Source organism: Protopterus annectens, chromosome 16.part0, assembly GCF_019279795.1.
Source record: "Protopterus annectens isolate FY-2018-M chromosome 16.part0, PAN1.0, whole genome shotgun sequence".
NCBI classification, from domain to species: domain Eukaryota; kingdom Metazoa; phylum Chordata; order Ceratodontiformes; family Protopteridae; genus Protopterus; species Protopterus annectens.
The window spans coordinates 543339929-543412017 of record NC_056750.1 but is presented as its reverse complement, the minus strand read 5'-3'; positions in this window follow the sequence as shown (position 1 = coordinate 543412017).

The window sequence follows — 72089 nt, the reverse complement described above, 5'->3', positions numbered from 1 at the left end:
TATGGGATGAAATACTACAAGTGTGCAAGCAACTTGTGGTGTGTACTTAAGGTGTCTATAAGCTAGGTGTCTCACAGACATGGTAGTGGCTTGAAGGTTCCACCTTATCCTGATGAAGCGTATGCATACTGCCAGGAGTCAGTCAGCTGTGTTTTACTTTGGGTGTGAAGCCTTTTCATTGGTCTCTTTATTGTATTGGAAGTGGTAACTTGTTCCAATGTTTGGTGGCATAAAGCTCATGCAGCATTGTTTGACTTTGTGGTCGCCAGAAGAAGTTTTTCACTGGAACAGAATTCTGCTGAAGGATTTTTTTAGGGAGGGGCAATTATTGGTGTTATAGAAAATAAAATGGGGCTGTAACTAGTAGGGTATTGATTAGGTGCTGCAGTAGTTCTAACTACTGTCCTGTATGAAAGGTTTATAGCAAATTTTGCAACTCTTTTGTACCATGCCTCTGACTTTGTTTGCTGCGTGGTTTGTAAGTTTGTAAATATGGCTGATGCATACAGGAGTGTGGGAAGGAGGTATCAATGGACAATGGCTTTTGTTGCATCAGTTAGGTATGGTTTGACCAGTAGAGATGTTCTATTTTTGGTGCTTTTTAACAAATTGCTGTATGTGCTTATCAAATTTCAGATTTTTGTCTATAGTTACTAGTAGTTTTGTGTGTGTGCTACCTTTTCTACGGTATGGTTTATTGGCTGTTGTAATATTAAAAGAGTGTTTGAGGTAGTGAATTATTTGGCTGCGAATAACATCAGTTTGCTCTTCTTTGGGTTTAAGAACAGCCTTAGCCAGGATTCAGCAGCCAAAAGGGATTTTTGGCAGATTGTTTGGACTTTTGTAAGACTTGATTCAGTGCAGAGAAGGGTGGAGTCACTAGCATACTGCACAATGGTAGTTTGTCTGGTTGCTGACTGGAGCTTGTTTATAATTATATTAAATCAAAGGAGGCCAAGAATCAAGTCTTGGGGACAGCTGCAGTAGCCAGAAGGAAAGTAGAGAAGCTGTGTTGCCATTTTACAGCCTGCTGTTTCTTGTTATGGCAGCTATTCAACCAGGACAGCATAGGTTGGGAGTGGCCTACAAAGGATAGTAGTTTAATAAGACAGACAGTGTCAAATGTTTTGGATAAGTCCAGGAAGATGGATGAGACTAAGTGACCTGCATTTTTATGATAATTGATTGTGTTGTTGAAATGTAGATGGGTAATTGTAGTGACATATATTGGATGAAAGCCAAGTTTGTCTGCAAGAGGAGGAAGTTGACAGTGAGGTGCTCAAGAAGCTAGCTGTCTGTGAGTACATTTACTGAGGATTTTTGATAAGGGAGACAATACTGTGAAAGGTGTACAGTTAGAGAATTCTGTTTAATGTTTGCCTTTGTGAAGGAATCTGACATAAGATTTTTTTCCAGAGGATTGGGACCATGGCTCTCTGTAAAGAAATGTTGAACTAGTATCAAGACTGGGTAGGCTAGTGGGTCTGTTGCCATTTTTGATATACTCACTTGTAAGGTTATCTGCAGTTAGATTTCTGAGATTAGGATTTTGGAGATTTTTTTTTGATTGTTGAGGTCCGGACAAATTTTAATGAGAAGGATGTTTTGAGGTCATTTAGCTGAACATGTTGTGGGAAAGTAAATGATGGATTATCTTTGACAAGAGATAAAAACTATTTGAACAGACTGGTTGTTGAACTGGGTAGCAATGGTATTGTTATTATTATTATTAGTTGATGGCATTGGTGTGGTGATTTGACCAGGCTGGAGAAGAGTTTTCAGTGATGCCCAGAAAAGCTTTGAATTATGTTGGTGTTTTTCCTGGACATTAGTATAGAAGCTTTTCTGTCTGTTTTAATATGGGATTTGGTATGGTTTCTGAGATGTCTGAAATTTTGCCAGGTACTTTGATATTTGTTTTATGACTACTGTTTCCAAGCTTCGCCCCTGATGTGCATATATTGTTTGCTTTTTTGTTAACTAAGGTGCTAGGTTAAATTTGGTTCTGAACGAAACCAGTTCATTTGGTATATTTAGAAATATCTTGTTAAATTCTGAGAATTCTTCCTCTAAAGGTTATTTTAGATTTTTAAGTTCCACAGCTGAAAGTTAGAAATAAAAGTTGGTACTTGGAATACGCGGAGGTTAAGTCCCTGCTTATATTGTTGTTGTTGTTACAGTTATTGTTTTGCTGCTGTACAAATAAGGTAGGAAATGGTCACTGATTATGTCTGGTAGAAAACCACTAGTGGTTATTCTGTTTGGAAAGAAGTGAGAATCAAATCCAATGTAGATTCTCTACTGGTATTTTTGTTAAGCCTTGTTGGGGCACAGAAGAGCTGAGGGAAGTTACACAGGTTTATTGTGTATGTGGGATATTTGAGCATATTAGTTACCAGCCGATGTTGAGGTCTCCCAGTATGATTGTTTTGTGGCTTATGTTGGTGGATATCCAGCATCTGACTTCTTTGGTAGTGTTAATATTGTTACCAGGGTTATCTAGATTCAGGGTTATCAAGATTCAACCCTTTACCCCGATCCTGGGTGACTTTAAATACCCAAACATAGATGGGAAGTATTACTCATACCAGAACACAGATGTCCAGTGACTCCTCGATTTTGTAAATGCAAATGCTTTGGAACAGCTATTTGATACCCCCACAAGAGGTGATAATATCTTGGACTTGGTATTAACCAACATGAGTAACCACTGCAGCACCCCTGCAGTATCATCCTCCCTGGTGGGATCCAACCATAAAGAGGTCACTTTCAAAGTCACCATCTCCCCTGTCCCCCTCCCCCCAGCTAAGGTCAAACAAAAAACTTCTCCAAAGCTGATTACAGCCTCCTGAGGGATGGTATAAACAGCTTCACATCTCCCTCCCCCTCTCTAGGAACTGACACACATATCCAAAACTATATCAAAGCACTATACAAACATTTATATAGATGCATGGAATCAGGAATACCCAAAAGGACTAAATCATCCTCTGCAAGGAAGAGTAAACCTGTTTGGTGGACATCTGCAATAAATAAACCCTATAACAAAAGGAAAAAAATTGCTATGCAGACCCAAGAAGGAGTTGGTGCCCAATTGGAAGCAATGTCTCCTTAGCTTGAACAAGCAAATAAGAGCACTAGTGAAATCCTCCAAAGCAAATTTTAAGTCCAAATTGGCCACATCTACTAGATACAATCATAAGGCCTTCTTCACATATGTCTGCAATCTCAAAGGAAGCACCCAGATCTGTTCAGAACTGGTGGTCAAGGACACCACATATTCAAATGCCGTAGATATAGCAAACTTGCTGACTGACAGATTCAGCAAATACTTCACCCCTCTGTCCCCCCATCAGTAAATCAAAACATTCCCAGTACCTGCCCCGTTCCATTTATATCTAGGCATCAGGTCATCACTGCTCTCTCAAAGGCAAAAAATACAGCCTCCATGAGACCTGATAACATCTCAGGCTGCATTCTACATGAACTCAGACAGGAACTTGCAGCACCATTAGGTGCCTTATTCAACCAAAGCCTGAGTACTGGCTCTGTCCCAGCTGAGTGGAGGACACCCACTGTCCTCCCTTTGCACAAAATTGGAACATTCACCGATCCGGGAACTTATAGACCCATCAGCCTAACTAGCTTGATCTGCAAGGCCATGGAATGGATTATCATGGACCTCATTAACAAGGACATTGGCAACCTCCAAACACTTGCTCTCACACAGTTTGGCTTTGTCAAGGGGAGGTCATGTCTGTTAAATTTGGTCAACTTCTTTGAGACAGTCACCAAAGCCATGGACGAAGGGAAGATGGTGCACACTGCCTACCTTGACCTGGCCAAAGCCTTCGACACTATTCTCTATTCTAGTATAACAGATAAACTCTCTCAGCTTGGTATCAATCCATATTTTACCAGATGAGTAGCTAACTGGCTGACTGATAGAGCCCACCTAGTCAAAATAGGGGAAGCCAACTCAAGCAGTAAACCCGTAACTAGTGGCATACCCCAGAGTTCAGTTTTGGGGCCTGTGTTATTTAGGATATACTTCTCTGCAGTACAGGCCAAAACCAGTGGGCTATGGCTGACTAGGTTTGCAGATGACTGCAAGCTGGGCACTGTCATAAATTCCCCTAGTGATGTGGACATCCTCCAAGAGGGTCTCACCCAAATAAATGACTGGTGCCAGAAGCATGGCCTCAAGCTGAATACCAAAAAATGCATCATCGTCCCCTTTGGGGAGAGGGATGTCCCCACAAATTATCACATTAATAACAATGTCCTAAGCACACAATCAGTCGTCAGGGATTTGGGCACCCAAGTTGATAGCAACCTGACTTTTGACCATCTTATTGATTCCACTGTACAGAAAGCTTTCTACATGGCCCACCTCATAAGTAAGGGTATCTCATCCAGGGACAAGGAGGTCAGAACATCCCTGTATTCTTCTCTTATAAGGCCCATTATTGAATACAATGCCCTGTGCAGCATGTAGCTCGCAAAGCATATGCAGCAGCTGAGAGACCACAGAGGTTCCTCACCAGCAGAATTCAGGGCCTCAAAAATCTACCATACACAGATAGCCTAAAAGCCCTATCCCTCTACTCAGTTTCATACAGACTCCTCAGAGGTGACCTTTGTCTTGCTTACAAGGCAATTTCTGACTCCGCCTTGATTAGACTGCTGCATATCCGCAAGTCAGTCTCCACTCTTGTAACCCACACATGTGGCCACAACCTGGTCTGTGACATCAATAGGCCTTGTTGGTGGGACAGATGTGCATCCCAGAGACTACCCCATCTGTGGAATAGACTCCCTCTCCACGTCAAGCAGAGTACTTCTTTACCCCTTTTAAGGGCAACCTAGATAACTGGATGGGAAACAGAAAATACATCACTGGGATTCCACCATTGTCCCTGCTGGACATGGGAATTGGGTACTGACCTGTCTAAAGAAGATCAAAACTCTTGGCTAGGCTTATAAGGGCATCAGGGCCAATAGCCTAGTAACTTCCTATGCTTCTATGATCCTATAAGGCTGTTCTAAGCATGCTAGGAGGTTAGGATGTTGTAGACTGATGGGAGAATTTCTTTGCCTTTTATATCTGTTTTTAGCCAAGTTTCTGTAATGATTAATATATGTGGGGAGTGTAGGGCAATATATGCATGTATATATTGTATTTAGTTACATATGCTTCTAAGGTTCATATTGAGGAATTATAGATTATAGGCCTGCTTCTGCCTTTTGGGTAAATAATGTAGGTGTATATGTGTTTTGTGGAGCAGTGAGTGTGTGTGTGTGTGTGTGTGTGTGTGTGTGTGTGTGTGTGTGTGTGTGTGTGTGTGTGTGTGTGTGTGTGTGTGTGTGTGTGTGTGTGTGTGTGTGTGTGTGTGTGTGTGTGTGTGTGTGTTGGATGACTAGGTTTGGGTGGATGCTCTCCCTTCTTTCCAGTTTTCATATAAAGGATTTGTTGGAAAGGGAAAATTTGTGTTTGAGTTTATGCTTTAAGTCAAGTTTTGTTAACAAGGCATTGGTGCTTAAATATATATTTTATGGAGATCAAAGTGTGTGGTACAGGGAATTGTATGGGTATAAAATTTGATCTGAAGTAGGGAGTTCATTTGTCAGCAACCTATGGGTCTGGGATCCGATATCGGATCCGAGCCGGCAACTTGTTTCAAGCTAATGGATCTGAGCTCCTAGCTCCTCCCCTCACCCATAATCCCCTGCTAACCCTCCATGACCTCAGATCTAGTTTGCCGCGCTTGTGTATAGCTGGATTCCTGTGAGCTCAACTAGTAATTGTCAGTTAAGTGTGATTTTTCTGTCAACTTTCTTCTTTCTTTACAAAAATATAAAGTGTGTAAGTGTTAGGTTCCCTGTAGTGTAAACATTTTTTTTCTTTTAATTAGTTTTTCCCTGCTGGTCGTTAGAGAGTGTGTGTGTGTGTGTTGTGTTTTGGGGCCTGTGTGTGTGTGTACACTACCTTTTCTTTTAAGTATGGCTGAGGCCCCAAAAGCCATTTTTTCTAAATGTACCGAGTGTGGCCATAAGCTCTCCCTGGCTGATGGCCACACTGTGAATCGTGCCTTGGGGTTGAACACCTCACCTCAGGCTGTACCATTTGTGCAGCGTTCAACCCCAGGGCACTGAAAGAGCGGAGGTCGAAGCTGGTCTTGGTTGGACTTTTACCCCTGGACTCAGCTCCGGCCTCCGCTGCTCCCGTGGCTCCACCACAGGCTGTGGTTGCTGCCATTCCTGCCCCCTTCCTTCAGCCGGGACTCAAACTCCCGCTAAAGTGCCAGAGGCCAGGGAGGCCAGGAGGGAGAAACGGAGGGAGAAGCACCACAAGCAGTGGGCCGAGGCCTCCGCTTCGGCCCCGCCAGCTAAGCGGGCTTCTCCCTCCACTGCTTCTAGGTCTCCTCCTTCCCGGCTCTGATCCCCTTGTTTCTCCCCGGGGCCCGAGGAGGAGGAGGCCCAATCTCCATCGAGGTCATCGAGGCGGCATTCCAGGCCTGCCTCGGTGACCTCTTCGAGATCAACTTTCAGTATGTCCGATGCAGACTTGGACCGGATGATGCGAAGGTTCATCCAGGCCCAGCTGCAGATGGGAGTGCTCTTGCCTCCCCCCCCCCCCTTCGGGGGGAAGCTCGACACCTTTTTTCCATCCTATTGCTCCTTCTCCGACCCGCTATCTGGGTTCGGAGCATTCGGAGCTGAGCAGCGTTGGAGCCGGGGGTGGGTCGGCTCTGACAGTACTTGGTACTTCGGATCCGACCCTGCCCTCAAGCCTGTCGGATCTGACCTCTCGGAGCCGTGGCCCGAGCTTTGGATCCGAGGGATTCAGTGTGCCTTCAGCTCCGTCCAGGTCAGAGCGCACTGGTCCTTTGGATCCGATGGTCTCGGCACCGGTTCCGATCCCTTCATCGGATCCGAGTGGGAGCCGACTCTCGGAGCCCAGAGAGAGTGGTTCCCCCTTGGCTTTCGATGTTGTGGAGAGGGCTCTGTTGGGAGCATCCGGACCCCCGGCCCTTGTCTCGGTTCCACCCTGCACTCCCTCTCTGCTGGGCCAGGCTTCCATCACCCGGCCAAAGGGACAGCCTGCTTCAATGTCCTAGATGGTTCCATTGGAACAGGATGTTGCCAGCGAAGCCTCCTCGGACAGCCCCCCTGAGGAAGTGCCCCGCAAGCATAAGTGCAAGAGGAGGCACGTGGACACCCCTGTGTTCTTAACTGAGGACACGGACTTGGAGGAAGGGGAAGGCTCCCCAAGATCACCCCCTGTGGATGTCTCCTTTGGAGACATCATGGAGATGCTGAGGATCAGAGGTGGGTGGTCTGCCCCCAAGTCTTCCTCCGATGGAGGCATTCGAAGCAGTCCTGTCTACCTCTTGGGTGTCCCCTCTGGCCGACCCCTTGGTGGACCTTATTACCACCAGGACGTGAAAGGATCCGGACACCGTGGAGCCAATACCAAAGCGCCCGGACAGAATACTAAGTCCCCCCTCAGACCGGTCGCACTGGAGCAAGGGTCCCCCTGTAGATGCCATGTTGACGGCGGCAGCCACAAAGAGGGAACTAGCTCAGGAGAGCCCCTCAGTCCATCCACTGAGCAAGGAGTCCCGCTCTATGGACCGCTTAGGGAAGTGAGTTTTTAGTTCAGCGACCTTCTCGGTAAGGTCTCTGAACTATATGGCACATTTCATCAGGATGCAGCGGGATCTTATCAAAGAATACGCTGCCTCCCCCCCCCCGAGTCCATGTCGGCAGAGGACAAACAATTGTACTCCACCCGAATGGCCACTCTGAGATCAATTTCAAATACCTCTATGCAGCTATTGTCCCACGCCACTGAGGGAGCCGCTAGGGCTAGCGGAGCAGGCCTAGTCATGAGACGTCAGGCCTGGCTCCATCATTGTGACTTTGCGGAGCCTTTTAAAGCATCTTTTGTGAATGCCCCTTTTGATGGTTCTGCTCTGTTTGGCAAAATGGTTTGCGAGACACTTGTCCAGAGCGAGAAAGACGGGAAGACATTGTCTGCTTTCGGAGTCCACTTCTCTGCTCCCCAGCGGTCGTTTTCGAAGAAACAAAAGGGTCAGAAGAAGATGTGGTTCCGGAAATCGCAACATTCCCAACCCACTCCGGACAACCAGTCCTTCCGTGGCAGAGGAGGACAGGGAGGACGCCGCGCCAGGGGCAGAAGGGCTCCGAGAAACTTTGGGTCCAGAGAACCTTTCTCTGAACGGCCCACGCAGCAGCCCTGAAGGGTTGCCCGACTGCTCCACTCTGGAGGCAGTCGGGGGGCGCTTCTTGGAGCACCTAGCTGCATGGGAGTCCATCATGACAGACCGCTGGGTGCTTCAAATTATATCCAGTGGGTACAAAATACCTTTACTTCATGTCCCCAAATTCAAGAACCTCCCCGATGTACCACCCAATCAGAGGGAGGCTGCAGCCGCAGAAATTCAGCAGCTGCTAAGAAAAAGAGCCATCCAGCCTGTCCCCCAAGACCAGCTCGGAATAGGGTTCTACTCCAGGTTCTTTTTGGTGCCAAAAAAGACGGGGGACTTGAGACCAATTCTAGACCTTTCCCGCTTGAACCTGTCGGTAACCAAGGAAAAAGTCCGAATGGTCACTCTTCAATCTATTATCCCCCTTCTAAGGGAGAACAACTGGATGTGCTCTATAGACCTCAAGGATGCGTACTACCACATTCTAATGGACAGACGATCCAGGAGGTTCCTCCGCTTCCAGCTGGGAGCCAGTCACTACCAGTTCAGGGTCCTTCCCTTTGGCCTCACCACAGCCCCCAGGGTGTTCACCAAGGTATTATCAGTGATTGTGGCCCACCTGAGACTCCAGGGAATACAGGTCTTTCCGTACCTGGACGACTGGCTCCTGACCACCCCAACAAGGCATCTACTTTGCTCAGCCAGAGATTTCTTTCTCCGCCTAGCCCCACAGTTAGGCATCACCATCAATGCCGACAAATCCCTTCTGGCCCCGACACAAGCCATAGAATTCATAGGAGCCAGAATAGACACCAGAGAGCTACGAGCCTTTCTAACGTCTGAGAGACTTCGGAATTTGCAACTCCATGTGCGGGCTATCCTCCAATCAGAGACCCCACCAGCGGAATTGGTCCTGAGGGCACTGGGCTCCATGGCGGCAGCAATAACGCTCCTTCCATGCGCCCGTCTGAACATGCGGGTACTGCAATGGACCCTTCTAGTGCAATGGTCCTTTCTGTCCCTTCCTCTTCACCACCCCATTGCTATCAGCAAGGCTTGCAGGAGGGCTCTATTATGGTGGCTACATGCTTCGGACCTCCATACAGGCCGTCCCTTCTGCACCTCTCCCCCTCTCACCACGGTGACCACAGATGCCTCCCGCCTCGGGTGGGGGGGCATTATTCAGGCAGGACGGTCCAAGGCACATGGAATGATACAGAGACCTCCCTGCATATCAACGTTCTGGAGATGAGAGCAGTGCTGTATGCGTTGCAAGCACTTCAGAATCTCCTCCCCATAGGAACGATTGCAATTCAGTCGGACAACATGTCGGTTGTCTGGTACATCAACAAACAGGGGGGAACCAGATCTTACCCTCTATGCCATGAAGCCATGAGAGTGTGGGAATGGGCGATCTCCACCAACCGCTTTCTGATTGCAATGCACATTCCGAGGTGGACCAACATCCTAGCGGACAAACTCAGTCGCACCCTTCTTACCCCGTATGAGTGGTCTCTCAATCCACTAGTAGCGAAGCAGATATTCGCAATATAGGGGCAACCCTGCTGCGATCTTTTTGCCTCTCCCTCAAACACCAAACGCGGCAATTTCTTCGCTCTGATTCCCCATCCAGGGGAACCTCTAAGAGACACTCTGGTGCATGCTTGGCCACCCGGTCTACTTTATGCCTATCCTCCTCTACCCCTGATGCTGCAACTCTTACAGAAAGCCTCGTGGTTGGGGAGCAGGATGATCCTCATTGCCCCATTCTGGCCTTGGCAAATTTGGTTCCCTTACCTGTGGTCTCACCTAGTGAATCCTCCTTGGATTCTGGATCCCAGTCCGGATCTAATCTCCCATCCATTGGACTTAACGACCCCAAATCTGGACAATCTGAAACTGACAGCTTGGTTGCTCCAGTTCCACTCCTAGTTAGGACTCCCAGTATCTTTTCACCAGTCAAAGCCATCCTTGTGGCAGCGCATAAGCCCTCCACCAGGAAAGTGTACTGCAGTAAATGGAAACGTTTCTCCATCTGGGTGGAGCATCATAATCTAGATTCCTTTACGGCTCCTCTTCCATCCATATTAGACTTCCTAACCGAACTTTTTCAGGAAGGCGCTAGTTGCTCAACTGTCAAAGTACAATTGGCAGCCATCTCACATTACCATGTGGGACATGATACAGGGCCTTTGATGTTGGCCAAGTTGTGTAAAACCTTTCTCAAGGGCACCTCTTTGCTTAGACCCCCTATAAAAGAAGCCGTACCACCGTGGGATCTTTTACTAGTTCTTCAAGCCTTGACTGCTCCACCTTTTGAACCCGCTGCTTCAGTAGATCTCAAATTATTGTCCTGGAAAACAGCATTCCTTGTAGCCATCACTTCTGCAAAAAGAGTTTTGGAGCTTCAAGCTCTTTCTGTGAAGCCTCCTTATTTGATTTTTTACCCGGACAGAGTGTACCTCAGGATCAATCTCTCTTTTCTTCCCAAAACAGCTTCAGAAACCAATATAAATCAATCCATAAATTTACAGGTTTTCTTCCCTAACTATCAGAATAAAGGAGAGTACAAGCTGCACTGATTAGATGTTCAGAGGCAGCTACTCTTTTATACTCATAGAACAGCTGGTCATAGGCAATCCGACCAGCTGTTCGTTTCCTTTGCCAAATTTAATTTGGGGAAAGCAATATCAAAAGTATCTCTATCACGCTGGATTTCTCAATGTATCCTATTAGCGTACCAAGCCTCTGGGAGACCCGCACCTGAAGGAGTTTGTGCACATTCCACTCATTCTATCTCTGCTTCTGCGGCCTTCAAGTCTAGAGTCCCATTGGATGATATTTGTTCGGCAGCCACTTGGGCTTCATCTCATACCTTTATTAACCACTACAAACTGGACGTGATTTCTAGAGGGAGAGCATCCTTTGGCTCTGCGGTGCTTCGCAATATCCTTCCATGATGGCCACCCAAGGTTCAGGTAGCTGGGGACTCTGTCCCACAGGTTTCTGACAAATGAACTCCCTACTTCAGATTAAGAAGTTATGTACTCACCATAACGTTCCATCTGAGTAGGTAGCTTCATTTGTCTGCAACCATCCCCCCCTCCTTCCCCCTGGCCTTCTTCGGATCTATCTTAGTTGGATACCCGTTTTGTGTATATATTGAGGGGCAAACTCGATCTGAGGCCATGGAGGGTTAGCAGGGGATTATGGGTGAGGGGAGGAGCTAGGAGCTCCGATCCATTAGCTTGAAACAAGTTGCCGGCTCGGATCCGATATCGGATCCAAGACCCACAGGTTGCAGATAAATGAAGCTACCTACTCAGATGGAACGTTATGGTGAGTACATAACTTCTTATTTTGGTTTATGACACAGTGGGGTGCATGTGGGACATAGTAAGAGAGAAGGTGTGCATTGAATGAGGTTAGGTTTGTGAGGAAGGTTAGAGGAAGTAATATTAAGAGTTGAATAATGAGAATAGTAAATAAAAGAGATGAGTAAAAGGATGTATGAGGTGTGAGGACATCAGAGGAAATGTAAAAGGCTTTGTTAAAGGTGAGGATCTGTATAGGTTTTGTGATAAGCTAGGATTGCTTTGTTTTGCATAGAAGATGTTTTGCGGTGAGTGATGGTTTGAAGCAAAGGTTCTATTAGAACAGGGTGAGCTGTGATTGTTCCTAAATTGTCAAGGATGAGAGATAGAAAAGATGAGTGGAAAGGAAGTAGGATAACTCTAGGGTATCCAGGTGACAGGTAAGAGGTAACAGACAGCAGCACACTATTAAGGAAGAGTATGTGGTGGAGGAAGGCAGATAAATCTTATTTTTTTTGTTTGTTTCTGGATCAAGCAAGGAAAAGAATGGGACTTGGTACAAATGTAGTAAAACGGAGAGCTGTAACTGGAAAATGTCAAGAAAGTTGTCTGCATTGTGCTGTTTGTGGGGGGGGGGGGCAGCAAGCTGTTAATGTTTAGAAAATTATGTGTGGTAATGGGTGGGTGACATTAGGAAGTGATGTCCAAGAAGTTTGAGGAGAAATGTACTTGGAAAATGTCAAGAAAGTTGTCTGCATTGTGCTATTTATCTGTGTGCTCGGGGGGGGGGGGGCAGTAAGCTGTTAATGTTTAGAAAACTATGTGTGGTAATGGGTGGGTGAGGTCAGAAAGTGATGTCCAAGAAGTCTGAAAGTCTGAGGAGAAATGATGAGGTAAGGAAGGAGGGCATGAAGTGATGTGTTAGAAATGCAAGAAAAAAGACAAGTAATAATGCAGTATTTAGTTGTGTGTAGCAAGTGGGAATACTAAATGGTATCAGTGTTATTGGTTGCTGTTTTGTTGGGCAGAGTAAGTTTAAATGTAGTATAAGAAGGGGGTGAGTGGGCATAGGGCTAGGGGAGCAAAGTGAGCTATAGAGTAACAAGGGTAAATGGAGCAGGGCCCACCCAATCAGGGTGTTGTGTCAGTTCAGAAACAATCTGTAACTGTATACCTGACAGGGAAATGGCCTAGTAAGTGAAATAATCCATTATATTTTCTCTTGGTTATTCTGCTAGGGAACATAAGTTCACCAGAGGGAGAAATATATAAGAGCATACTGTATTAGGAGAGCAGACAAGATAAAAAAAAGATGTAATATGTATATAAATTCAAACAGGTGGGTAATAGTATAGCATGTACACTGAGCTATTGTGCCAGTATGACCTCAGATAACCTAGAGCCCTAAAATGAGACAGATGAGAAAGGGATAGGATGGTGTAGTATTTTAAAAAGATGATCAAGACGGTTTCTTCTTTGACAAAATGTCCTGTAGCGGCTTCTAGATGTTACAAAAAAAAAAAACTGAGGTAGTGATAAGCCTGATTATAGTTGGCTATAGGGGAGTTTATACAACAATGGATCAACTGTGAAACTCTTGGAATTTACAATTAATAGTTAAAACGCTTCTGTTTTTACATACATTGACAGTTTATATTTGGCGGAAATCTGTGGCTAGGATGACTGATAAACTTCTGCACTCACACTGTGGTTTCTTACATGATTCACACAGTGTAATATACATAATGTCAGGGAAAGACTTTTGCTTTTTGAGGGACAGTCTTCAAAGACAAATATATAAGTAAAATATAAAAAAGAAAGGCTAAAACTGCTGACTATAGCACAGAATGTTGCAGGTAAAGGATACTGATAAAAAAATCACATGGATAGGCAGTAGAGAGAGAAAATGATCATAACTGCATAGCCCACCATAACCACTGAATTACCTTCTGTGTTTGAAAACAATTGCCCCAGGAAGACTACTTTGAGGAGAAGTGGTAAGTTTACCTGTTAACTGTCCTGTACTACTCCCAAAGTTGCTGCATTAGCTTTCAATGAGTATATTTTACCTACAAATATATCAACACATCCATTAACACAGTATAAGTAGTTAGCATCTTTAGAAAAGTACTCTGTCTTAACTCTGACTTACATAATGACATCCAAATATCTCATTAGCTCAATAAGTTTTTAAAGCCTGTAATACAGCACTTTATAATTAGAACAGTTTCTTACAAGTATAGAAAGTACTGGTATTTTATCATCATAACTCTACAATACCACAAAGTTATTCTGCACTTCAACCACAACTGCTCAGCACTGTAATTATACATCTCAGCCACACGTCTCTCTTTTCTACAATTTGTTGGCTCAAAAATCCTGTTGCTGCAGTTTCCTTGTTCTTATAAATGTTGATAATGAAGGCACATCTTTAGTTACATTAATTATTTTCCCACACTCATACTTACTTTGAAAAGCACACAGGTGATGAAGTATCGCAGACCTGCTAGGGAAGGCAACTGATTTGCACATGGTAACTCTGTTGTGATCACATTACTGATTGTGGAGAGGAATGCCTTCTGTTTTTTTTTTTTTTTTGGATGGGTGGGGGACAAAGATAATCACTTTAGATTAAATTGCTGTTGCAGGATGTTGTCAGTTCAGAAACAATCTGTGAATTTATACCTGAGGCTGAAATGACGAGGTTAGTGAGATAAACCACTATATTTTTCTTGGTATTGACAGTTTATATTTGGAAAAAAATTGTGGTTCAGATTACTGGTAGACTTCTGCCCTCACATTGTAGTTTTGTAGGTGATTCACATTTTTCAGTACTAAATCTGTAGCACTGTTTAAACACTCCTACAATGTATTGCTTCTAACATGTATTGGGTGTATTCGGGAGTCTTTTGGTATTACTGATTTACTATTATAAACAAATATATCATGTTTCATGTCAGAATTGCCCTACCCCCTCAGCTCTTAAAGCAAAAAAAAAAATTGTATCAATTGGCTTACTAAAGTTAGATTCACACATGCACACACACACACAGCTTTTCCATTGAAGAAAAAAAAAACTTCACTCTAATAAAAAAAATACTGTACTGTTCTAAGCCGACCCCTTCCACTGAAGAGCAAAATAAAAGCCATTCTAATAATATGCCCCACCCCCTCCTGCCCCAACCATTCAAGTCCCATTTCTGTGCTGCGCTGCCCCTAACCCTCCTTCCACACTTTTTATTAAAAAAATAATTTTGCTTTTTCAGTTATAGCAAATGTCTTGATATAAATGTAGCAAACAAGTGCTACAGTTTCTACCCTGACTGTACCAAGCATTATAGCATTCATGTTTTAGTTAAAAAAAAACTTTTAAACTGTTGCAAGTTGCTTGCTACAAATGTATCAAACAGTTGTTACAGTTTATACCCTGCCTGCTACAATGTAGCAGGCTGTTGCTACAGTTTAAACCACACACACAGCTCTACAGTGCTCAGATTTGACCACAAATGCAATAATGGCATTTAATAGCCGGTATTGCGTTAAAAAAAATCCAGATCCGTTGATTGCACCCCCCCCCAACACTTTGGGCCAGGAGCAGTTGCCCCTCTCACTCCGCCCTAGCTACACCACTGTCTTATATAATAGGGTTGCCACCCCTCTGTTTTTTTTCCGGACAATCCGGAAACCAAACTGATTCTCCGGTAGTCTGGAAAACACTGTACAAACTCCAGTATTCTGTTTCAAAAAGGAAACAGACTATCGGAGTTTGTAAATCAGCTGATTTACTATGCTTTTTTTACAGAAAAGCATAGTAAATCAGCCGAAAGCAGGCAGCAGGAACAAAAAAGAGGGCATTCTCCACCAAGTGATGTCATTGCAACATCACAAAATGGGCGGAATGTGGGCAGGAGAGGGGGTGGGTGGGCGGGGTTACTGGTGACACAAGGGGTGTGGCTTTACTCCGGTTTTAGCCACAAAGGAAGGTGGCAACCCTATATTGCTGTTATGTAAATATAATGTTTTAGTGTTTGCAGAGAATGTGAAAATCTGAGAGGAAAATATATTGTTCTTTAACTTTCTGTATATACAGTTTTTCTTCTTGGGCCTGCACTGAAAAGAGGCCTTGTGCTCAACTAGACTTTCCCAGTAAATAAAACAAAGTAAATAAAATATATTACAGCTGCAGTCATTCATTTACAATGACAATTAATGTAATTTCTAATGTTGTTCAATGGACACCGCAGTGGTGCAGCGGTGGCCTTGTCGCCTCACAGCAAGAGGTTCTCAGGTTCGATTCTCTTCTCAAGTGCCTTCTGTGCAGAGTCTGCATGTCCTCCCTGCATTTGTTTGGGTTTCCTTTGGGTGCTCCAGTTTCCTCCCACATTTCAAAGACATGCGCCTGGAGCGTTTCCCCCGGACCTCTGCTGAAAATTGGCTTCATTCCAAGTCAGACTTTCCCGATAAACAAATGTTAAATAAATAAATAAATCAAGCTCATAATTATAATTATCATTATATTCTATGTTTTCTTGGATACAATATATGTGCTGTACATCAGAGACTTATTCAAGCATTAATGAAGTAGAGACCAACATATAATAGATGAGTGATACAAGCTATATTTCTATATGTGTATATATATATATATATATATATATATATATATATATATATACATATATATATATATATATATAAACACACACACACACACACATATATATATATATATATATATATATATATATATATATATATGTGTGTGTATATATATATATATATATATATATATATATGTATATATATATATTTATATATATATATATATATATATATATATATATATATATACACACACACACACACACACACACACACACACACACACATATATATATATATATATATATATATATGGGTCCCCTTTGAAACATCTAAAACCCATAACATCTGATTTCATAACATTAAGACCATAACATCTAACAGTACAAATCACATGAAAATAATACCCCCTCCACATATAATGACACCAAACTACCAAACACACTTTTTACTATGTTTCTGCACAGGGGCTTGATAAAGTGGGGTTAGGAAATTAACTTTTTCCCACTGTAGTGTGATCTTGAAGTTGGTATATTTAATTTACGGGGGGGGGTGTGCAGGGGGGGTTGTCCCCCTGCAGAAATGTACTAAGAAGTGTGTTTGGTAGTTTGGTGTCGTTATATGTGGAGGGGATGTTATTTGCTTGTGATTTATAGTGTTAGATGTTATGACATTTGATGTTATGGGTTTTAGATGTTCTGGTCTCAGTGTTATGAAATTAGATGTTATGGGTTTTAGATGTTTCAAAGTAGACATATATATATATATATATATATATATATATATATATATATATATATATATATATTTATATTCTGGCATGACCATGTCTGTGTACACTTTATGCTGTGGCACTTTGGAGTGTCTGTCCTCAAACATGGTAGTCAAAGCCTGCAGCATCCTTGTGCTGGTGTATGTGTACAAGGCCAAGTGCTATATATGTTGTGCCCTAATATCAGGGCAAATCCAACATGTAATGGCCAGACACTGGTGTAATGTGTTCAAAGCCAGGTGTTATATACAAGTACCTTCACAGCGGAGCAAACCCAGATTGTACTGACCATGGGCAGTTGCTGTATGTACACAGGTAAAGTTTAACAATGACAATAGTCCCTTCAATATGGCATACATAGCATGCAGTGACACTGTGCAAGTGCTGGTATGTGCACAGCCATGTGTAACATAAATTATATGTCCCTATATCATATATACACTTATCCCATTATGCCTTAATTTTCACTAGGTCATCAGCACTCCTAGTACAAGTTGTTGCACTTGAGTTTGTCTTCTGCCCTCAAAGTTTTCACAAAGCTTTAGCAATGGTTTCATCCTCTCTCTCCGTGGTGCAGAGAGTTAGAGCTCTGACTTTGACCCAGGCAAATGGATTTCAATTAGCAGCCCCACCACTGGAGGAGACAAACAGGGTGGGAAAAGAATGCAGGGATATGGCCCCCTCTTCTCTCCGGGGAATGGAAAGGAGGCACACAAGGTAGAGTGATGTCCCTACTAGAGACCAAATAAGCCACTGCTCATGCTTCAAAGGACTGCACAGGACTGCTTGGTGGGAATGCCCCTTTCAGCCAGTCCATTGCACATCCCAGTGATTTGACAAGTGGGTATAGAGTATATGGCAGGAAAAAAGCAAACTCTAAACCCATCCCAGATATCTGTTGAATGCTGACCCCTCCTGGTCACTTCTCATCCTGGAGATGGGGAATGAATGGGTCACTGATTTGGAGGGAGCTAATGACTGACAGACTGTGAGGGTAAAGAGTTCTTGCATGAGAATGGGCTTATGATGTTTGTGTACTTAGGTGATTGCCTCCTAGTGGCCCTATTAGAAGATGCACTAAACGGAGCCCATCCTTGAACTCTGCCATGGCCACATTTAGTAGAATCACTTTAATCTGGGATGCATCTATTCCGGTTAAGTGGATCACATTAGGGTGCATTTGGATACTTTTTAGTGCTGGTGCTTTCTACTAAAGGAAAGGATTCAGGAGATCATGACCATGGCACCCTGTGTAAAGCAGCAAATTTCACTGGAGGCCTACATTCTTCACAGTTCTGCTGGATCACATCCAGATGAATTTGTACCAGTGAGCAGTGAGGTATCAGAGACTGAAGTGTCACCACAGATTTATGGATCATCTCTTGATATCTGACACTAGTCACCATGCTCTGAATCAGTATTCTGTTTCCATCAGCTTGAATAGTGGATTTCCTTTTTAACAATGAACCTACTACAGATTTGGATGACAGATATTCCCTGCTGGATTAAAACAACTAATGTGATACAGCTGTCCAAGCCAAGGATGGTTTCACTGAGTCTCCAGACTTTGGAGAAATAGTCAGAACTTAAGTCCATCCTGGTAAGTTCAGAAAAGCAGTCCGTAGTGTGTTATCTAAAAGTAGGTGAGAGCACAATTCTGTTCAGTGTCATAAAAGTGATAAATGCCTGGCTGAAGGCCATAGAACATGACATCTTCCAGAAGAAGGCTCACATCCTAAGAGAGGTTGACATCATAGTAGAACTCCTGAATCACTGCTCCTGCCCATTTCTGGAGCAGAGAATCAGAGATGGCTCTACAGAGTGTCATTCAAGCATGACTTTTTTAAAGAGGAAGATTATTCTTTAGAGGGATAATGCAGCACTCCTCTACTTCAGCACTCTGTCAAAGGACATAGAGGAGTGAGTAGTGAACACAGTCTCTGTGCAGAAGCATGGAAGGTTCTTGAATACCTATTCACCATTCCCATTCGTTTTGCACCTGCTAGCCAAGTTTAATAAAAACTATCAAGGCTTATAGTCACCACACTTTTTGCTGAGAAGAATATAGTTTTTCAGGTGTTCATATCCTTGTCCTTTTAGGAAACATTCATGATCTGAGTTTGGTCTCCATTTACACTCATTCACCATCTTCCTTCATAGTGCACAGCCTGTGGACACTGCATCCATGCCTGACCCTGATACTGCAAGAGGTCTGCCAAGAGGCCCAACTCTTGAAAGCTTTAACTGAGAATATTGTCACTGTGCAATTGCCTGTGTTCACTATATCCCTTCCTATCCCTGATACAGCAAGAGATCTGCCACAGGGTGCAACTCTCAAAAGTTTTCACTGAGAATATTGTCATTGTGCAAAAGACTATGGTCACTACATCCATTCCTGACCCCAAAAATGCAGGAGCTCTGCCACAAGGCCCAACTCCTGAATGTTTTCACTGAGAATTTTGTCATTGTGTAATGTAAACAAGTTTAATATGAAGAGCCTTGCTGTATATTAACTTTAACTAGTCAAATATATGCTTGCTCTGTGCTGAAAAGTGGCTGTGGCATTCCTACCAAAAGAGTACTCCTTGCACTGTAAAGACCACTTATTAAGTAGGCCACTGCCCTTTCTCTTGACCAAAAGATTACACTGTATATTTCATTTACTTAGTCTCCCTAGTTTCCCGGTTTCTGCATTCAGTAAATGAAATAAAACCTGTTCATTCATAGCTTCATAAGTGTTTATTAGGCTAATGACAATGAGGGCCTTTTTAAGCCTAGCCATGCATCCCAAATCTCTGATAAATTCTGGTATCCTTGATAAATGTAACCAGGGGCTTAGGCAGTGAAACATTTCCAAGCAGGGATATGGGAGATGAACCATTTACAGGCTGTCTGTGTCCATTAGAGATATAGGTGCTAAACCAGGGGATGAATTTCCTGTTCTAAAAAACCGAATAAAACCACAAGCAGGAAGAAAAAGTCACAAACCACAAGATGCAGGCAATAAGAGCCGAGGAATCTACATCAAAAGAGGATTTCCCGCCAAAAAATGAAGTAGTAATTTACGCCAGGAACTCCAACAATCACTTTTAGTTTATTGCAACAGAAACAAGTAGATATAAGCGCTTTCAGCCCAGATAATAACAGGAACTTCATCAGATACAAACAAACCACAGAAATGTATTCTTTTAACCACTTTTTAACATGATGTCATTTCCTGATCTAGTCAAATGCATTCAATTAAGGCTTAAAGCAACACAGGCATGAAAAAGAAAAAAGACAAATGCAGCAGTAGTACATAAAATTAACTGAATTACTGTAGCCACAGATGTAACCATCCCAAAATAAAACTGGACTAGAATAAGTTGTAGAATACTCTTATGTAACAATTTAAATATATAAAGTGTATAAAGCCACTATCTAAGTTACACATAAAAACTATCCTAAATGGATATAAAATGGATATAAAATAGCCCAAAAATTACATAATGAGCTTATGAATTCAACCCAATAGCAAAACAGTAACTCCCAACCATCATGACACATATAAAATTGTACATCATGTTTTTCTTGCACCTCTAAGATAATACATTTAAATTTATGATTATGAAAATCTCTATAATGTGCTTGGCAAGAGCATTGACTTCACTCTGATCCCTAATGTCTCTCAAATGTTCTCTAATCCTGATCTTAAGTTTACGTTCAGTTTTACCAACGTAAAAACATGGATAGTTTGAAGAAATAGTGCCATAGACTACCCACTCTGTAACACAACTGCATCTGCCTGGGATCCTAACCATGACTTTATTAATTCTGCACATATCAGTTTCCAAAATGTGTGAACAAAAATTTACAAGTTCCACATGAACATATGTCCATATCTGGATTGTCTAGATGTGTGTTCAAAAATGTTCTTTAAATTATGTCCCTTTTTAAATACGCACAAAGGTTTCTCACCCAGAATGTTAAAGAGGTCCCTCTCATGACTAAGTAACATCCATTTTTTATTGAGAATGTCCCTTACGTGTTGTGCATTACATGAAAAGGGTGTAGAAAAGCTAGAATTGTAGTTAATAACTACAAGTTCCGTGGAATTACCATTATTCCCAACCGGAATATCATTAGTTTCATAGTTCAAATTCTGAGTGGAATTGGGGACATTTGTTACTGCCACCATCTCTGAAGTGACTGACGTAGTATTGGAGGGCCTCAAAATAGATGTGCCCAGAAGTGGCAAAAAATGGCCCTGTATTCTTTTAATTCTCACTTCAGACATAATGTTGGTAATTAACGGTAAGGGGTACCCTCTCTTAAGGAACATTTCTTTCAAATTGTGGCACTCAAATTGTGGCACTCATTAATAAAGGCAGTAATAATACGTGCTGCTCGTACAAATTGTCCTTTTACCACAGCACATTTCTGTGTAAAGGGGTGACAGCTGTCATAATGAAGGAAACTGTTGGAATATGTTTCCTTCCTAAATATTTTAGCCACAAATCTTTCTTCAACTACATCCTTTTTAATAACACATCTAGGTATGACATCTCTGTGTTGTTAACATTATGGGTAAACTTCAAAAAAGGGGTGGTCAAATTGATGTAATCTAAACATTCATAAACTTGTTCTTTGAGGCCTTCCCATAAAATAAAGGTATAGTCCAAATATCTCATGTAAGTGTGACAAAATGGGAAAAAAGTAGATGTCCCCAAAAATCTCTTCTCCCATTCAAGCATAACAATGTTTGCATAGAGCCCCCCGCAAGCCGAATCCATCACAACACCTTGCAATTGTAAATAGTATTCATTGTCAAACAGGATATAATTATTCCTAAGGGCCATGTTTAATAACTGTTCATAAACTTTTATGCGCTCCTGTGCAACCCCTTTTGAATGGACAAAATCACAAAACCATTCAACCCCTAATGTGTGTGTGATTACAGAGTATAAATCAACCACATCTATTGTAATAAATAGAAAATCTGGGTTGAAACTGATATTATTTATTTTACTGAGAAAATCCCACGAATCAATACATAAATGAGTTTCACGTAAAAGATGCTTTAACTGAACATCCAAAAATTTTGCATTTTGTCACACTTATATGAGATATTTGGATGATATCTTTATTTTATGGGAAGGCCCCAAAGAACAAGATTTTGAATTTTTAGATTACATCAGTTTGACCACCCCTTTTTTGAAGTTTACCCATAATGTTAACAACAAAGAGATGCCATACCTAGATGTGTTATTAAAAAAGGATATAGTAGAAGAAAGATTTGTGGCTGAAATATTTAGAAAGTAAACATATTCCAACAGTTTCCTTCATTATGATAGCTGTCACCCCTTTACACAGAAACATGCTTTGGTAAAAAGACAATTTGTACAAGCAGCACGTATGATTACTGCATGGTCAGCCTTTATTAATGAGTGCCACAATTTGAAATAAATGTTCCTTAAGAGAGGGTATCCCTTAAAGTTAATTACCAACATTATGTCTGACGTGAGAATTAAAAGAATACAGGCCCATTTTTTGTCAGTTCTGGGTACATCTATTTTGAGGCCCTCCAATACTACGTCAGTCACTTCAGAGATGGTGACAGTAACAAATGTCCCCAATTCCACTTAGAGAACTATGAAACTAATGATATTCCGGTTGGGAATAATGGTAATTCCACGGAACTTGTAGTTATTACCTACAATTCTAGCTTTTCTACATCTTTTTCATGTAATGCACAACACGTAAGGGACATTCTCAATAAAAATTGGATGTTGCTTAGTCATGAGAGGGACCTCTTTAACATTCTGGGTGAGAAATCTTTGTGCATATTTAAAAGGGGGTATAATTTAAAGAACATTTCTGAACACACATCTAGACAATCCAGATATGGACATATGTTCAAGTGTAGAACTTGTAAATTTTGTTCACACATTTTGGAAACTGATATGTGCAGAATTAATAAAGTCATGGTTAGGATCCCAGGTAGATGCAGTTGTGTAACAGAGCAGGTTGTCTACTGCGCTATTTATTCAAACTGTCCATGTTTTTACATTGGTAAAACCAAACGTAAACGTAAGATCAGGATTAGCGAACATTTGAGAGACATTAGGGATCAGAGTGAAGTCAATGCTCTTGCCAAGCACATTAGAGATTTTCATAATCATAAATGTAAATGTATTATCTTATTGGTGCAAGAAAAACATGATGGGGGAGGGGCTGCATGGACCTATCTTCTTGAGAAGGTTGAACTAACCTGGCAGTTATGACTAGATGCTCTACATTGGCCAGGTTTGAATGATAGCCTGTCCATTAGTTGTTTATTAAAACTTAAAGCACTGAACAGATTAATTTTTATTTTAACAAATTTTAACTTTATTTCACATATTTTTCTACAATTGTATATGTGTCATGATGGTTGGGAGTTGTTTTGCTATTGAGTTGAATTCATAAGCTCATTATGTAATTTTTGGGCTGTTTTGTATCCATTTTATATCCATTTAGGATAGTTTTTATGTGGAAATTAGATAGTGGTTTTATGCACTTTATATATTTAAATTGTTACATAACAGTATTCTACAACTTATTCTAGTCCAGTTTTATTTTGGGATGGTTACATCTGTGGCTACAGTAATTCAGTTAATTTTATGTACTACTGCTGCATTTGTCTTTTTTCTTTTTCATTCCTGTGTTGCTTTAAGCCTTAATTGAATATATTTGACTAGACCAGGAAATTGCATCATGTTAAAAAGTGGTTAAAAGAATGCATTTCTGCAGTTTTGTTTGTATCTGATGAAGTTTCTTTATTATTTGAGATGAAAGTGCTTATATCTACACTTGTTTCTGTTGCAATAAACTAGAAGCGATTTTTGGAGTTCGTGGCATACTTGGTACTTTGTTTTTTGGCTGGAAATCCTCTTTTGGTGTGGATTCCTCGGCTCTTATTGCTTGCATCCTGTGGTTTGTGACTTTTTCTTCCTGCTGATGAATTTTCTGTTCACCATCCATTTGTCCAAGTTACACTTGAATTGGGTTAGAGAGGAACTCTACTTCCCATGAATGGGGAGCTTGTTCCAGAGAAGGGGTAGTCTTTGGGATACATACCTGTCTCTCCAACAGGTCTATTTATATCACAGGCAAGGTTTAAGCCTTTAGAATGGGTAATTCTGGTGCTGGTTGTTTTATGGATATGCAGAAAGTTCATCAGAGTGGGGTCTGACAATACCTTGTATGACAGGCATAGAGCTCCCCTTAACAGTCTGTAGGAGACAGAATATAGGGATAGGGCCTTGAGGCAGTCTGCATAGGACATGCTACTTACACCCTGTAGTCTTTTAGAGAGGAACCTCTGTGGACATTCCAATTGTTGGATATGCCTGTTAGGGACATACCAAAGGAGGCATTGTACTCAATGATAGGTCTGATGAACGATGAATACAGTGGAACAATGACTTCCTTGGACCTAGATGCCATTCCTTTATTTATAAGTTGCACAACACAGAATGATTTCCTCACTATTGAATATATGTGATGGTCAAAGCCTAGATTACTGTCTATGTGTGTCCCCAAATCCCTGACTACTGGGTCAAATCTTAGGGGTGTGTTGTTGATATGATAGTTACCAGGGGTGGTTGACTTCCTGAAAGATACTATTATGCATTTCTTGGCATTTAGTTTTAGTCCATGGCTCTGACAGCAGCTGTTTGTCTGTGTCAGCCCTTCCTGGAGAATATTTGTGTCAGTGTACGATACAATGAGCTCCTAATTTGCAATCATCTGCAAATTTAGTCAGCCAGAGGCTATTGGCATTGGCTTTGATTTCAGAGAAGTAAATGCCAAAAATAAGTGGTCTCAGGATTGATCCCTGAAGGATTCTGTTTATGACTTGCCTCTTTGTAGAGGTAGACCTCCCAATTCTATCTTCCTGGGTCCTGTTTGTGAGCCAGCTGGCTATCCACTGGGTGGCATAAGGATTTTTACCTAGTTCTTAAGTTGTCAACAATGCCCAAGTGAGGGTATTGTGTCAAATGCCATGGCCAGGTCAGGGTAGGTAGTGTGAACCATTTTGTAATCATCCATTGCTTTGGTGACCCTCTCAAATAAGTCCACCAGGTTGAGTAGGCATGACCTACCCCTGATGAAACCAAATTGGGTTGGGTCTAGTATATGGAGGTTTCCATGAATTTGCATATGAGACAAGTAAGACTTATGGTTCTGTAGTTTCCATGGTCTGTACATGGCCCACCTTTGTGCAGAGGGATGACTATTGCTGTTTTCCATTCATGAGGCACAAAGCCTGTTTGGAGGCTATAGTTAAATAGCAATTCCAGAAGGCCTGATAGGTCATGTTTCATGCTATTTAGAAAGCGTCCTGGGATATTGTCTGTGCCCACTGATGCAGTGTTCTTGACCTTAGAGAGAGCATTAAGGACCTGTTCCCTAGTAATAGCAAGAGAAGTTATATTTGATGGTATTTCCTGAGGGAAAGTTGAGAGGGAGATAGGGGTAAAGTCGGAGCTGAATTTGTCAGCCAGTAGGTTTGCTATATCTTCTGGCTCAGTATAGGTGGCTCTATGTACAATGAGCTCTGCACACAATTTTGTATTGCCTTTGAGACTGTGGACATAGCTAAAAAATGCTTTGTGATTGTCCTTGGCCTGGGATGCCAAATCTGCTCAAATTTGGCTTTGGCAGACTTTATTTATCCTCTGAATTGTTTGTTTAGTTTCATGAGAGTGGTTTTATGCTGCTGAGTGCTGCACCTCCTAATTTTTGCCATGATTTTTATTCCTTCTGTTATACAACCTATTGATGTTGTGATTCCACCAGGGTGTCTTGTTTTCTAAGTTAATTCTGTATTTCCACCTTGTGGGTACAGGAATTAGCCTTAGAGTAATTCCTGAATATTCCAGGGTTAGCTGGGGTTTCAGGTTTTATTTTTACTTCAACGGAGGCCATTTTGTGATCTGACGTTACCAGAGAAAACATTACACTAGGGGGTGTGCAGCTCTCCCATATTAGTGAGGGCCAGATCCAGTGTGATTGCACCCCTGCCTCGTGTACTGACAATCTGGTCCAGGGAGTTTGTGTTTACAAAATCCAGGAATCTCTGTGCCTGTACGGTTGGTGTCTTGTATGATTCCCGGTTAATAGTGGGGTAATTAAAGTCACCCATGAATATGGTGTTTGGTTGGATAAATACATGGTATGGGTTTCCTGGGTCATAGAGGGGAACCTATAGCTTGCAAGGAAGTGGTATTGGATTTTGCCTATGGTGAATGAATGTGGAAAAGCTCAAGAGCATTGTCTGTTTGAAAAGCCTTGAGGTATATTTATTTTTGTTGTAAATCAAAACATGTCCATCTTTAGTCCCTGTCTGTGTAGTAGCTGGTCTGAATGTATGGAAGGCATTATAACCTTGCACTGTTGGTGTGTTCTCCATGGCTTTAAACCATGTCTCATTGACTGCACAGACATCAGCATTCTCTAGGGTGAAGAGAGCTTCTAGGGAGTGGAGGTTTTTGTTTAGACTCCTATCACTGAGCAGTAACACCTTAAGATTTTCTTGGTTTTGATTTGCTATATCAGAAGTACTTTCAGTTTGACATTGCCTAAAAAAAAAACACCATGGGGAAGACAATATTTTAGATAATATTTGAAAGCCTCGAGGGGAGAAGAGCAAACCATCCATGGCAAAACAGCATGGTCTGTTGACCATCTCCTTCCATGTTGCACTCACTTGGAATGACACCAGAAACTAAGCTAATCATTAAAGTCAGTCATTTTGTTTATTCGTATCATGGTATCATCCTTGGAGAAGGTAAAATGCCACTCAGTGCTAGGCTCATACCAGCTTGGGACACCTGTTCTGAGAGTTAAATTATGTCTCTCTTCATGTAGTCTAGGGAGGTATGTCTCAGGTCATTTACACCCACATGGACTGTGACTGAGTCATATTGGGACTTGTGGTCCAATTACCTGAGTGCATGTATAATGTGGCAGATTCTGGCTCCTGATAAGCAGCTGCCCGTAACTTTTTCCTTACTTGCCCTGGTGAGAGAGACATCAGTGTGTCTCAAAATGATATCTCCAAAGACCAGAATGTTGGATTGTGTGGTGGCTTGCCTTATGGGCTTAGAAGTAGAGGTTCTATGAGATGTGGCTGTATGTGTCGATGTGGGTGTTGTTTTGAAAGAGTGCACTCAGGACTGCTGAGGGTGTTTGTTATGTGTACTTCATCTCAGAGGTCTATGGAGTTTAGGAAGGTTACATTTACATGTTTCAGCATATGTGGGGTCTATGTGTCTGCTTTGAATTGCTGTGATGGCTGCAGTGTGTGTACTACTGACAACCTTACTGACATCAGGAATGCTATTGTGTAAATGCATGTCTCACATACCATATCAGTTTGTTTAAGAATTAACTGGCTATCAGTAAACATGAGGCAATTTCTACATTACCTCAACTGCCTAAGGATGCCCACATCCACCAAGCTGGTTACAGAGACAGGGGGAAAGTATATATCCATGGCAACAGACCCTTTTTATTAGTTAGACAGAGTGAAAATATAAAGTAATGTCAGGGGTATCGGTTTGCAACTCTGTGGGCATTGCTTGTTACTGCAAACTAGTCCTTTGTATTGGTGAAATTTCAATGGTACTTCTATACGAAAAGTGTCATCTCAGGATGTGTGTGTCTATACAGAGCACTGCCAAACACTTGAGGGGAAATTAATAAATAGATCCTGATGATTTACTGATGAAGTATTTAGGCAGATATTCTGAAGGTAGACGTAAAGCAAGCAGTACTTACCGAAAAGAAAGAATGAGCTTACTTTGTGTTCCTTGTTAATTGCTCTGTGTTGGCTATATGATTGTTGTCTTTACTAAATGACCCGAAGGTGGGAGGGCCCCTGTTGTAGAATGTATTGCTAAATCTACATTCACAGTGGTCTCCACTTTCACGTCTTTCACTTATTCACCATCTTCCTTCACATTGCAGGTATGTGTCATGGGTTATTACATTTTCACTTGTTCTAGGAATGAATACAACAGTGAAAATACTTTAGTAGTGTGTTGTATTTGCACCAATTTCATTGAAGTTGGATAAGCTTTATGTATGTTGAGCCTGTGCTCTTTAACAATTATGTATGTAATATCAGATGCTGGTGTTTTGGTATATATAACACTCTGATGATGGCTTTATATTGTGCTTATCAGTGTAGTGCTATGTTCTGATAATTTGCTCTGCGCACTGTATTGCTGTGGTTCTCTATCAATATACCTCCTGCTAAGCCTATTGTATCCTTATATTCATAAATGTTCTTTTCATCTCTCCATTCTTATCAGTTTTAAAACTGCATAGTTCATCAAATAAGGAACTGAAAGCACAACTGCAGGTGGTCAAAACTTTTTCAGATGATATAAGAATGTCATTTGGTCTTGATAAATGTGCAAAGCAACCTTTAAAAAAACTAACAAAGGATATCAGGTGTAATACGGAGCCAAATGTAAAAATATATAAAACACAAAATAAACACTCGGACTCAACTGCCAAATTATTTATTATACAATGCAAAACAAAGCTTTTGGGTACAATCCCTTCCTCAGTGTTAAAACCATGCAAAAAAACTTCTCAATTTAAAGTATACAAAATAAGATATGTGATAACCGCCAGCCAATAAAAACTCTTCAACAATTTCCTTAAAAAGACATATAGACAAGCACATATCAAGGATACTTCATTTGCTTTTTAAGTAAAACTGGTTTGATAGTTACAGCACTATTCAAACGAGGCTTCAGCTCTACTCCGAACTTAATTACCTAGCTATATTTAGCATTCTCTAATATATTATTAAAATCACCCCCCCCCCGGTATGCTTATGCACTACCTGAATGACTCTAAATTTAAATAATTGACTCAGGTCAGTTTCAGATACATGTTTAAATAGGGCATTGGCTTTAATGCTTCTAAGTATATGAGACTTATGCTGAATAATGCAATCTTTTAACTTTCGGCTGCACTTCCCATTATAAAAATTGGTACGTTTTACACAAGTTGCCAAATAGAAAATGTAAGTGGTGTTACATAGCAGTGAAAGGTATAAGTAAATTTAGTCAATGGATGAATGAATTTGTTACTATCAGAAGTGACAATATCCTTACAACAACTACAATTTAAGCAGGGGAAAGTGTCACACTTATTAATTGTTATACCACCAGTATTAAACATAAAGTCTTTAAAACTTAATGTCCGTTTAAGACTTTTACAATTTCTATATGTAAATTTAGGTGTTTCACCCAAAAACTGCCTTAAATCAGGCAGAGCCCTAAATATATTCCAATATTTACCTATTATTCTCTTTATATCCCATGTTCTTAGATTATTTGTAGTAACATACCTAATAACATCATCTTGTTTAGCCATACTCAATTGTTGATTCTGTCTTCCTTCAAAGAATAGTTTTCCTGTGGTGTCATGATTACTAAGTACTTCATTCATAAGATGATTCACTTCTATAATATTATACCCTCTTTCACAAAACTCATCAGCCATCAAGCGCATTTGCTCCTTACACCTGAGTTCATTTGTATTAATCCTACTGACCCAAATGAACTGACCTCTCACAATGCCATTAAAAACATGCTGTACTTGCATGCTATTCCTATATACATAATGATTTTTATGCACCTTTTTCCTATATGTACTAGTTATCTACTAAATTACCATTTTTATCAATTTTGACATCCAAAAAAGTTAGACTTTCTGTTGAATAAGTTAACTTAAATCTTAAAAAAATGTTGTATTATTTAAGTATTCAACATATCTAATAAGGCTTTGTTCATCCCCTTTCCAAATTAAAAAACAATCATCAACAAAGCATTTGTACATTAAAATATTACTACTTAAGTCATTTTTGTTACTATATATACATTCACATCCCCATTGATTTAAAACTAAATTCACATAGGTATTATGGTTCATTATCAAATAAGAAAACATTACTAAGTACAACCTCTAAGAGCTGGCATACACTTTCTAACTTTTGGGTTTGTATATCCCTAGTAGTACATTAAAAATCAGGTATAGCTTGAACACCATATTCATTCAGTATTACCATAAATAATGAATTAATGTCTAATGCAACAAGCAAAAAGTCAACCTCAGAATTAGTACAATACCATTCATGAAGCTTCATTAAAAAATCACCTGTATCCTTTATGAAGCTTTGACAAGATGATAGGTATTTACTTAGGATGTTTTGCAGATATATAGAAATAGGCTCAGTGACCCACCCCCTTCCTGAGACAATAGGTCTCATTGGGAGGTGGGTCAGAGATTTATGAATCTTCAGTAATCCATATAACTGTGGAATAACAGGACAATGAACCGTAATGAAAGTGAACAAATCAATACTTATGTCATTATCTACCTGCATTTCATAAATTAGCATATTGACATCCATTATACATTTTTTCATATATACAAAATTAATTCTTTTAAAGGTGTTTCCGCATAGAGGCACTATATGCATCTCTATTCATAAAAACATTAGCACCCCCTTTATCAACTTCTTTAATAATTATATCATGTTCAACATCAAGCTGTTTAAGGGCTAAGCTTTCCTGTAGAGACCGATTATGTTTTTTTATTTTTATTTTTAATATTATACAACTCTCTGAGCTCTAATTCAAACATATTGTGAAAAGCAGATATAACTGGATGACTATTGGGAATAAAAACACTAGATTTCTTACACATTGTCATTTCAGTACTCTGAAAGTCCTTAAAGATTAACTTTAAATTAAGATTCCTCATAAATAATTTTAAATACATTAACACTTCGACAATGGTATCAACCGAAGTAGGAATAAACTTTGGGCCTTTATTTAGTAACATAATGTCTGTTACAGATAAAGAATAGTTTGATAAGTTCACAATACCTCCTAAGTCAGCTATTTCTGTTGAGCTGACTTGTGCGATGAGGGACTGCTGAGTTTCCTCTTGATGCCATTTTTTGCTTCCCTGTGCTGCAACCGGCCTCTTAATTGATTGCAGGGTCATATATCAACCTTCTCCAGCAAATTTAATTTTATTCCACCTACTAATATAGAAAAAACCTCCTTATTCAGATCGGATGGATAAGCGGTTATTTGGCATGGAATACTGGAACCACTCCGTTCTGAGGAAGTGGATTCATGACGATTTGATGAATCTGGACATGGTAGCTGTTGATTTGTTACTTCTTTAACCAATGAGGATTGCAAAACATTTTTCAGCATAAGGGGTGGAGCTAGAGCATGAGATTTTGTAGAAGACTCAGACAAAGCTTCCTTATTCATTGTTGAAGCAAATTGAGAGTTCTGGTTGGTAGAGAAGTTATTAGCCATTGTATGCACCGGAAAAGTGTCCAGTTTATACATAGCTCCTTTCGGTGCATGCTTTGCTTTAGATTATTTATCAGTTTTAGGCCATGAAAAAATATGGCCAAACTTAAAGTCATTTATATCCCTAATCAATTTTCATTTTTTCGTATTGGTTAGCATGTAAAGAATTATTGAAAGCAGGTGCACTTAAGAGCTCTTCCTCAGATTTTATGATATCCTCTATCAGCTGGATTGCAATATCATAAAAGAAGTTATTCATTAACAACATACAGTCAACCCCCAGTTTTAAATTTAACTGTTGCCACTTCTTCAATAACTCTGGATATGCATTACCATATGCTGGCATTTTCGACACTTGCAAGCCACGTGGAACAACACCAAGCTCCAGATAAACCATGAAGCTTAGTCGCTGTCACTGGGGCTTTTTGTAGGTCATTACTTTCCTTTCCAGAACTTTAAAGCAGGAAAGCTGCAGCACCAAGAAAATATCAGTATGGCACAGGAATGTGCTATAAAAGAACTTGGGCAGGTTGGAGTATACAACTATTTGGGAATTGATGAAGGATCAACAATAAATAATGAATAAATGTGAATAAAACTTAGGAATATTTTAGAAGATTAAAATTAATACTGAAAGCAGTGCTGATATCTTGGACCAAAGTCCAAACTATAAACTAATTTGCACTTCCTGTCCTAACTTACAGTTTTGGAGTGACTGACTGGCACCAAAAGGTGTTGGATTGGCTGGACAGGAAAACAAGAAGGATGCTTCATGCTTATCAAATGATTTATAAAAATAAGTGTACACCAAGACTATATATTCCCCATTCTGAAGGAGACATGGGCCTCCTCAAAATTTTTTACATGTATAGATCTGCAGTCGTAAGACTGCATACATATCTGCTGACCTCAGAAGACCAAACATAGTGAAAGCTTTAAAATATGAGTAGAATAAGTCTAAGATGACTTACCTGCTTCATTTAGCAGAAGCATTTTGGTGTCAAGCAGGAATGGAAATCAAACTAGAAGTAGATAAAAATCAGGTAGCAACTGAATGCCAAAAACAAAAAACAAAACAAAGAATATAAGGTGAAGGATCAGATGAGAAGGCAAGAAATGTGGAAAATGCATAAATGTAGATGCAAGTATAAAAAACTCTTGGAACAACCTCATGTTTTTCTGGATCAAACCCAGGAATGGTTAAGGAGACTTAATTTAAACCAAGAGAAAAAATGTTAATATTGGTAGCCCAAGTTAGTGGACTATATACACATGGGTTTGCAAAGTCCATTGAACATGTGGGAGAAACAGACAAATGTAAGTATTGTAAAACAAAATTGGAAACACTCGCACATCTTGTTGCTGTTTGTGATAAACTAGTAGCAGAAAGACTGTATACTGAAAGTCATAATAATGTGGTAAGACTGTTGAACTGGGGATTGTGCAAACATTGTAATACTGAAGTAAGTGAACAAGCATTGGAAACAGGAGTCACAAGACATTATAGAAAATGACGAAGTTTATATCACATGGGATCACCCATTATCAATAGTTAAAAAAAAAACAGATGTGAGAAAACCATATATAGTAGTCCATGAAAAAAGACGAGAGTAGTATTGATCATTGAAATTGCTGCACCCAGTGACTACAGTGTCTTACGTACAGAGAGACACAAAATCATAAAATAACAGGATTTTCATGCAGAGACAAGGGCAATCTGGAAGAAGGATACCCAGACAGTTCCAATAGTAGTAGGAGCAATGGGTATTATAAAAAAGAATTTACAGTTGTACTTAGATAAGTTGCCGATACATATGACTCTGTAGGAATTGCAGAAGGAGTCAGTACTGAGCACATTGCAGGTGCTGCAAAGAGCACATCCGGCTAACATCAAAGGCTGAAACTGTACTAATTTCATGAACTTTAATCATACTTTGACTTATGAATGGGGTCCATTCCTGTCATGGTATTAGAAAATCAAAAGACTTGGAGAAATTAAAAAGGGAATAACCAATATATTATCTTGCTCTGACTCTCCATAGTCTTTCTTCCATCTCTAGGAATAAGTATTAACTTTATTGCCTCAATATAATATTGCAGTTTAGTAGAGTTTTTCTCTTTTCTTTCATTTCAGAGCCTGTAATCACTACATCCATTTCTGACTCTGATACTGCAGGAGGTCTGCTACAAGGCCCAACACTCAACACTTTTCACTGAGGAACATTATCACTGGGCAATGTAAGCAAGTTTAACATGAAGAGCTTTGTTGTGTATTAACTTTAACTGCTCAGATACATGCCTACCGTGGCTGACATTCCCACCAAAGGAGTAGCCCTTGCATTCTAAGGCCACTTACTGGTTCTGCATTCAGTAAACCAAATTAAACCTGTACTACTTTGTCCTGCCTTGTTAATTGCTCTGTACTGGCTATAAATTGACTGCTCTCTGTAATAATTGACATGAGAGAGGGAAGCTCACAATGCTCAGCCTTGCTATACTTGACTTAGCTTTGCTCCCCTACCCTACCCCCAATTCAGACTCACCACCTCTTACTCTACCATTATACTTCCCACATATACTTTTCATCTGTGACACCCATTCCTTATCCCTCCCCAAACAACTTTATTATTATCATATAAACATTCCTCTTTCTGTTTTCTTATTTCCCAACGTCCGTCTAACATTCAGTAGCATTCTCAACAACCTCTCCCTCTCATACTTCTTGACACTATATCCTTTCATACTCACATCCCTCCCCAACAGCAACTGTTATTCCACATTTCAACTTCTACTTTCCCCAAATAAACCCTCACTATTTCCAATCTTAGCTGCATCCACATACTCTGTCCTTTCAAACACCTCTACTTCTTACAATTCAAAAACATAAGAGAAGATACCAGGACAACCTAACTCTCTTCCTTCATAGAAAATACTTCCTTCCTACCTACCTTCTACCATCATACTCCATCACCACTAAATATCCTACAGCCCTGCAACTTCATGCTTCCTTCTTGATTCCCACTTCCCCACTCCTTGCTATGCTATCAGTAAAATACATATCCCTTTATATAATCATACTACCCCTATGCTTGTCCTCTATTCATCTCCTCATATTGAACCATCTGTCATTCTACCATGAGCCAGTAACAGCTCTCAACATCTCTCCAACTCTGTCCCAACCACCTATCCATACTTCCTCCCTAACCTCTCTACACATCGCACCAAACTTATTTAATGATGCCCATTTCCTTTACCCCAGATACAGACTAATTAACTCCATGTCAGCACAAATCAAAATAAAATTAACTGGAAAAATACCCACCAAAAAACACGAATAAATAATACCACAATATACTAAAATCCTTGTAAGAGGAGACATTCTCCCTAATCCTGGCCCCACCTATCACAACCAATATCAAGGCTGCTCCCTTCCACACACTACTCTAATCCACAATCAGGGCCAGTGTTAACATTACGAGGGCCCCCAGCAAGTGTCAAGTTGGGTGCCACCTGGACACTTCCAATCTAAGTAAAGGTAACCACCACTTAACATTCTTCTGCATGTCTGACCGCATTTATGTCCATACTGCACTAAGCAGATGTAAATGCAATCAGCCATTGTCCAGATGGACATTAAGCAAAGCTCTGTAAAAAGTATAGGGTGTTCCCTTAATGTCCGTGCCTGTTGCTCATCTCTCTCTCTCTCTCTCTCTCACTCTCTCTCTCTCTCTCTCTCACATAGATGACAAGCAGGTGGGGTATTTTGTTTAGATGCTTTAATACATAGAAATATATCAGGAGGGATAGCAGCATCATAAAATACTAATGAACTAGTTAACAGACAGATCTTACCTACATGCATGCTTACATCTCAATGGCTTACTACAAAATGGCAGTCTAGCTTGCACGTGCTCAGTATTGCTACACTTGTGCAAGCCCTTGAATAGCTTCTTAAAGGTACATACACACACATTGATCTACATCCTCCCTCTTAAAAAGATTGCCCTTTGTAAAAACAATATCAGAGTTAAACATGCATTACTATATACATCAGAAACAAAGCACAATGTTCATGTCCAAGTTGCTTCATATCTGCTACAGGGTTTAGAGATGCGACTATATCTTGTAACATAACAGTTTGTACCAAATTTAGCAACATGGACAGTCTGCAGTGCACAACTTGTATCAGGAACTTCTGGATTCATCACAGGAACGGGAATGTCCTCTGGAACTTCCTCTGGAATTGGAACACTGGAAAACTCACTCTCAGATAAAGAGTCTTTGTCACAGGCTATGTGCTGTGGTATAGGCTTGGACACCTGTCTCAAATTCCTCCAATTCTGCCTAAAGATTGCTCCTTGTGATTCCACAATGTATGATCTCAGCTCTGGGCAAATATTCTTCACAACACCAATCCGATCATAACCTTTGGACATTTGCATCCTTACTATTTCGCCTTCTCGTAATGGATTGAGTGGTTTGCTGGTTTTATCATAGTAGGACTTCTGGGTTAAGTATTTCTTCAACAGATTAGTTTTCACTGACCTGTTGTTCTTGACACATGGAACCAACAATTGACTACTGATTGGTAATGTGGTTCTGGTTTGTCTCGACAGAAGTATCTGAACAGGTGAACCAAGATGTTTAATCACAAGGAACATTTCTGAGATTCAAGCGATTCAGGATAACATCACTATTATCTCATTTTGACTTCTCGGGTAACTGTTTTGCACTTTGAACTGCATGTTCTGCCAAAACATTTGACTGCGGGTACTCTGGACTACTTGTGACATGAGTAAAGTCCCATTCTTCAGCAAATCTTTTGACCTGTTGGCTTGTAAACTGCGTGCCATTGTCAGAAATAACTTTGTGCAGACTACCATGGACTGAAAAATGATGTTTCATCTTAGTAATGACAGTACTGGATGCTAGGTGATGAAGTAGGTCAATCTCGAACCAACTGGAGTCAGAGTGTATTAACACCAAATAATGTTGACCATTCCACTCGAAAATGTCCATGGCTACTCTCAACCAAGATAGTTCAGTAATCTGATTTAGCTTGAAGTGGTTGCTTCTGTTGATGTGGCTTTCTACTACTATACACTGAACAGGATAAAAGTGCTCTCTCAATGTCTTGTGACATAGAAGGCCAAAATACTAGTCCTCTCACCCTTCTTTTGGTAGAATCTGTACCTGGGTGACCACAATGCAAGATAGTAATGTACTCTGGTTGCAAGGACTTTGGAACAAGTACCTTTGAACCTTTAATTACAATACCTTTGTCAGCCAAAATCTTATTTCTGTATGGAAAATAAGGTTGCACTTCTTGAGGTAAAGTAGATTGCTTTGACAGCCATCCTTGATTGATAAAGTGGTTGCGCCTTTGAAACACTGGATCTGTGGCTGTGTGACCTCTCAACTCATCAGGACATGTAGAAGAAAAATTTCTCACTTCCATGACTTCAAAATCAATGTTCTCATTCTCATGCTGTTCTGTGGTGTTTCTGGGTGATCTGGATAATTTATCAGCAAGATAAAAAAGTTTGCCTTTCTTGTAAACAAGATTAAAATTATACTTTTGCAATCTCATCATCATACGTTGCAGTCAGGCTGGAGCTGAATGCATAGGCTTTCTCAAGATAGTGATTAAAGGTTGGTGGTCTGTTTTGATTTGGATAGGTCTACCATAAGCAGAATTATGGAACTTTAAACATGCAAACACAATTGCTAAAAGCTCTTTCTCGATCTGGGCATACTGCATTTCAGTTTGGGTAAGAGTTCTCGATGTATAGGCAACAGGTTGATCCTCTTGTAGAATGACTGCACCAAGACCAAATTTCGAAGCATCACAGGAAAGTGTAACTGGCTTGTGAACATCATAGTATCTGAGAGTTGGTGGACTAGCAATTCTCTGTTTCAGGACTTAAAATGCTCTTTGGTGTTACTCTAACCAAGACCAGGATACATCTTTACATGTCAGCTCTCTGAGTGGTGCTGAACGTTGGCTCAAGTCAGGAATGAACCTGCCTAGGTAGTTGACCATGCCAAGAAAATGTTGCAGGGCTTGAACATTGTCCGGAGCTGGCATCTCAAGAATGGCTGCTTGTTTAGAAGGGTATGGTCGTAGGCCTGTACTGGTAAATAAATGACCAACATAAGTAACTTCTTGTAGCCTGAATTTGCATTTGTTTTGGTTGAGTTTAAGATTCACTTGACGTACCATTTCCAGAACTTTTTTGAGATTTCTGTCATGCTCTGCTTCATCATGACCTCCTACCAGTATGTCTACTATAATAGTACAAGGATACCCAGAGAAAATTTGCTCATTTGTATGCTGAAAGACTTCACTTGCAGAATTTATCCCAAATGGCATTCTCAAAAATCTGTTCCTGCCAAATGGAGAACTAAAGGTAGTGAACAATGAGGATTTTTTTGTCAAGCGAATTTGCCAAAATAAACTCTATGCATCTAAGACAGAAAAAAATAGTGGCATTTGGCATCAAGGCTGTGACTTCTTCGATTGTGCGCATTGGATGATGATGTCTTTTTAGCACTTTGTTCAAATCCATGGATAAATACATATTCTGATGTCATCTGAGCTTTTCTTATGAGCTACCACCATGGAAGATATCCATTCAGTTGGAGTTTCAACTGGACAAATCACACTTTGTTGCACCATTTTATCTAACTCGACTTTGAGTATGTCCTGCATGACTATTGGAACTTTATGTGCTGGCCTGATAACTGGACTGACCTCTGGGTCTAACGTCATGGAGTACACAACTGGAAGTTTGCCTAGATTTGTCTTTGAAAAGATCAGCATAGGAAGAAAAAATGTATTAGGCGAATTTAGAGTAGTGTCTTTTAAGCTAACATGATGGGCTTATTAAATAAAAGTAGTCCCATTTTCAAACTGTCTCTGAACTCTAATAATGACTGGACATGCCTCTTGACCACATAAAATAACAAGTCATAGCTTCTTCCAGCAGAGCAACATGAAAACACTACTGAGCCTTTAGTTTAAATTTCTTCACCTTTATAAGCAACAAGCTTCGCACGCCTTGCCAAATCAAGCCTTTCACCATTACACACACTTGCAAATGTTTCTGCTGACATAACATTGCACTTGGAACCTGTATCAAATTTGAGCTCTCTGGGTTTGCCATTTATCTGAACAGTACAAAATATGTCATTCTTCATCCTTAAATCTATTTTATTGAAACATTGATACACTATCCACATAAAGAGTAGGGTTGCAGCTTTTTAATTGATCAACTAATTTTTTTTAAATGTTCTCTTTTAATCAAGGAATCTGGGCCTTTTGATTTACAAAGCTTTTTGAAATTATAATAGTTATTGTATTTGTGACATTGCTGACAAAAAGCTAAACATTTTTCCTTTTCAGATTCATGACTTCCACCACAATTACAACAGTTGGCAATGAAACTAAGTTGGGGCCCATGCTTTGAGTCTGGTGACTCTTATGCTTCACTGAGACTGTGCGAACTCTGGAATTTGCTGGAAAGCTCTGGGGTTTACCAGTGAGTGCTGCAGGGGCTACAGTTGCTGCCATGTGATTGGGCCTGTTTCTTTTAATAATGTGCAGAATGCTATCAACATGAGCTTTATCACTGTGCCTTCTGGAGCTGTTCTCATTTGTAAGAATATTTGTGTGCTTTTCTGTGAGCTCGTTTATCTGACAAATCTCAATAGCCTTATTCAAAGTTAAATCACTGTCACAAAGTGAAATCTTTCTCACAGCATCATCTTTTAAATCACACATGTCTGTCCTTTATCATAAACTCATCCCTTAAATCACCAAATCTGCATGTTTTAGATTTATTTCTCAAGTCAGTTATATATGCTGCAAAAGTTTCACCAGGCTTTTGATCCCTTGTGTAAAATAAGTGCCTTTCCATTGTAACATTTGTCTGGGGGTTACACATTTCTCAAAATTTTACATTTTAAGCACTCATGGTCCTCCCTTGACTCAGCCTGTACAACAATTTGATGGTTTTCACCCTGTCCGGTATAGATAGCAGGTGCATACACAAATGATCTTTCCCTTTCTATGTCTTCTGACCCAGCTAAATTAAATAGAATAAATGCCTTTGTATGGTCATCTTTATCAGAAAATGTAGCCTGTATGAAAATGTTGTACTCTTGCTCAAACACTCTCCAGTTTTCAGCAATATTAACTGTCAAAAAAAAAGTGTCCTCAGTTTTTGAAATCCATCTGCCATGCCCACAAAGTATACACAAACACAAAAAATATGGCCCTTGCAATTATGTACAAACAAACTGTTCTGTGAGCTTGTAATAACATTCAAATACACAATAAACTCTGAAATACTGTACTTTGCAAAGTATGCTCTGTAATGGCTGTACTTTTGCGAAATAGCTTTACTGCAACACTGCACAATCATGCAAACACTTTTATACACTTCTGATAACTCAGATATCTTTGCTTAATTCAAAAAATGCATGCTTTGTGAAAATGTGGTCATTTCCCTTTATTTTATTCGTTTTACGCAATTTGGACTTTATTGCAAACATTTTCCATAGTAATCCTAATATGTTTATCAGTATCGTACATACTGGTTTATGCAAATATCATTTAGAACGTTCTATATGCCTTGCTTCATATTATATGAAAAGAAATAGTGCTGAGCTGAGTTTTAATACCTGAAATTCATTTCTGACCTGTTTTGTGAAGTATGCTCATTTTAGGGATGATTCACTCTTGTATATTCCTCCAGTTCTAGTGCCTTAATTCATTTTAGCCATGCCACCTCTAACTTCATGCCCTTTAGACATCTTCTTCTGACACCATGTTGCTCGTCTCTCTCTCTCTCTCTCTCTGTCTCACATAGAAGACAAACAGGCGGGGTATTTCGTTTATATGCTTTAATACATGGAAACACATCAGGAGTGATAGCAGCATCATAAAATACTAATGAACTAGTTAACAGAAAGACCTTGTATACATACATGCTTACATCTCAACGGCTCACTACAAAATGGCAGTCTAGCTTGCATGTGCTCTGTATTTATACACTTATGCAAACCCTTTTATAGCTTCTTAAAAGTGCATTCACACACATTAATCTACAGTGCCACTTAACTTTCTATGGGATAGAATCTATGCCGGACATTAAGCGATGGTTACTTGTATCACTCTGTTAATGCCATCAGTCCTAAGCAAGGAGTAGTATGCAAAGACTGAACTGTAGCTACAGTACTCTTACATTAGAACAGGACTATGCACTACACTATATTGGCCCATCTCACAGAGGGACATTCATAGTAACTAGCATTTAGTTTCCTACAACAGGACCTTTCTTAGGCCATATCACCAGTGTGATACATATCAACAACTCTATGTACAGGACTGGAGTACTGTTTCTCTCCCCCATACACACATTCTTCAGTGGTCCCTCAATCCCCCCCATCCCAGGTTCCCCACAACATGCACATTACTTTTTCTTCTTTTTCTCGCAGTTTGCCTTACTCTTCCTCATTTTCAAGAAGTCATGACTTCCTATATGCTCTGATGTGCATTTTAAAGTTTGCTTTTCTTATTTTTACACAACCTTTTCATCCAATGATGGCTTGAAGAAAAATTATGATTAATGAAGAAATTCAGTGTTGCTGTTCAGCTTTCGGCTTCCTTGCATCTTTACTTGGCCAGGATAGTAGAGCAATAATATTTAAGATATAACTCATTTAAGTCAGGGTGCACAAAAAGATAGTGACTGCCTCTGCATCCCTCCTATGTTAGATTTGGATGAAAGGAGAAGTACAAATGATCTCCCTCATATATTTCAACTGATTGCTGTCATACATGTACACAGCATGCCTCCAAACTCTCTTCAGCCCTAACCCCCTAAGGCAACCACCTGTTTGCATGGCTGACATGTGATTGTGAGGAAAGTGAAAAATAATGATTACAGTAAATGTATTCCACATTGCTGCTCCTTGACAGTACACTGCTTCATATACAAGCTATAGTTACCTTCTTTGTAGACCTTCAAGGTCTGTGAGAAAAGTAAAAGCAGCAGTGACCACAGTACCCCATCTGCAACACAAGCTATAAGGACTTCCTCTGGATACCACTAAGGTTTTATTGTGATGAAAGTTAAAGTTATGATCACACCATTCCCAGCCCACCACACAACCTATAGCAACCTTCTGCACACACCTCTGAGCAGGGCTGGTTTTAGAATGGGTAGGGTTAAGAGCAGAGGCCACCACTTATTCCATCTCAAAATCCATTTATAGAGTCCGGGGTGTGGGGACCACGAGACCTATAGAAGGGCTAAGTGTCTGAATGTCCTGTGATATATTTTATGTCCCACTTTTGAAATATAATTACTTGTTAATTGCACTGATTTTCTTTTTTTAGTGCTACCCATAAGAGTTATGTATGTGCCAGGCATTACTGCATGTGCACAAATAAAAATCAATGATATTTTTCAAATACACACACACACACACACACACACACACACACACACACACACACGCACGCACGCACGCACGCACACACACACACACACACACACACACACACACACACACACTCTGCATGTTCACCATCAGGGATACAGGAGGATTTATATTTCACCTACTGTATGTTTTTGAAGGTACTGGGGCATACCAGAACACATGGATGGATGCACAGACAGTGAGAGCATGCATAATCTGCATAAGAAAAATGCTATAGCCAAGAGCTTGGTCAGAAGAAAGCACTGTGAAAATGTGTGGCAAAGAACAGTAGCTTTCACAAACATCAAATCAAAAAAGATAGCCACCTGTCATGTTTTGTTTAAGGTCTATGTTTGTGATGGTAAGTAAGAGAATATATGGCCAACACGATATTGTTAAATACACTGCAAAGACATCCCGCAACACACACAAGCATAGTTGCAATATTGATGATGTTTCTGCTAGAAAGTGATATAAATTATTGCCATCTTGTTACTCTTATACTGCAATATATACACACACGCAAACACACAAACAAAAGCCACAGCAATACTAATTTTACACTGGTTTCAACAAATAGCAGTATATTGTGCAACACAAGAGCTGCCATTCCAGATCAATGACTGCTTTAGCATTCATCAAACAACAGCAGGGATAAAGCATTTCTACGTACCTCATTGAGGGATACTGCGTACCTGTCACTGTCCTAGATTTCAGTGAATGTCCTTGATTTTGCCTCATAGTTTTGCTCTGTCCTTCATAAAGAAGTTTGATTTGCTGATAAACCTATTCAAGATTACAGGCAGTTAATAAATCCTTACATCAGAGTTTCATACTTCTTATTGTCCATGAAATGCAAGTTGATGCAAAATGTCTTATTCTATTAAGTTTTTAAGTGAATTAGGGTAATATTTTAAAAGTGTTCCTGGTTTAGCAATTTATTCTGCTATTATTTTTGGCTTTCCTCAGAATTCTTGAACAAAGAAGTTGAGAGTTCTAGCATCTAGTGTTCTGCTAGTATTTATAAAACTCCCTGAAAGAGAAAACCATTCCTGAAGATTGAGAGAATCATCCCTACTTAAAATCCAAGGCAAACACTTACCTTATTCATGTTTATTCCCTGATTATTTGCCTTTCGCTAACAGGATCATATCAGAACCCTGTTTCAGATAAAGCACATGATCAGAAAATTAATGAATTTTTTTTCTCCTTATTTTCCCCCCAACAAGCAGCACCTTTTGTGGGGCCCCCACACAGTCAAGGATTTATGAGGGGCCCCTTACAGCTGGGGGTACTGCATCTGCATAGAGTAGGCTATGATTTTAGTTTTTAAGGGAGGGAATGTCCACTAGCAGGACACTAGCAGAATTAAACTAAGTCAAGGGCATTATGTCAGTGGTAAAATATTTAATGAAATTGTGAAGCCTGTTACTTGACATAACACTGTTACTATAAGCAAATATATCTTTGAATTTTCAAGAAAATATAAATCAGAGTTATTGTTACCCATAGTTTATTAAGTACACAGCATTACTGTACTAAATTTTGTTGGGTTCTCAAACATGTAACAAATTATGAAAATAAGGTAACTTGCTGTGGTTGGTGGCCCCCCAGAACCAGAGGCCCCCCAGTGACCGCAGGGTTCTCTGGTGCCTAAAGCCGGCTATGCCTACAATGGTCTACCTCCATCCCCAGAAATCTATTTTTTGCAGCCATAAATATTAGAAGCATATGAAATAAAACTGTTTAACTACATATCTGGATCACCCATTCTCGCAATAACCAAAACTTGGCTTAAACCCAGCATAAACAACTCCAGAATTATACCTCCTCCAACTACAGTATCATCCGTAAAAACTGTAAAAAGATAAAAGGTGGTGGTATTGGTTTAATATTTTCCAACAACTACAACAAACCAATATCAAAATTCAATTCAGAAGAGCTTCTTATTACTTTCTTGGGAAAAAAAAACAAATATAAAAAAAATATATAAACAAATATGAATAACTGTCCTTTAGCTCTCTCCTGGTGACAATACAGCTACAATGGAAGATATCATACATTGGATCTTCTCCTTCTTTTGGTTTTTCCTGGTTAGGGGTCACCACAGTGGATCACCTGTCCGCTTATGATTGGCAGTGGAGTTTTATGGTGTCGAGTTGCCAGCCTGGCACCCAACCTTCCATGGAAGGCACACACACATGCACACACTCACCACTAGGGTCAATTTAGAGTGTCCAATCCACCTACAACATGTCTTAGGGATGTGGGAGGAAACCGGAGCACCCGGAGGAAACCCACGTGACCACAGGGAGGACATGCAGACTCCTCGCGGAAAGCACCCCAGCAGAGGATCAAACCAGAGAACATCTTGCTGTGAGGCGACAACACTAACTGCTGCACCACCATGGCCACCCGTAACTTACATTGGATAACCATAACAATTATACAAGAAAAAATACTACTAGGTGATGTCAATCAATTGGTGGGATATAATCTCTAACTCTCCTACATCTAGCATGAACTTATATGGTTTTACATAATTAATTAATAGCCCCACACATCACAGCAAGGCATCAAATTCCTTATTAGACTGGATCCTAGGATCAGATGCTAGCAAATTCACCACCACAGGTACAATATCAGACTTTCTCAGTGACCATTTCCCAATCTATATAATCAAATGTCTCACACATCCACAAAAAAACTGCATGCAACCTATCCAAGTTTAACCCAGACATATTCATTACTGCCTTATCACCTATTAACTGGAACATCCTAAAAATCCTCCACTTAAATGATGATGTAAATGAATTCAGTACAACTTTGCTAAATATTCTAAACAGTTATGGACCTCCTAGAAGGAAGAAACTAAAAGCAAATAATGCAATTTGGCTGTCTAGAAAGATTAGAATGCTAATGTGGGCTAGAGAAAAAGCATTGAAAGAATGGCAAAAATATAAAACCCCACAATATCTCAAAAACTTCAGAATGCTCCACACCCTTACTAAAAAACAAATAAATGAAAACAAAAACCTATATTATAACAACATTCAGAACAACAGTTTCTTTTTACAACCCTAAAGACATTAGGCATGGTCTACACTCACACCATGTTGCAAAGGCTTGAAACTACTTACCTGTATCCATTAGGTCAATACCCTCCCTCCAGTCCTTTAAAACTATTCTGAAAGACTTTCTACACAAATCTGGCTCCATTCTTGTTCAACTCCAGGAAAATCTAGATCCCTAAAGAAGTATCTTTTCATATATTGCACCTCCTTACTCCATCTTCTTAACTCACTTCCTTATTCAATCAGTTTACCACCCCTGACTCTCTATCTCAATATGCCATAACCTCTTTTTTCTCATATTTCATATTGCATTTCCTGTTTGCATTATACTAACTTACCTTTAATTTCTCCAAAGTTGAATCTGTTCTTAACTATTTTTCAGGTCATGTCTAATTTGATATAATTATTTTAAACCATAGATGTTTTAGTATTATTTTTGAAAATTGTAAAAATGAATTTTCTTAAAATGTTTTTGTAATACTTTGGAGCTTTTCTCCTTAGACCTCATCTTAAAATGGGTATCTACTCGTTTGGACTTTCCTGGTAATCAAATGTCAGTGAATAAGTAAATAAACAAGAATGCCCCCCCCCCCTTCAGGTGTGTAGAAAACTGTCTCTACCTCCGTGCTCAGTTACTCCCCGAAACCCTTTAACCCAAATAGACCTTTTTTGCTGTGGTTTCAGAGATCTTGAAAGCTACCTGAAAGCATTCCACTAAACAGATACATTTCACTACGTGGAAATGACTCTCCACCTGAGTAAAGTAATATGCACTTCCTCCACAATCTACAAATTTGCAAGCTTGCCTAATCCACCTTAGCATCCTGTTTAACTTGTGCCTAAGTTATATCACAGTCAAGGTGTGAGTCTGCCATCTTGGTACATCCTGAAATGCAAGCACAACTGTGATTCAACATAGACTTTGCGTATTTTGAAAAGCAAATATTCTCCTTGGGTCCTCAACTTCATAATTAACTGGTTTCTTTGTCTGCCCTGAGCCAAGTAGTTTTGCAGACTTCAAGTTTAACTCCTGAAAGATGTTTTTCGTGTCTATCACCTCCATAAAAAGTATATTAGAGATCTGGGTTTTTATTTGTAGAGAACCTATTTGGTGTTTTACAAAAAGTAGTTGTCACTCAAGACCCACCCTCTTGTCAAAGGTGGTTTAGGAACAGTCATTCAATCAGTCTATCTACCTTCCGGTTATCTTCCTGGAGTTGGAAGATAAGGAGAAAGAGAACCATTCATATGTTGGATGTGTACTACAAAATCAGTTTTTACTTAAGATAGACCAGTTGATTATCTCTTGTGTCCCACTTAAGTAATGCTTAGTAGTGGCCAGGCAAATTCTACCCAAGTGGCTGGCTAACTACATTTACTTTTGTCATTAGAGGTCCTATTGCCTGTTGGCTAATAAGGTCAAAGGACACTCTCTTGGTGACTTGCTGCTTACATTCCTTTTTTTCAGGAATATGTCCTCCGTGGACAATTGGGCTGCAGCCAATTGGTCATTAGTGCATACTTCCTTCTGCCATTATTGTTTGGATGCCCATTTCAACAGTCAGTCGTCCTTTGACACTGTAGTGTGACAAGATTCAGCCTTTTCAGCTTTGTGTCTCTGGTTTCTCTGACCTCTGTCTTTGTGGGAGTTTTTTTTTTCTATAGTGTCTGGGATCCTTCCCAGATGTTAACTGCTGTAGAGGGTTCATAAACCAAATCTGCAACAGATATGTGAGTACTTAGAATATTAGTTATTTTTTGTTCCCTGTGTTTGCTCACCATCAACTTCCCTGTCTTTCTCAGTGACTTCAACCAATGGCAGGAATCATCATAAAAGCAGCAGTTATGGGATTTACTTGCTGGCCCAACTTTTGGTAGCCCATGACAGTCTGACACTCATGTTTCTGAATACCAAGATACTATAAATGCATCTTTCCATTGATGTGCCTAACCTTAATTACAGCACATCAATGTTCACTTAATAGATGCACGTGGTCCATGATGCTTCTTACAAGCTGCTGTGACACCTCTTATGTGTTAGTTGCCAGCAGTCATCAACAGTTCCCTCCCACCCTCCTTGGCCAGCTCTTTTATCACCCAGTTGGTACTCAATCCGTCATCATTTGAGTAATAGTTGTGGTTTTATTCCTCTGCAACATGGACCTAGTACGTCCCCTTATTGCCCAGTAATATTATGATTTTAGTGTTGTGCTTGATCTTAGCATATTCAATAGTAAATAGGCAGATTTGATGAAGACCTAATAAAGCATTGGCAAAACAGATATGTACTCTACAACATACAAGTTTCCTCCTCCTTAAATGACACATCACACAAAATGCATGCAGAAATACTTGACACAATACGTGTCAGTTTTCCTACTTGTTCTTTGTCTTTTGTTTTCATTTTATATTTTTATTGTTAAATGTGTGATTTTGTAAGTACATGCTTTTAAATTATGTGCTTTTACTTTCGTTGGGATTAAGATGGCAAAGAAAAGTATGTTTCTGTTGTTAAAACTAAGGAAAGAGAACCTACATATCTGCACATTACAATAACTTTACTGAAATAAATGATTGTTGTAACTATAAAACATGGTGGAGACCCCCTGTGACAAACCCACTGGGTAGGCCATAACCCACCCAGTCAAAGCCATTCCCAGAGGGAAGGCTCCAAGCGGGTTATCACCTATTTTTCTACTATATAAAACCCACTGATTTGTTACATCCACTGTAGTGCACAGTAGCGCTCATCTGCCTACAATAAAGGACATGACTACAAGAGCACTCAGTCTGCAAGTTTTATTTTCTGCCTAATGTTGTTTAAGATTTGACCTTAAATTTTATTTAGCTTATTTGTCTCTTCTAGGACTGTAGCAGAAGGGCACTGTCAAACATGCTCAACCACCGGAAATCACTCTCTCTCTCTTTCTCTGTGTGTGTGTGTGTGTGTGTGTATATATATATATATATATATATATATATATATATATATATATATATATATATATATATATATGGGATCACTACATAATCTCGAACTTTTGGAATACCGAAACCCAAAATCTCAAGACTATGTAGCCGAAACCCCTAAATGCTGAAAGACCAGAAGCGTGGAATTCAAAATCCCGATGTTCGGAGATATTGAAGTAGCGCTTCTGGTGTTGCAGTTTGTTTATGTATGGGTGGACGTTCAGGTAAGTATCTATGTATAGTTGTGTTGGTTGGGGCTTTAGTGTGTGTCAGTGTGTGTTGTGACTGTGATGTGACTGTGATGTGTGTGTGTGTGTGTGTGTGTGTGTGTGTGTGTGTGTGTGTGTGTGTGTGTGTGAGGGACTGTAAAATATGTAGGTGTGAGTTTCCTTTGTGTGTCTGTGCGATAGATAGCTATAGATATAGATGTATTTTACACACACACACACACACACACACACACACACACACACACACACACATACACAAATACACACAATTGTAGTATGCACACATATTTAACAGCTATCTTCTACTCCATGTAGAATGTGTGTGTGTGTGTGTGTGTGTGTGTGTGTGTGCATTACACCATGAATATACAAACTCTGTCTGAAGAATGCTTGCTCACATCAGCCTTAAGTCATACTCCTTCCACTTTCGGCTTATGTCATTCTGATCTTGTATTTAATGTTTCAGACAGGTAATATCCTACTAAACTTTATTCATTTTTTTAAAGTTATTTGAAAGATTGCATAAACTGTGTAGCTGAACTTTGGTGCGAAAAATAAGCTCTAGATAAAACACACACAGACAACACAGTCTGGAACCTGGTTTACTCATACAGAAAAATAACTTGGACGTATTTGTGTAACATCCTGTGCATCCTTAAGTCTCATGATCCACTGGACCAATTTTTCCTTCGGAAAAGATTAAGTCATTTGTGCTGCTTTGAAGAGTGTAAGTTAAATGAATTTCAGACTTTTATTTCAGTCATGTTCCCACTCTTATGACATATAATTGCATCTACCCTCCTTGACTTCAGGGGGACTCTACTTCATTTTCACAGGATTTGTTAAAAGAGGTTTCTAATCTTTTTATTAGCTTCACTGTTAGGTCTTTTAAAACTGAGAGAGTGAATCTCAATTATCTCACTTGTTTAATATGCACCCTATTGTCAAACAAATGTTATGGGCAAACATCCTGTCACTCATATAAGTCCAGTCAAACCATTTTCTGTACATATTCTAAGCAGAACTCCCAAATAACAGTCAGCTTCTATAGTCTTACTATACACTGTCTCCTACCCCATGTTGTCCCATTGCCTCATATAGTTTATTTGTGTTAGGTTATCATGCTGTTTATATCCATAAGATTGCTTACTGAGCCACAATGCTGTCTTTTTATTATGAATGAATATTAAAAATATTTATAGGTCCCACTTTTTGCTCATTTCTGTTACAGCTTAATTTTTGGAAACATATTATTTGGTTCCTCCTCCTCCTTTAGAGAATGACCTTTCCTTAACACCCAGAAGTATGAATAGTTTGTGCTGAATGTGTAACATAACATTTCCTATAACATAGCATGTCTAAGAAGTGGGCTACATGTTTAAAGCAGTAAATGTTTCCTCAAATTAACTTTCAATTCAAAACAGATTTGTTTCATTTCAGAAGTAAGAACATTATTAGAGGAACATTCACAAACTCTGGCAAAGCAAAATTAAATCTGAGAGCAAAAGTGTTACCACTAAACTGATGCTCATTATATTTTTTTTATAAAGAATAACCTCTTGTACAGTAACCTTGCTCTTGTCTTTATACAGCAGTTAAGCATTATTACCTGACAATACCAGTGAATTTTAATTTACCTTTTTAATGTGTGTTTTCCACAAGTATATCTTATATCAGACATTATCACTATTTGCGTTTTGTTGAGTGAAGGAGGGAGAGACAGAACAGAGATGAAAAAAATGGACAAAGTATGTACAGCATGTATTATATCAGGCACCAGTGAGCATTCTTTGCTGAATGTTACTGCTTTGTTTGTTTGCTTTACAGAATTACATGATTGCACATATCTGTATGTAATTACATTTTGATTTCTGCTAGCAGCAACATATCAAAAAACACTTTACAAATAACTTGGAAACCTGGTACTTAGAGACTCCATAAAAACAGGCATTTCCAAAAATGCTTAGTTTATAAAGCAATGACATCTTTCCTGGGCTGGTAAACAGGTTCTCAAGCTATTTTTAAATACGGGCAGTTCTGAAGAGCTAAACAGATCACAGACTGTCCTCTGTTTATGTGAAACAAAAACAATCAAGAGTTTTATAAGCATACCTCATCTTCTGCTATTAAAAATCATAACAAAAGCCCTCACAAACCATAGTAGTTAGCCGGAATGAACAGTGTTACATCATTTCATGTAATATTACAACAGCACGTAGACAGACGCCATATGAATGTTCACAGTAACTGAGTTCAGAAGTTCAACAATTTATGCACCCAGAAAAGATCTACATCTATCAAACATTTCAGTAAATCCATATGGTACAAGGGTAAATGTAAGAGTAGCAATTATAGTGCTATTCTTAAAGGGTTTCTTTTATTAATTTGAACATGAACTGCTTAGGTTTCAACAACTTGCTACTAATGACTTGAGTCATGGTATACTCGCAATTGGTCGCAAGTTTTAAAAAGTGGTTTGTTTTTTATATATTGTAGGGCAGCAAGCCCTCCTGCACCCTCAGTACTGGGTTCTGCCCCCACACATCCTAACTATAAAATACTTCCTATGAGGTCAAAGAAATTAAAAGACAGTTTACTTACAGATGCATTCTGTGAGGAAATGAGCCACAAAACAACTGATAAACCTTATTAGCATCTTCAAGAAAAAAGTTATTGAAGCCTTTCTCCTATAGACCATTATTAAATAATATTAAAGAACAGTTCTATTCAAATTCCAAGTTTTTTCTCATCAAAGAATGCATTCTATTCTCCTTAATCCTTTGTAGCAGTGCCGTATATAAATTATTAAAACATTTCTCTACATTTCCCATTTGTATTTAATTCTGTATTTTTGCACGCAGTTTTAACTTTCTGTAAATTATATCACAGTGGCACACTTGCACTGAAAAAGTCAATGAGTAGGAAGAAGTAGCTCTAAGAAATTTACAACCACAACAAAATAAACTAATTAGGCCACAAAGTTCCAGATATAACAAGGTTCATTAAAAGTCTGATTAAGACCATGAAATTAACTATGGACTTCTTAAGAAAACTGCCAAATCTATCTTTATCCGTAAGCTGTTGGTGAGATATATGTAACGTTACATCTCAAATCAGCCAGAGACCATGGAAGAGGAGTAACTGGAATTTCAGATTTGAGTCTGAACAAACCAAATTATGTTCTTCTTCTACAAGCTTGGTGCTCTTGATGCTAACATGCAACTAAAAAGGCTGTTTGTTAGGATATAATCATCAATAAAAAAAAATGTAAGGGAATCAGTGAAAAAGATAAACTGATACTCTTGACAGAAAAAAGCAGTGAAGTCAGTTTATCAAAAAACTGCTAATGTACGTGAACTGAGAGACATGACCAAAAAAGTTGTGCTTCTCTGATGCAATCTTGCACAGTTTAAATAAAGAAACCCTAGCTGTAAAGTTGTCAGCATGGCCGCCCCCATGAGGTTATTCTAGAATAAAGCAAATTAGAAAACAGTACTAAGTATTTAACAATTACATTTATGTACAGGTATTAGAATTGTAGACCCACAATATATGATATAAACTTTTTTTTTTTCAGTTTTTGTGACCTTGTTTGCCCATTAACCTCTTTACTATGCATGTCATATTGTCCTGGCAACTGATAGTGGTGTCACTGTATCACGTACCTACACCCCTTCCCCTTGGAGTAAGGGGAATTTTCTAGGATATGGCAATCTCACACTTAGTATATACTTGAAAACCACATCTGTGTTTGCACTTTATAGAGTGTCAAATGTGTGTGCCCTGCACAACTAGCTTGCCTCCCCAAAATATAATTCCATTATCTTATTACTTTTGTACCTAAAAGCATAACCTAAGTACTAAATGTTAAAAAAAATCTGTCTAAAAGATTTTTCAAGCAAAACCAAACCATTTGAAATATAAATAGGAACCATCAGAGGCTACATGGCGATTAGAATATGCCAAGTTGCAAAGTTATATTATAATCCAGTTACACAAGTGGCAAGTATGCCTTCTTTTCAGAAGAAAGAATGCCCTATATTCCCAGAACAGACTCATAATGGGTGAAAACTGCATAAGTAAATATAATATATCCTTCTGTCACTAGAAATATAGAAATATGCCACCACCAAAAAATCTACCTACTGATAGTAAGAAAATGACCCAGCCATCTCCAATACTGCATATACACCTTTAATGGTAGAAATGTTGTCTGAGGTGCAGAATGTAGATTAGTATCAAATATAATTTACTGGAACATTTACTAAGAACTACCAAAGGGCGTTACAGTTTCCAAATCTGCACTGTAAGTGGTAGGTATTTAACCTCTCTTCAGCGGAGGCTTAACTTAGGTGGGTCAAGGGGGGGTTAGATACCATGGGCACAAAGTGTTTGAGGGCCTCCAATGCTTTACCCAGGCACTTTTTTTTTGTCTGAGAAGAGGACCTTTTTTGTTAGTTTTTTTTTTCCACAACTTAAAGTTGGGGGGGGGGGGTTGCCATATCAGGGGATGGCACTGGGAGCAATAGCTAGCTACACCTCTGCTGTTCATGATAGGGTATGGAGTCCATCTCCAGAAAATATCTGTATGGGCCTGACATTACTTCAAAAGTATATCACATATTTTTTCATAAAGCTGATTTTTTTTTGTCAGTAGAAATATGCTTTCATCAAAAACTCCTGTACTGACCAGGTCAAAATTTTTCAGTCAATGTCAGCAATGAGATGCTTGTAAATCTTTAAGAACAGATTATCATTTATTTATTTTTATTATTTTATTTTTATTTTTATTTTTATTTTACATTTGTTTACTTGGATAGTCTGACTGGATATATGTCCATTTTCAGTGGAGGACCGGGGAGAAAAACTCCATGCTATTAAGTTTCATAATGATCGGTTACAAATTGAAACAAAGCTAACAGATTTTGGTAAGCTCTTACAGTCAAGTTACATAGCTTAAAACAATCATTATAGATGAATACAGATTCAATATTTTGGTAGGTTCATACAGTCAAGTTACATAGCTTAAGACAAGCAATATACATGGAATACAGAATGTGTCCACAGAGTGGCACAAGTACAGCTATTTCAGTAACAAATGCATAGAAGATAGCAGATTCCTAAGATTTAACAAGCAGCCAAGATGATTAGCTCATTAGAGAGGGCTAGGAAACAGATTAGTTGGGCAGTATAATTACTAAAAGATAGAGACTAGTCAGGTTTGGAGCATGGACATTGCGATTGCCTTAGAAAGTATAGTTTGTGAGTTTTTTTGAACTGGGATAATGAGGGTTCCAGGGTGATTTCAGCTGGCAGAGAGTTCCAAATCTTGCCAACAGTGCTGGTAAATAGAGAGTCTCCTGCCACATTTCTGCTTTTAGTAGTCTTTACTAGGTTTTTATTGGAGGAGCGAAGAGATTTTAGGTTACTGTATGAGTGCTGGTAAATAGAGAGTCTCCTGCCACATTTCTGCTTTTAGTAGTCTTTACTAGATTTTTATTGGAGGAGCAAAGGGATTTTAGGTTACTGTATGAGTTAATAATATTGTTTAGTGCAGGTGTTTTGTCTGGGCGATTCAGAGTTTTATGGACAACTATTAGTTGGTTGTACTGGAGTAAGCTAGTCCATTCAAGCCATCCAAGTTGAGTTAAGTTGAGGCACTGGTGAGTTCTATAGGTTGCTCCTGTTGCAAACCTAGCAATATGGTTGTAACAGCTAGCAAGTTTGTTTTGAGTGGTTATGTTTAGATTGGTGAAAAGTGGGGAGGCATATATTAAGGAGGATAGTAAGTGTGACCGAGCTACAGAGATTCTGGCGAGTGGAGTGAGGAATGTCCTGATTCTATAGAGGGAGCCTAGTTTTCTGTTAGTAGATTTGATGGTTTGATTAACATGGATGTAATATTTTAGGGCATTATCAATGTTGACTCCTAGGAGCTTGGTATGCACATCTGGGGATATCAGTGTGCCATTGTTAGATGTTATGGTGATGAATGGGGTGGGAGATTTGCATGTAGGGAAGAAAATGAGCAGCTTGGTTTTGTTGGGGTTTAAGATGAATTGACGGTTTGCAAACCATTGCTCGACAATGTTAAAAGTATTCTGGGTTAGCGCCATAAGCTCGGCTGTAAAGGTGGCTGCACAGATTAAAGTGGAGTTGTCTGCATATTGAATGCAGTTAACCTGGGGAATGACAGTGGGTAGATTGTTGATAAAAACAGAGAAGAGGAGTGTTCCCAATATAGACCCTTGGGGGACTCCTAGTGTGTTGGGGAAACAGGTGGATAGCGTTCCCTGCCAGAGGACAGCTTGTTGGTAAGACTGGAACCATTTGAGTGCATGGTCGTCTAATGATAAAGATCTGAAGGTGTGCATAAGTATTTGGTGGTCAACCACGTCGAATGCTTTGGAGAGATCCAAAAGAGGGCAGAGGTAATCATATTGGTGTTGCGGTAATGGTTGATGGAGTTAGAGAATGATAAGAGGACTGAGGTGGTGCTATGATTTGGGCGGAAGCCATTCTGCGAATTAGATAGTAGTTTATTCTGGATAAGGTAGGACATAAGTTGCTTTTGGACACATTTTTCCATTATTTTGGCTAGTGGTAACAATATAGCTATTGGCCTGTAATTAGATAGCTTGAGTGAGTTACCCCCTTTGTGGAGGGGTATAACATGGGAAAGCTTCCAAATTGAGGAAATACAGGCTTCAGACAGGGTGTGATTTATGATTATGGAGATAGGGTATGAAATGGCATCTGCTGCTTTTTATAGCTATTCTGGTGATAGTAGGTCAGATGCCAGGGTGGTGGTTTTAGCTTATTAATTAGTGATCTAATTGTAGTGACAGATACTGGTTCAAATCTAAAGGAGGGTTGGATATTGCCGAGGGGTGTTTGATAGTTGGAGCTGCTGTGAGTTAGTTTGCTGGCTAGAGTTTGGATGGTCTCTGTGAAGAAATTATTGAAAACGTTTGCAGTTTCAGAGTGTGATTTTTGTTTACAGGATACCAGGGTAGGAGTGGAGGACTGGCCAGGGTGGATCAGTTTGTTGATACCTGCCCCGAATTTTTGTGGATTATCATGATATTTTTTCTAATGATAGTGATAGAAGTTTTTTTTGTCGAGCAATATGGATTTTTTTGTGTCATTCCTTAGCTTGCAAAAATTAGTTTGGTCTAGTGGGTTTTTAGAGCTACGCCATTTGTCCCACATTTTATTTCTTGCTGCGATTTTGGATTTGGTTTCATTGGTGAGCCATGGGGCCATTTTTGCTTTGGCTCTAAGGGTGTGCATGGGAGAATACAAATTTAGAATAGCTAGGAATGTGGAGTTAAAGTGTGCTACAGCATCATCCAGTGGAAGATGTTTTAGTGCAGCCCAGTTACAAGCTTTAAGTTCATTTTGGAAATTGGTGACACTGAAGTGCTTGCTGTTTTGGACTGATTTGTAAATAGTTAGGTGGTGATTAACAGTTTTAAGCTTGATGATGTAAGTGAGTAAGTGGTCACTCATCTCATCTGGGAGGGTGCCAGAATTATACAGGTCTGGATGGTTGTTGATAAGAATCCAGTCCAGGATACTATCTTTGTTATTAGTTCTGCTTATTCTAATGGGAGTGGAGATGAGTTGAGTGTAACCATGAAGGTTTATATGGGTTATAGGGAATTCGGTTGAGTAGTTGTTCGAATCGATATTAAAGTCACCTAACACTATAGTTTCATGGGGAAAAGTATTGGATAACCATTGTAAGAAATATTCTAGGGTGTTTGTGTTGTTACCTGGAGGGATATACACGCATACTATGAATATACTTTTATTTTTGTTTAACTGTAGTTTAGAAATAAGGATTTTGGCATTTTTGAACAATGAGGGTTGATGAGGGGCTAGAGTAACATCTAGTGAGTTTTTATATATTACTGCTACTCCTCCACCTTTCTTAGCCTTGCGATCGAGTCTCAGTATATTATATCCTGAAGGAATAACTTAATTGTCAGTAGTACTTGGCTTTACCATCACAATAAACCAAAAAACCAAGATAATGGATGGAAGCGAAAAACCAGAACCAAAACCAAGAATAGGATCGCTCAGGAGAACCAGATGAGGGTACAGACCAGGAACCAAGCACAGTGAATTCTAAGGCAGTTTATTGACAAATTCCCTATGTCTATATCCCTATGATTCCCTATATCCCTATGATTGTCAATAAACTGCCTTGGAATTCACTGTGCTTGGTTCCTGGTCTGTACCCTCATCTGGTTCTCCTGAGTACTTGGCTTTAGCCAGGTCTCTGTAAGATATAGCACGTCAGGTGAATAGACTGTTAAGAGGGCATGGAGGTTGTGAACCTTGTTATTTAAGCTCCTGATATTTAGGTGACAAGTTAGGAGAGAATTTTTAGGCCTATTTATCGGTAGAATATTGGAAGTGGTGTTTTGGGGGAGAGAGTTTATAAGTGGAGTGGGACCTGGGTTAGGGTGGATATCTCCATCTCTTATCAGGCTGTATTGTATAGTAATTATAGGTTTGATGGCTTTGCTAATTATTTTTTGATAATATCTATATTTGGGGGAGATAGACCATAGCCTGGTTAGCTGATATTTTTTAAGAGTGGGGGGTCAGGTAGATAGCGGCTTAGCTGATGGTCATTTTTATTTAGAATTGGAGTAGTGGTGGATTGAGATATGGGGTGGTGAAACCCGTGAAAGAGTTGGTTTTCATAAGTGGTTAGCAGATATAGAACCAGCAAGAGTGACAGGAGTGCTAGTAGTGGCCTTACATTGTAAGATAACATGGCAATTGTCTTGAGTTAACTAGTTGGTGTTAGTTATAGGGGTGGAAATTAACAGGGTAATAGTGAGGTGGATGGGGAGAGAGTGATAGCAGTTAGCTGTGGCTGTTTATGATTGGTTAAAGGTAGGGGGTGTGGTTATTGATTTATAAATTTAGGACCCCTAAGGGCAGGTGGAATATGGCGGCAGGGTGGGGTGCTGAGCGAGCCCAATTGGAGCACGGGCAAGCGTAGCGGGACTAATCCAGACCACGAGGTACACTTAGGTGTGTACCTGCAAGGTAGGGCATCAGGCTACTTTATACCATTATTTGATTTAAATTAATTGCTGGTCAATTATTTAGCGTTTTAAATCTTATGCTGCAGTTGACTGTTTCAGAAATATTCTTTTTTGTTTTAAAAATGTATACTGCACTTAGTTCTTTTAGCTTTTGAAAGCTTAAGTGGCAGTAGTTAATATAATCTGTTTCGTGGGTTTGGGAATATTTAATATTATGTTGCTAGCGACTGATGGTTGTAGTCACTAGCAGCATGGGATACAGTTTAGCGACTAGCGACTATAAACTCCAGTCAGGGATAGCCTCAATTTAATTTTGTACTTAGCGACTGATGAAACCAGTCCAAACTCAATAGTTCAGAGAACAAGGAGTCCTAAGCTACTTCCTTGCACTGAGGACCCAGAGAAGTTCAGTGCCTACTTTTGGAATACAGATTTAGGCAGAGATAGTAACCTTATGGGTAGTTTTGCTTCCCGTTTGGACTTGAGCAGGTAGACTGTCTTTTTTATTTTATTTTCACAAGGCAGAGTAGGGGGGTAGACCTAGCAAGAGAAGAGGGTTGGTTCAGGATATTATCACTATTAGCAATAAAAACAGTTAGTGAAACACATTTAAAATTGCCAGGATAGAAGACTATGAATACCTTAAGTAGTTATTACACAAGCAGGACTAAGCGTTTCAACAGTTACAAAGAGCAATGTTACAATTTATAGTTCTACGCTACAGAGTTTACAGGAATCTACCATACAGCAATTACTGAGAATCTAGGTAATATCATCAGCTGGCTGAAAACAAATGTCACAATGAAAATAGGATTAATACAGTTCAAGTACCTGTCATAAAAGACTAATTCAAGTTTTCCATTTATAACTGAGGAATTTTAGTTCTCATTGATTTTAAACACTTATCTCGCTAGGCAGAGACCAGCATCCAGGTCCAGAGGCACTAGTGAAGTTAAATATGGTGCCAGAGTAGGGGTTAATTGTAGACTCGGTTCATTGGCTAGAGGGGCTGGGGGCCTTTGTTTGATTGGTTTAATCCAGACCACAAGGAACACTTAGGTGTGTGCCTGCAAGGTAGGGCTTTAGGCTACTTTATACCATTATTTGATTTAAGTTAACTGCTGGTCAATTATTTAACTTTTTAAAGCTTATGTTGCAGTTGACTGTTTCAGAAATTTTCTTTTTTGTTTTAAAAATGTATACTGCACTTAGTTCTTTTAGCTTTTGAAACCATTCCTAGGTGCAGCATGCACCTGAATGTCTGCATATAATTCTTTGAAACTTTTATTAACAGCTGACAATTACTATTTGAGATACAGGGCCAGATTCCAAAAGACTTGCTATCCGTGTAAGTGACTTATTCCGGTGAAGTTATCTACACCAGAATAAGTAATTTACTCAGACAGCATGTCTTTTGGAATTGGGCCCATTACTTGCCATATTAAAGAATCAAATGTATGATTGTAGACATTTCCATGTGATAGTCTGTAAGTTGCATTGCATTCAGTTAACTATGCAGTTGGTTTATGACTGTTCTTCAGAGTGGGGAAAGTAACACATATCAGCTGACCTAGACATCTGTGGTGGTGCTAGTCTTATATTGTATGGAATACATCTTCAGTACCTACACGGGTGTGGTGCTGGAATCTGACCTCAGTCAACGTGTGTGTGTGTGTGTGTGTGTGTGTGTGTGTGTGTGTGTGTGTGTGTGTGTGTTTGTGTGTGGTTGGCAGTATATTACGGTCCAAGTATGATGTTTTGTCAAGACCCAGTGACTTAATGGATAAGGCATTAGCGTTATAAGCTAGCAATTGTGAGTTTGGTTCCCATCTGGGGTAATATAATCTAGAACATATAAGCATTAACTTGGAATTATAACATCCATGGAAAAGAGGAATTTTGTTCCACTGCCATAACCTTATGAATGGTTTTCAGGACCCATTTGTTTGAAACAATCTGTTGCCACAGAGAAAAATGGAGATTCAAACTTTCTGGAAGAAAAAAAGGGACCAGGGTGGGATGGGGGTCACAAGAAAGTCATTCAGAAGCAAGAACTAGCTATATATAAAACTGACCCTCCCTTTATTGGAATAATACAAACAGCCTAGGATATAGACAAAACAAAAGTTATGTACTTAACATAATGATAGATCCGTTCCATCAACTGACAGGTTGTCAAATCTGTTTGGATCTGAAATTGGCACTTTTTTCAAGAGTTTGAAACATGGCTGTGGCTCCTCCCCTACCCATAATTCCCTCTAGTCTCAAGAAAACCTCAGATCAAGTTTTCCTGCATGTACCTAGCACTTGACCTGATGGACACAACACAGACTTACTAATTTATACAATAGGGCATGAAAGATGATAATCAGCTTCAAAATGGCAATAAGACAAGGCCCTGGTCAGGTCCAATCAACCAGTCAAGGGCCATAAAATGACAATTTAGGAAGGGTGACAGAAGAAGGGAATGCCGAGCTAGATGGAACAAGACAACACAGATCTAGCATTATGGTTAAGTCAGTAAATTTCATATCCAGTGTTGCCTTTTCCATCCAGTTCAACAAATAGAAAAGATTCCCAAGCTACCAGAGAACCCCAGGAAGTCTCATAGAAGAATATTCTGATTCTGAAGTACGGTGGAGCCAAAAGCTGTATAGGATCTGGATTGTACATCTAGTTTGCAATATGACACAAAAGTATGAAACTTGGACCAAGTAGCACAGATCTCATCTATAGGTACTCTAGCAACATAAGCAACTGAGGTAGCCACTGCTCTAGCTGAGTGAACCTCAGGCTAGTGTGGTAATGCTAATCCCATTTCCTTATAAACAAAGGTAATGCAGTCAAAGAGCCACATGGATAAAGTCAGTTTAGAAACTCTTTGACCTAGTGTGGCTTTTGAAAAGGAGAAAAGGCTGATCTGTTTTTCTAATATATTTGGTGCAATACATGTAAAATCTGAGATGATAATGAACATTCATCAAATGTAAAGTATATTCTCCTTTGTTTGAAACATTTGGGAAGTGTGACAAAGGCAGATATGTCCAGCACAGCTATCTGAAATTTTGTAAATAATTATATGTTATTTGTGAATATCAACATGATCTATATAAGATGCTTGTGTTACAAATGTATTACAACTATATGTCATGTGTATATCAAACTAGGTTTGTACAGATGTGTGGTGAAAAGATATTTTATAAAGTACTGAGCTTAAAGATGTATCCACAGTGTGCCCTGCTGGAAGAAAACAGAAATGTACATGCACTATTGTAGCTGTTTAAATGTATATATTTTAACAGTGGAAACTGGAACACAGGAGGTTAACTTCAATCCAGCAAAACTTCAGAAAAATGGCTGAAATTAAATTACTTTATGGCTATGCAATAAAAGATGATATATTTCAGTTTCAATACAGCAAGGAGACACAATGTCTAAAACTAGGGAACTTTCTGTACTGTTTTGGAAGTAGTTTATTGTTTTATGATTTCCAGCATCTGCAAAGATCTGAAGTCTATGTATTTTCACAGGTAGATGCCAAATACTGCTAGCTTCCAGCAGTGGGGGTTTCACCTGGGATAGAGTCAGATGACAAGAAATGATGTCATTCTGCAAGCTATCCAGCAGTAATATTTCAGATATTAATTTAAGAATTTAATGTAGTTTCATATATATTTATGCTATTTATATTAGAATATATTATAGTAGATTTTAAAATATGGAGAAGTCTGAAATTGTTCAAAAAATTCTTACTTACACACAACAATTATACTTAGGTAATTTTAACTATGGAGAGATGTGCAATATACTTGTGTATGTGTCTTTAAATCATCAAAGCTGTTTTGGCGCCAAATACTGTTTAAATATCATGGAATTCTAAAAAAAGAGATGTTCTGAGGAAGTCTGCAATCGGCAGATGAAAGCGCTTAACATTTATTTTGAGTGTTTTGTTTTATGTAGACCATTTGTGCAGTGTTGCTGTTATCATATTAAAACGTTTGTGGTGGATATCAGAGGATCTGCGGAACCTTTATTGCCATTTTCCAGTAAGCCGGCTCATTTCAGTAACAAGTTGCTACATACATTTTGATTTTCTAAGTTGCTATTGCAGGCATGGCTGGTATCGGTGAGGACACGCAGACGAGCCCTGAGGTGAATGAACTTTCTCAATTGCGAGCGGAAGTCACAGGTCTACAAGCCGAGATGAGGAAACTCTCAAATATGTTTCAGAGTTTAATGGAAATGAATAAATTGGCGTCAGATAAACATTTGGAGCAGGTAAACCAGTCTAATGCTAACATGCATTGCTGCTCTAAAAAAGAAATACTGTTAACAGTTGGTACGAGTTGTGATACAGACATACCAAATGGACAACCCAGTCCAGTAAACTGTTTATCGGAAACGTATAGAGAGTCTTTGGAGATGGTACAAACGGAAGACAAATTTGTTTTAGCTCCAGACAAAGATTTTACCTTTGACTTCAGTATGCTACATGATCGCATGGACATTGAGAGGAAAGGGGCGATACCCAAAGCACAACCAGTGCTTAAAACATACGCGACAACAGGGAATAAAGAAATGGGCACAACAAAAGGTACTTTATATAAAAAAACAGTTTCTAGCCCTAATAAGCCCATATTTGTAAATGAGATTTTAAATAAGAAGGGCAGTAGAAACAAAGAAGCTGTTAATGTCAATGTTAATGTGAATGATGATTTTAATGAATTTATAAATAATGAATATAATTTTGATACAGTATACAAAACACCACGACCTCTAGTGGTAAACAGCAGTAATTCTGTGAAAGAAATGATTTATAACTTTGGGAAAAAGTTAGCCCTTATAAGGAACTTAAAGGTAGATAATGCATATCTCAATAAATGTATAAATATCCAAGTTGTACCTAAGGGAATCAGATTTTTTAAATTACCAATGGGATTGATTTATAATGATCAAGTCAAGTTTGAATTTAATAATTTATTTGATGAATTTGGGATGAAATATATGAATTTAATAATACAACATAATGATGAAAGAATATCAACCCTGATTCATGAAGTAGAAATCATCAATCATAGTATATTATTACATAATGAATTTGATACTTGGAAGGAACTATACAATAAACAATTCTATCTGGCGGACAAACAGGCACAAAGTGTGTTTACAAGAAAACATGGTAAGCTAGATAGGGATGTGGAAGCATACAAAGCCAACAAAGCATATATATGGCCATCTGAAAGGAAGCCCACATATACAGAAAAGAAGTACAGTGAGAGAGAAATGAGAGATGAGTACTAAGAAAATTTTCAGGGGGGAAGATTTCATCCGACATACAAAAAAACTCCATATCATTACAACAAATCCAACAAGATATTATAGATAAAGATGAAATAATAGAAAATGTGTTAAAATGTAAGGAAGTTACGAAAGAACATAACAGAGAGTCTCCAAAAAACATGGTAGTTGACAATATAGAGAAATCTCATAGCACACAGATTATGAGTACTTTCAATGGTTTTAATGTATATAATTATTCAGATTTTATAGTAAAAGAGGAATTTTATACATTGTTAGCCAAAGGCATGAAATTTATACCCAATTCTAGTTTCAGATTAGTAGAAAGCATTAAAGATATTAAGTTATTTTGTAGGAAGTTAAATCTAGCTTTACAATTTGATGGAAGTGGACTAGACAGACCCGAAGTAGAAGGGGTATTAAAGAAAAAGAGTAGCTATATTCCTACAAGTAACCCTACTGTCAACCACTATGAGAATATGGTTTGCAATGATATATATAAATTCAATAGGAATGTTATAAAGAATAAACAAAAGTGTAATGTAGAAAAAGATAATTTAAGTACAGAAGAGAGAGAATGTCTGAATAACCTTATAAAGAATTCTGATATTAGAATAATGAGACCAGACAAAGGGGGAGGGGTGGTAATATATCCGAAACATGAATATAAAGCTGCCATACATAAAATTTTATATGAATCTGGCAATTATGAAGCAATATCATTGAATCAAGTTAACATAGGATATAGGCGTATAGATTTATTTATCGAAGAATATCTATTGGATAATATAATTACTAAAGAAGTGTATGATTTTATACGGATAGAATGTCCCATGATGGCCCATATTGTGGGCATTCCGAAGATACATAAATCTATACCCCAACCACCTTTTAGACCTATTATATCTGGATCAAAATCAAAAACTTTTAACATCGGTTATACTATTGATAAATGGGTCAAAAACATTTACAAAAATATACCACATCTGATGATAGATTCTTGGGATTTTCTAAGGAAATTAACACCACAGGTGTGTAATACAGAATATATATTTGTGACGATAGATGTCTGTGACTTATTCTCCTGTATACCGAAGGAAGAAGGATTAGATTATTTCTGTAATAGTTTGAGAACATATTCTGACTTAACTTGGGACAAAATTGTAACTGTTATGGATATGATGTCATTGATTTTAGACCATAATTATATATCATATGAAGGCGAGATATTTAGACAGAACAAAGGAGTGGCAATGGGTGCATCTTGTGCACCCATATTTGCGAATCTAGTAATGCTAGAATGGGAGAATACTTATGTAATGAATAGTATATACAAGGACAATATAATATTTTATGCTAGGTTTTTAGATGATATTTTTATTTTATGGAAAGGTGATAAGGAAGATATATTGAAATTTATGGAATATATTAATACCACCACAGAATTTCTGAAGTTCACGTACAACATAAGTGAAAGTGGTATTTCGTATTTGGACACATTTATATATAAAATGGATGATGGATATGCATCTAAGGTGCACAGAAAAACAACATTCTCCAATGACTATATTTATTATAGTAGTAATCACCCAAAATATATCTTCAAAAATATTGTAAAGGGTCAGTGTATAAGGGGAGCAAGAATGTCATCAACTCAAAAAGATATGGAAAGTGAGATGACTTTTATATATAAATTATTTAAGGATAGAGGATACCCGATAGAGATACTGAAAGACACTATCAAATATGTAAGCTCCGAATGGAATCATAAATATATACCCTTATTGGGTAGACCTGAAGCTTTACTAAAAAAGGATACAAACAATATTTTTAAGGAAGGAAGAGTATGCGTGTTGACATATTCACCATATGTGAATTGTATAAAGGAGATAGTGGAGAGATGTTGGGACATCATTACTGTCACTGAAGTCACTAGAAAAAAGTTAGGGCACAAACCAACAATAGTCTATAGGACAGCCCCTAATATTAAGAAATTATTAGAGAAGACAGGCAGTCAAGAAAAAAACAACAAGAATACAGATACACATACTAGGAAATGTGGGAATTGTTCACAATGTCAATTCATAAATACTACATCATATATAAAGTTAGAAGATGTGAACCATACCAAAATTAAGAGTAAGGGAGGATGTTGTTATACAAAACAGGTTGTGTACATAGCTCTATGTAAATCCTGTCCAGCTTTCTACATTGGAAAGACAGAGACAATTAAAAAGCGGTTCTGAACATAATTATAGAATGAAAATCAAAGATCAGAAGAATGCTCTGTACAGACACATCAAAGAGGCAGGAGATACACATTCCTTCACATTTACAATTATAGATCAGGAATATTTGAATCCTAGAGGAGGAGACTGGAAAAATAAATTAGCCTGTAAAGAGAGTAGGTGGCAGATGCTTACAGACGCAACAAGAAAACCAGGACTTAATGACTTCATAAGTATCAAACCTTTCTAAAATGTGAATAATAGGTAGTCAGGAATTAGAAGTCACTATTCCTCACTACATTATGTATATTATTATTCATGCAGAGTATTCAATATAAAGTATTTATTATAAAGGAATATATGAAATCATATACATTTTATATTTTATATATTTTTTATATTTTATATTTAAAATTGTATTATATTTATTATTTTTTAGTATGAATGTAAATGTATTTATAGATAGGTATTTTATAGGTGGATATATTTAATGTAGTTTCATATATATTTATGCTATTTATATTAGAATATATTATAGTAGATTTTAAAAATATGGAGAATTCTGAAATTGTTCAAAAAATTCTTACTTACACACAACAATTATACTTAGGTAATTTTAACTATGGAGAGATGTGCAATATACTTGTGTATGTGTCTTTAAATCATCAAAGCTGTTTTGGCGCCAAATACTGTTTAAATATCATGGAATTCTAAAAAAAGAGATGTTCTGAGGAAGTCTGCAATCGGCAGATGAAAGCGCTTAACATCTATTTTTGTGTGTTTTGTTTTATGTAGACCTTTTGTGCAGTGTTGCTGTTATCATATTAAAACTTTTGTGGTGGATATCAGAGGATCTGCGGAACCTTTATTGCCGTTTTCCAGTAAGCCGGCTCATTTGAGTAACAAGTATGCAATAAAAGATGATATATTTCAGTTTCAATACAGCAAGGAGACACAATGTGTAAAACTAGGGAACTTTCTGTACTGTTTTGGAAGTAGTTTATTGTTTTATGACTTCCAGCATCGGCAAAGATCTGAAGTCTATGTATTTTCACAGGTAGATGCCAAATACTGCTAGCTTCCAGCAGTGGGGGTTTCACCTGGGATAGAGTCAGATGACAAGAAATGATGTCATTCTGCAAGCTATCCAGCAGTAATATTTGAGATATTAATTTAAGAAACCCCTGAGTGAGACACAGAATTCTGTATTCGATCTTGGACCTAACAAGAACACCCATTCACCACACATCTGCCTTGCTCTGTAAGTTTGTAGGGAATAGTAACTCTTTTAGATATAGTCAGGAATATAGCAAAACTTATTTAGATATTTTTCTTCATTTACTTGAGACTGTCCTGCAATGTTATTTTAAATATTTCCTGTGATTTTGAACTCTGATGTCACTGTAAATATATGCTTAGTATTGGTTTGTTCTTCTATTATTTATTATTAAAAATATTTAAACATTTTCATTGTGGCTGATCTGTCTAGAGATATTTAAGTTCTGAGAGTATTTGCATGTTTATTTGGTGACACTGTGGGCCACTCCTAATAGCCTTGCTCTTGGTCAAACTACCATTTGTATTAATAGTAACATTACACAGTAAGATTGGACACCCTTTGTTATGGCCCTTAAAGTAGCTGATAAGGAGCTGGCTTGTGGCAGTGATAACTACCTTATAGTCTGGGCAAAGGTGGGCATAGCTAGTAAACCTGTGCCAGCCTTTCCCAGGTGTCTGTGTGTATATAAATCAAACCTCAGTGTGTGTGTGTGTGTGTGTGTGTGTGTGTGTGTGTGTGTGTGTGTGTGTGGGTGTATGCGCGTGCATGTGCGTGTGTGTGTCAGCTACTTAGGCAGTGACAAGAAGCACTGGTTGGACAGAGAGGGTGATGTAGGTCTTGGCTTGGCCACTCAGCTGAGATCTCAACTCTATAGCTGTGCCAGTGGGGCGTCTTAATGGGTTTCTGGAGAAAGAGGGAGAAACCAGCCCTGGAATGACTGTGGTCTCTGTGTGCTTTTAAGGGAAATTGCACTTGATGCAGAGAGCTGCATCTGGTAATACTGTGTATGTACCTTGTCATCCTCTCAGCGTACGTCCCCACTGGTTTCATTAGTGAGGACTGAGGCTCCTTGATTACTGGTTCAGTGGTGGGGTGTCATAGGAAGAAAACTGGTAGGTTAATTATCTAATTAAGTTTTGCTCCTGGGGCCACCTTAAAAAGAAAATGAAGACTGGTTCGCAGTGATACCTGATCCTTATGAAAAAATAGATAAGGAGGTCTACAGGACAATGATAATCCTCCAAACTGAGGGGACTGCTACTAGAAAGATTGTTTTCCAAGAAAGAAAGAAATTTTAGTTCTGATGAGGATGTTGGCTCAAAGGGGAATCTAGTTAAGACTTGAAAAGTACAGTTTTGTACCTACCATAAATGTAGATGTTCGAGGATCCACATTGCTGCAGTCCTAACTATTGGGTAGTCCGCTGTCCAGTCGGCCCGAATACCAGAGTATATGGCTGACGTCGGTCAGGGCGCATTAGACTGACGTCAGTACGTCAGGGTACTAATGCGCATGACCGACGTCATATCCTCAGTCTTTTCTTGCCCCAGATGTCAGAAGACCCTAAAAAGACAAGGCCTAACATACCTGCACCAAAAATATGTACAATAGATACAAAAGTATATACAAAAATAACAGCATATAACCTCACCTACACAACCACCCCTAAACACAGAGGGGAAGGAGGGAGGGTAAATTGGACTGCAGCAATGTGGATCCTCGAACATCTACATTTATGGTAGGTACAAAACTGTACTATGTTCTTCGTTCCACATTGCTGCAGTCCTAACTATTGGGTAGAATCCCAAAGCAGAGGTAAGGGAGGCTGGCAAATCATAAAGAAGCAGGAGCTGACAACATGCCTTGCAAAATAGCTGTGGCAAAACCAGCCCTAGACTTAGAGTAGAGAGGAAGGTGATAATGCTTAGAGAAAGTATGCACTGAACTCCAAGTAGCTGCTTCCAAAATATCCTTAGTTGCCACCCCCCTTAGAAATGCTGTTGAAGTGGCAGTAGCCCTTGTGGAATGAGGTCTAATCCCAGCTGGAATCTCCTTGCCATGAAGGGAATAACAAAATGCAATGCAAAACCCAATCCACCTAGAAATAGTTTGTTTTGACACAGGCTTGCCCTGCGAACTCGAAGCAAAAGAAACAAACAACTGCTGAGACTGCCTAAAATCCTTAGTCCTGCTCAAATAATAACGCAATTGCCTGTGCACATCTAAAGAGTGCAAAATCTTTTCCCCTTTATTTTGGGGATCTGCATAAAAAGTAGGCAAATGAATAGTTTGGTTTAAAGCCACACTAGAAACCACCTTAGGCATAAAAGAAGGATTAGTACGTAATGATACCCTATCCTTATGAAAAATCAAAAAAGGCTCAACCGCCATAAGGGCCTGTAACTCAGAAACCCTTCTTGCAGAAGTAATAGCCAACAAAAAAGCAGTCTTCCATGACAAGTATTTCAGTTCAGCAGTAGCTGCAGGCTCAAAAGGTTGTAGAGTAAGTTTCTCCAACACAAAATTGAGATCCCAAGCAGGAGTAGGAGCTCACGTGGGGGTCTTATATTCTTTGCCCCTCTAAGAAATTGCTTGAACAAAGGATGTGAAAACAATGGTGGGTCACAATCATAGTGAGCTGAAATTGCTGCAGCATGAATCTTAATGGAAGAGAAAGACAAACCTTTGTCCAATAACTCAGTAAGATATTGAAGAGCCACACTCAAATTAGGCTCTGAAATCTCCAAATTCTTTGCTGCAGTCCAAGATAAAAATCTCTTCCATTTGTCTGCGTACACTTTCCTTGTACTAGGTCTTCTGGCTTCCATAATCACATTTAAAACTTGTTGAGGAAGTTGAGACCTGCTGTCTTTCAAAACAGAATATGCCAGGCTGTTAGATGAAGAGAGTGAAGCTTGACATTGAGCAGATGACCTTCCTTCTGAGACAACAGATGTGGAATCAAGGGTAAAGGCCATGGAGGCTTCTTTACCAGACTCCTCAGTAATGGGTACCAGTGCTGCCGAGGCCAATCTGGAGCTATTAAAATCATCCTTGGCTTGTCCTGTCTGACCTTTAGAAGCACCTTTGGAAGAAGAGGCAGAGGTGGAAACGCATACACATGAAGATTTTTCCAACTGAAAGAAAGAGCATCCACTTTCCAAGCTGTGTGATGAAAACTCTTTGTGCAAAACTTTGGCAGCTGGTGGTTCAGTGGAGAAGCGAACAGATCTATGTCTGGAGTTCCCCAGGACACTGTCAACTTTTGAAATACATGAAGATCCAGTTTCCACTCGTGGGGATCCATGATTTGTCTGCTTAACACATCTGCTAAGGAGTTCTGTGCTCCCGGCAGAAACCTTGCCTGAAGAGTTAGTTGCAAGTTGAGCGCAGTCTCCCATAAAATCATTGCTTGCCTGCACAATGGATAAGAATGTGTTCCCCCTTGTTTGTTGATGTACCACATGACAGTTGTGTTGTCTGTTAGAATCAACACCTGCCCTGGAAGAAGTAACTCCTTGAAAGCCATTAATGCAAACTGGACTGCTAACATCTCCTTCATGTTGATATGTAGATGCTGTAGTCTGGCAGGCCACTTGTCTTGTATCCACTTTCCATTTAGATGAGCTCCCCAAGCAATGTCCGAGGCATCTGTCGTTAAAATCTGACTCGCCTCTGGCCGGGTCACAGAGAGTCCCTTGTTTAGGTGACATTCCTGAGCCCACCACAAAAATTTCTTTTGAAGGCAAGGTATTATTTGAATGACAGTGTCCAAATCCTGGCAGTGCTGTGTCCATACATTTTTGAGATACCATTGTAGCTTCCTCATATGCAGTTTGGCATTGGGAAGCACCAGAATACAAGATGCCATGAACCCTAATGCTTGAAGGACTGTCCTTGCAGTCAGCCGGACTGATGAGATAGTTGATGGAAGTAAAGTGATAGACTCTGTTGTTTGTCCGGGGTTAAAAGGCCATCTGGGCTGCTGTATTCAGTCTCACACCCAGAAAGCACATGTCTTGAGAGGGTACTAGACTGGACTTTATTTCGTTCACAGAATACCCTAGGCATCTTAGCACTGCTATAACATATTCCAGATGCTGTAGAAGGTCTTCCTTTTCTTGAGCCAGAATCAGGCAGTCGTCCAAGTAAGGATAGATCTGAATTCCTTGTAGCCTGAAGTAAGCTATCACTGGAGCCAGAACCTTTGTGAATACTCTGGGCAGTAGATAAGCCAAAGGGCAATGCAGAGAACTGATAATGAGAATTTCCAGCTCGAAAACGCAGATACTTCCTGCAACTTAGTCTTATAGGCACATGAAGGTAAGCTTCCTTGAGATCTAAAGTTACCATCCAGTGATCTTTGCCCAGCAGAGGTAAAAGCTGTTGTAACGTCAACATCTTGAACTTGGGAATGTCCAGATAAGTGTTGAGGATAGATAAATCCAAAATTGGTCTCCACGTGTTCCCCTTCTTGGTACTAGGAACAGGCGAGAATAAAATCGTAGGCCCCTTTGTGATACAGGGACTGGCTGAATGGCCCCTATTTGGAGTAACTGAAAAATTTGCTTGTGAGCCTCTTTCCTTTGTGGAGGAGGAACGTCTGGCATGCCTTTGAAAGGGGCCAATGTATGCAAATAAAACCTGTAACCGTGGTGAATGATATCCAACACCCATCTGTCTTCAGTAATTAAATCCCAATTTTCTTTGACAAGAAACAGTCTGCCTCCCAAAGGAGCTGGCAGACGAGAATCAACTGGCAGCTGAAAAGGCAGGTCATTGGGTCTGTTTACGAAAGGACTGACCCCTGCCCTCACCAGAAGTCTGAGCAGGTGAACTCCTGTTCTAGGCCTAAAAGAACCTTGAGCTCTGCCCTACCACGTCTAGACCTACCCCTAGACTGGGAATCATAAGCAGGAGATGTCCAACCCTTAGTAGGCCAATTTCTACTAAACTTGGTGGCTGCACCTGCAAAAATCTTTAACAGTTTGCATAGACTTAGCTTTGTCCTCCATTTTCTTTAAAACTGCTTCAACAGGCGAACCAAACAACACATCAGACTGTAAAGGAGCATCCAAAATCCTTGTCTTAACATGCTCAGCTAAATTCTGATCCCTCAACCAGGCATGCCTGCGAAGAACAGAACTAGTGGCAGCCACCCTCGAGGAGGCCTGTACAGCATCAAAACCACATTGCAAAGAATGCTTACCCACTTGTTCAGACACATGAACTAAATCCAGCAACTCTTTACACTCAATACCTTCCGCCAAAGCATCCACCTTAGATTTCAATTGTGAAAGGAGATAATTTTGATATTTTAGCATGTGAAACTGACAATTCAACGCCCTCATGGCTAAAGTGGAAGAAGTATACACTTTCTTTCCCCATCTATCCAAAGCCCTTGCCTCTTTATCAATGGGAACAGGGTTTTTAACCACAGAGGCCTTAACACCTTTAGGTCCCTGAGAAACAGTTTCGGGTCTGCCCTAGGACTCTTAAAAGATACTTATGAGCTTCAGGCACCCTATAGTACCTATCAGGTTTAACAGGAGCAGGAGGCAAAGAATCAGGGTTCAGGGAAGCCTCTGCAAAACATCTTCCACCACATTCAACACAGGAGGTATAGCTAAGGGCCTATGCTGGGGTAAAACAAGAATTCCTGAGCCTTTCCTGAATCAGAGTAATCCTGCCCTTCCCATTTAAAGTGCTCCCTCATGGAATGCAGAGTCTCTGAAAATGAGAAATCCTCAGGAGGAGAAGCTGTAGGAGTGGAATCATCCACATCAGAATCAGAACAAGGAGGAACTCCGGCAAATCTTCAGAAGACTCAGAAGCCTCTGAACACTGTTCAAAACTCTCAAACTCAGGCTCCACCCTAGGCCTCTTATCAGGGGGGGGCATAGAGCCTCTAATCATAGTAATCAAATCTTCTGCCATTTTAAGCATATGTTTCTTAGGCACAAAGCCTGAAGTGCTAGGAGAAGCCCCCACTGAAGCTAAACTTGGCCTACCTCTCAAAGAAGTTTTTGAAACAGAAGGAGAGGCTCTAACTACCTTAGGAAGAGAGGGAAGAACAGTTACCTGAGAAGCCCCTCAGCCTGGCCTACTTCCTGAGAAGGCACATCCTGTAACAGTAAAGTCTCTGCCTGAGACTCCAAAGAAACTCCTGGCAAAACCTCTGGCTCCACTGAGCCTTCTAAAGAACCGGCGTCCGGGACTGCCGGTTCATCAACCCTAGGCTTCGCTGTTTTGTCCTTGCGCTTTTTGATTTAAGCGGCATCGGAACATCCGACGGCATTTTATAATTGCAACGCTTCCCAAACACTAACCTGGCACAGTCTAACCTTCTCTTAATAGTGCGTTTGTTAAA